The 72089-nt window shown below is 37.7% G+C and overlaps 2 protein-coding genes and 1 long non-coding RNA gene across 7 annotated transcripts in view; 1 reads left to right on the top strand and 2 right to left on the bottom strand.

The window, feature by feature from the left end:
- LOC311293909 overlaps positions 1-1544 on the top strand; it is a 3746-nt gene extending 2202 nt beyond the window's left edge. The window contains exons 2-3 of the long non-coding RNA XR_014627974.1: positions 1260-1333; positions 1444-1544. This is a non-coding gene — a long non-coding RNA (uncharacterized lncRNA). The remainder of the gene's footprint in view (positions 1-1259; positions 1334-1443) is intronic.
- slc30a5 (solute carrier family 30 member 5) overlaps positions 1-12256 on the bottom strand; it is a 12616-nt gene extending 360 nt beyond the window's left edge. The window contains exons 1-15 of the mRNA XM_084414469.1: positions 11851-12256; positions 11219-11341; positions 11049-11115; positions 10437-10522; positions 10253-10340; positions 10081-10168; positions 9716-9792; positions 9436-9606; positions 8600-8894; positions 8131-8339; positions 7674-7831; positions 3107-3236; positions 2708-2957; positions 2333-2559; positions 1824-1952 (exon numbers count right to left, since the gene is read on the bottom strand). Coding sequence (XP_084270595.1) covers positions 1824-1952; positions 2333-2559; positions 2708-2957; positions 3107-3236; positions 7674-7831; positions 8131-8339; positions 8600-8894; positions 9436-9606; positions 9716-9792; positions 10081-10168; positions 10253-10340; positions 10437-10522; positions 11049-11115; positions 11219-11341; positions 11851-11921 — 2169 coding nt within the window. The 5' untranslated portion in view covers positions 11922-12256. The remainder of the gene's footprint in view (positions 1-1823; positions 1953-2332; positions 2560-2707; positions 2958-3106; positions 3237-7673; positions 7832-8130; positions 8340-8599; positions 8895-9435; positions 9607-9715; positions 9793-10080; positions 10169-10252; positions 10341-10436; positions 10523-11048; positions 11116-11218; positions 11342-11850) is intronic.
- A 22203-nt stretch (positions 12257-34459) lies between these two features.
- pik3r1 (phosphoinositide-3-kinase, regulatory subunit 1 (alpha)) lies at positions 34460-62304 on the bottom strand. Of its 5 annotated transcripts, none has more exons than XM_084414925.1 (16): positions 61944-62304; positions 60220-60829; positions 44680-44775; positions 44507-44581; positions 43923-44054; positions 42255-42456; positions 42085-42167; positions 37446-37548; positions 37241-37339; positions 36942-37122; positions 36701-36826; positions 36471-36613; positions 36205-36381; positions 36019-36093; positions 35765-35935; positions 34460-35552 (listed from the first exon to the last, which is right to left on the bottom strand). In XM_084414925.1, the coding sequence occupies exons 2-16, from the start codon at positions 60548-60550 to the stop codon at positions 35363-35365; spliced, it is 2184 nt and encodes a 727-aa protein (XP_084271051.1). In that variant the 5' UTR covers positions 60551-60829; positions 61944-62304; the 3' UTR covers positions 34460-35362. The 5 variants fall into 5 exon arrangements, with proteins under 5 accessions (XP_084271051.1, XP_084271050.1, XP_084271053.1 ...); XM_084414924.1 differs by having other exon boundaries at positions 37241-37335; positions 37442-37548; positions 61944-62284; XM_084414927.1 differs by lacking the exons at positions 42085-42167; positions 42255-42456; positions 43923-44054; ... (2 more) ...; positions 60220-60829; positions 61944-62304 and adding an exon at positions 40216-40609.
- Positions 62305-72089: the final 9785 nt, after the last annotated feature.

The following is a 72089-nucleotide window of genomic DNA, read 5'->3' as shown; positions in this document are numbered from 1 at the left end:
ATATATATATATATTTATATATATATATTATATCTATACACAAGATCTGACACCAGAAATGAAGTTTAAGTAATAAATAAATAAATAAAAATTACATCTAACTAAAGCTGCGTCCCAATTCAGAGGCTACATCCTTCGAAGGACACATTCAAAGGCAGATTGCGCCACAACGGCGCAACACAGGCTGTCCCAATTCAAAAGTGCCTTCAAATGCGGCCTCAAAATGCTTCATTTTCCGGGCAATGAAGGATAAAATAGATTGATCCTTCGCGGCCTCAGAATTCATTAAAGGGTTACTTCAGGATTTAGCATTAAGCTTTGTATTAGTAGAAAACCTGTAGTATTTTCGAATTACCATGCTTTCCACCCTCATATGACCCTGAGACAAGAGATTTATGTATTTTTTGTCTGGAAAAAATCCTCCGATGACGCAAAAATCGTCATTTTGCGTCATCGGAGGATTTTCTGGACAGAGGCTAAAGACTACAGCCAGTAGATGGCGTTGTTCCGCATGTTTTCAGCCCGCCCATACAGGGTGGGATCTCACTCACAGAATGTACACACAGTCAGCCGTCTTTCTTTGGAAGCTAAGCTAGCAAGCTCTTGTTCTGTGGAGAAAGCTGAATAGTAGGAGAAAGCTGAGTAAGTAACCATCCTCCTTTTCCCGGACTTGTCCGGCGGACGAGATCGTTCTAAATGTCCGGGATTCAGCTTTTGCTTTCTGCGGTCGCCATTCATTGTTTACATACATGCACACCTTTCAATCTAACTGAATTCATTCTGATTGGTGAATTTGAATGTAGTGTTTACATGAACGCTAAACAAGTGATGGTTGATGTGCGTTTTACCATTGCTAAGAAAAATTCCCGCTCCTCCGTGAGAGATGGGAGACCCGGCGCGTCTCAGTAATCTCGCCACCGGCCTCGCGCTGTTCTCCCGCGGCCGTCAGCCTCGTCCTGCTCGCCACAGTAAACATGATGAATGAGCCGAATCACGGACATTTTGGACGATCTCTAAATCCCTCGCAAACTCATCACGTAGGCTAGCTTTGTTGTTTTCAACAACTGCGCACTCTTACCGGTAGGCGTGGCCTCCTAAGGCAGCGAAGCAAGTGCATTCTGGGAGTTGTTGTCTTTCATCCACATAAGCCAAAAATACATTTTCTGGCTTTTCTCAGTCTAGAAAGCTCCAAATTAAAAAATTTCTTCACATTTCTTCTACTTAAATGACCTATTTTAAATACACATTCATCTTCCCAGAGGTGAAGTATCCCTTTAAGCACCGGTGATGACAGGATTTTTTTTAGATAAATTGCTGGATTGCACTTTTAAATGTAAGTATTGAATTTTAACTTACTTGAATATCTAATGATACAAATGTATTTTTTTTTTTTTTTTTACGGTTAAAAATGCTGACATCTTACTAAGATGCACTTTTATATAGTTTATACTAGGTGATGAAGGTCATCCTGCTCCTGCAGAGTTTAGCTCCAACTTGCTTCAACACACCTGCCTGGATGTTTCTAGCAATACAAATGAGTGAGCAAATTCGGACAGCCGTTGAGCGTACATCGGTTGTACACTCGTTATTGCAGTGCAATGTGGGATTGAATAAGTGCACTCAATAACATCCACTGTGGTTTCCTTCGCGGACTTTGAAGGTGTGGCCTTTGAAGTCCACGTCCTCCGAAGGATGCAGCCTCAATTTGGAACACAGCTTAAATGTCTAATCCTTAGGCAAAATGGTAATACAAGCCTTGGAAAGCCCAAACAAATTGCAGTAAATTTGTAAACAAGCCATTGTTCAAGATGTAGCATTCATACCTGTTGAATAACTCGCTGTTCTACTACATCAGACATGAGTTGGAGATGGATGGTTCCAGCAATGACACTGGCAGAATGTCTCCAGAAGTGTGGATCACGGTAGGATAAAACACCTTCTATTTTCTGAATCTTAGACAAACAAGGAAGCATTAAATTATATGCAATGTAAAGCATTCAATTGGTAATCCAAAAATTAAGCTACACTAACCAGACAAAAGTTTGGAATTACGATTTTTGAAAGATACTTTGGAAATAAGTCTATTATGCTCACCAAGTTTGCCTTTATTTAATCAAAAATACAGTAAAAACAGTAATATTGTGAAATATTACAATTTAAAAGAACAGTTTCTATTTTAATATATTTGAAAACTTTGAAAATGAAAATGTGATGGTAAAGCTTAATTTTCAGCAGCCATTACTCCAGCCTTCTGTGTCGCATGATTCTTTAGAAATCATCTTAACTGTTCCAAACATATGACCGGCAATGCATATATTTTTTCTATTCATACCTTTTCAAGCGCAAAGTTAAGCTCCTTGTCATTTTCAGGTGGCGTTCTCAGGAGAAGAACCTCACAGGCGTCTTTTAACAAAGGAATAACACTGAGAAAAATCAGTGTGGCAATGAAGAGGGAACAAATGGGATCTGCGATCAGCCATCCAAACTGTTTAATGAGAAGGGTGGATATAATCACACCGACACTGCCCAGTGTGTCAGCAAGCACATGTAGAAACACTCCTGCAAACAGGATAAGGAAATGTCATCTTCAAAAGGTTGAAAAACATCAGGATTGATATATGATGATAAACTTTTCATTTCTGGATTAACTAACCTTGCCATGTCTATAATAAAAACAAATAATACTCATAACAGAGTACAGACCCACCTCGCATATTAGCATTCATTCCCCCTCCAGCAGACCCGTGGGAATGCCCGTGGCCGTGAGAGTGACCGTGTCCTCCATGACTGTGTCCATGTCCTCCATGGCTGTGTTCTGCATTGCCGTGCCCGTGCCCATGGTGCGAGTGGCCGTGCTCATGCCCAGAGCAGCTACCTTTGGAGGCCCCATGGGAGTGTGCATGACTGAAGGCACAGATGCCCACCAGATTAACAAGCAGTCCACCAACCGACACTGGCTTTAAGGAACAAATGGATCAAGGACAAGCATGAGCATGAGGTGACAGGATTCATGTGTGAAACTTTGCATAACTTTAATTCAAGATACCAACTTGGCAATAGCTTTGTCAATCCTGACAACAATGCCTTGAAGGTTAGCTGTACATACCGTTAGCATATCTGTGTTGATGTTTGGTGGATCGATGACTCTGGTGACTGACTCCACAAACACAAAAAAAGCTATGACCATGAGAAACAGGCCATTGATAAATCCAGAGAGGATCTCCACACGACCGTACCTGAAAAGAGAAAAGTCACACTGTTAACAGCACCAAAAATTACAAAACACAATTCCGTTATGTCCAGTAATCAGGGTTCCTAGACTTCACACACCAATGAGTTCCCATGTATTTTCCATCAATCATTTTTAAAAATAACTTTTGATTTAGAATGATTTGTTAATGAATCAATCAGACATGTTTTGTGAACCAGTTTGATCAATTCATTATAAAGAACAGAATCAATACAACAACACACATGGTTTACAGGTTAAACACAGCCATAACTCCATAAATGATACTAGAAACACAATTTATGATATAGGACCAAACTTTCAATTTAAAGGGATAGTTCGACTTTTAAGCAAAAATGAAAATTCTGTCATTAATTACCCCATTAATTACCTCATTGGGTCTCGCACGTCAAGTGAACATGCTTCAGCTTCCGTTTACCATGACTGATGTGTGAGTTGATGAATGTTTATATGTGAATAAAAGCCTAAATTGAATCTGTTCATCATATAAATGTCTCTTCAGAAATGTTTTAACTAAACTGCTCAATTCATACAATAGTTTAACAATCTCTTTATGAACTTTTTGAAGCGTCAAAGTGCTATTTGCGTAGCTGTCTATGGAGGGACAGAAAGCTCTCAGATTTCATCAAAAAGATCTTAATTTCTATTCCGAAATTCAGTATGGAGCTGATTTATTATTTAAACCCCTTTTTTACTTATAAATTCGTTTTATGCACCATTCTATAGTTGTTGTTGGAAAAAATATATGAGCTGTTAATAAATAAAATGACACAAAAAAATAAAAATAAAAATAAAAATCAATAGTATAAACTTTGACTGTCAACTAGTCTCTCCCCTGTGAAGGCCTCCATCCCTTCACCTCTGTACAGATAAAACATTGTCGGGATAATTCCGGTTCACGTGGCTACACGGAAGCGATAAATAATTCTTTATTATACATTTTTAAGGCCAGACAAGTAGTTTGTTGAGGGTTGGTTTGTAAAGAAGGACTACACGCCTGCGCACATATATATTGAAACGCGCATACCTATAGACTAAACACGTGATGCGCATGTGCACGGCGTCAGCGTTTTCGCGGGTTTGCGTAGAGATAACCTTTTTTTTCAAAAAAAATTCAAGGCTTGCACCTTGGAATCTATTTCCTGGGTTTGCGTTCTCAAGCCACCAGGCACTGTTTTGTGCGAATGAGTGTTTTCTGTTAGAATGGTGTCGTGTAAGCGGCCCCTAAGTTAATAACTAATGATCTTCTTTACAACAGAAGTGAATCAATCAATCTAAAACTAACTTTAGCTGGACAATAACTTTATTCTAGAGCTGCTATAAAGCCAAAACAATCTCTGTTACTGTAACTTCCTATTATCATTGTAAAACTGCTTTGAAACAATCTATATTGTTAAAAGCGCTATATAAATGGTGACTTGACTTGACTTGATTATGAGATTAAATCTCAACATAACTAATATATTGTACACTTAGGCGAATAATTCTCAAAATAATTCATATATCATACACTACAGTTAAGTGCAATCTACTGTGATGTCACAATCAAGTTGAATTGTGGGATATTGAGCTGCTTGAAGTGTACATCAGCATAGCTTCGGAGTGAAGCTGTGTCAAAATTTGAGGGGACAAGGGTCTGTCCATAAACTTACCTCGTCCACTTCACGAAGTGGAACACACTTCAAAATGGTGACGGGGATTACCTCGAGGGGAAGTGCTTAGGGAAGTTTGCGAGTGCGTGTCTAAAAGCCTTGGTGTGTCCCAGGCTTAAAAGCTGGAATACACTACATGATTCTACAGTAGTTTCCAAGAGTCATAGTGAGTCTGCAGATTTTGCGCAGTAAGAAAAATCGTGTAGTGTATTATGAGCACAGATTTATTTAGCTTCAGACTATGATTCCATCCAGTCGGAGAAAATCAGGCATGTTTGATATTTTTGCCACTTTTAAAACAAATGTGTCTCCTAGCAATGAAGCGCATGTTTTTGCGTGACATGGTTGTGTTTGGAACAACTTGAAAGTCTGGTACTGTCATCCTCAGTTGTTTAGTTTTTTCCTTGTTTCAGCTTGGGACAAATTTATAACTATAACCGTCTACTACAGTATCGCATCAGGCAGTGCATTGTAGTCTCCCTGAGGAAAAATTGGATTCATTTATTGCTATAGGAGAGGAAGAATTTTGCAAACTCGTTAATTCATCTAAATCGACAACATGTCTGTTAGACCCTATTCCGACTAAGCTACTGAAAGAGATGCTTCCAGAGGTCATCATAGATCCTCTTCTTAATATCATTAATTCGTCTTTGTCTCTAGGATACGTACCAAAAAACTTTAAGCTGGATATGATTAAACCGCTTGTTAAAAAAACGCAACTTGATCCTACAGAATTAGTCAATTACAGGCCGATCTCGAATCTACCTTTTCTGTCAAAGATATTAGAAAAAGCAGTATCCTCACAACTGTGTTCCTTTCTTGAAAGAAATTATATCTGCGAGGATTTTCAGTTCGGATTTAGACCGAACCATAGTACCGAGACAGCTCTCGTTCGAGTCACAAATGATTTGCTCTTATCATCCGATCGTGGTTGTATCTCTCTATTAGTGTTACTTGATCTTAGTGCTGCATTTGACACCATTGACCACAACATTCTTTTAAATAGACTAGAAAACTATGTTGACATTAGTGGAATTGCACTAGCATGGTTTAAATCATACTTATCTGACCGTTATCAGTTTGTAGCAGTAAATGAAGAGATGTCTCATCGATCACAAGTTCAGTATGGCGTACCACAAGGCTCAGTACTAGGACCGTTGCTGTTCACTCTGTACATGCTACCATTAGGAGATATCATTAGGAAACATGGAATTAGCTTTCACTGTTATGCCGACGATACGCAGCTGTATATTTCTTCAAAACTTAACGAAACTTACCAATTCACAAAATTAACGGAATGCATAGCTGATATAAAAAATTGGATGACTCGTAATTTCCTACTACTAAATTCTGAAAAAACTGAGATTCTAATTATTGGACAAAAAACTTCCTCACGTAATAACCTAGAATACTGTCTAACACTTGATGGCTGCTCTATTAAGTCTTCATTGTCGGTTAGGAACCTGGGTGTGCTCTTTGATACCAATCTTTCATTTGAAAGTCACGTGTCTAGTATCTGTAAAACTGCATTTTTCCATCTTAAAAATATATCTAAATTACGCCATACGCTCTCATTGACAAATGCGGAACAATTAGTTCATGCGTTTATGACCTCAAGGCTAGATTATTGTAATGCTCTACTGGGTGGTTGCCCTGCACGCTTAATAAACAAACTACAGCTAGTTCAAAATGCAGCAGCTCGAGTTCTTACCAGAACCAGGAAGTATGACCATATTAGCCCAGTTCTGTCAACACTGCATTGGCTGCCTATTAAACATCGTATACATTTTATAATATTGCTGATTACTTACAAAGCACTAAATGGTTTAGCTCCCCAGTGCTTGAGCGAGCTCTTAACGCATTATAGTCCTTCACGTCTATTGCGATCTCAAAATTCTGGTCAAGTCAAAATTATAGATTTCTATAATTCAATGTTAGGCTGCATAGATTAGGTCAGCCGGAACCGGGAACACTTCCCATAAATCCTGATGTACTTGTTACATCATAAGAAGAATGGCATCTACGCTAATTTTAGTGTCTTTGTTTATCCCGAGGTTTTCCCGCAGCCTGCCGGATCCAGGCCGTATCCAGATCTGACGAAGGACCTTCGCCTGGACCCGATGACAACGCAGTGCTGAAGTGCCAACTAGTCTCTCCCTATGGAGGATCCCTTTTCCACTGTAGTGTTTTAGCGCAGCGCGTCTGTGTTGCACGTCACCACGTAGGCTCACTATTGGCCGACGCTTGTCATGTGTGTGATGCGTGTGACGTACAACACAGACGCCCTGCGCTAAAACACTACGTAAAAAGACTCGAGGCCCAGAGAGAAGGAAATGAATAGTGGAATAAAGTCGTTATTTTTTGGGGGTTTTGCGCACAAAAAGTATTCTCGTCGCTTGATAAACTTTTGGATTGAGCCACTGTAGTCACTTGGTCTATATTAACTATCTATTTAATCACATTTTTGCGCCAGCAAGTTTCATTCCCTTAGAAGCCTATGGAGGAGTGAGACTGCTCTCAGATTTAATCAAAAATATCTTAATTTGTGTTCCGAAGATGAACTAAGGTCTTACGGGGTTGGAACAACATGAGGGTGAGTAATTACTGACAGAGTTTTCATTTTTGGGTGGACTAACCCTTTAAGAAAAAAAAAAAAATTTCAGAGTATTTTATCGTCCACAAGACAAATCAGTCTGCTCGCTTACAAATGTATAACGTGAATTCATTTCACAAATAAGTTATCCTAAAATTAGCAAGCAGCACTACCTTACCCATAGGAATATATCCTTGTTGCTTTCCATCTGGTCATGAGGGCGGCAAACAACCCCAGGACCAAAGCCGAGCAGTCAAACAGCATGTGGAAGCCATCAGAGATCAGCCCCAGACTGTTGGTCCACACACCATAGAAGAGCTCCACAAATGTGAAGGCCTGAACAAAGATCAACACAACACAACTCTCAATATACTGTTGAAGTAGATAGGTCATTGTTCAAAGTATAGGCACATTATATAAGATAGGGAGGGGAATCAATTATATTTCGTTGCCACAAAGCTCTAAAGCTTATGAACATTTGAATCATACAATCCTTTTCTGTAATTCTGACAAGAAACAACAAACATTTTAAGCAATTAACAATAAAGCACTTAAACTGAGCATCTTCTACACTTCATGACCAAAATATAGTAAACACACGAGTTGAAGTGGCCATCCAACAGAGGCTAATGTACCAGATTGAGACAGAGGAAGTAGAAGATCTGCCGTGAGTCATATTCCTCCAGGATCTGTTTGAGTGAGTCTTTGATGAAGCGAGGCAGAGACTGGGACGTGTGCTGAAGCGCATCACCCATGAAGTTATAAAGAGGAGTTCCTTCAGGGGAATAACCCACCAGTGTTCCCTTCTGACCTTTTGAAGAAGGGGCTGACAGTATGCTATCAGCTGAAAACATCAAATGGTACATTCAATAAGGACAAAGTAAAATGTGGTACTTTCAATGAGTTTTACATCTACACCTTTTTGTTGATGTATTTACAACACTATGATGATCATTTGTACTTCTTCCACTTTTTTTTTAATGAGATCTACACCCTATCGTACACTTGACATTTACATATCAGATTGGTTCTGTGGTAGGGGAATATATAAATCTTTCAAATACATTCTTTGCATTAAATCTTCTATGAGAGATATTAACTTACCCATGATGAAGAAGCAGGCGCTGACCAGCACTCCACCAGACAGCACATGCTCAGTGCTACTCTGCTGGTTGTTTCCTGGCTTACTTATCACTCTGAGCTGGTCGGTTAGCGGGTGGGTCCAGAAGTTTGCCAGCACCAGGCCACTGAGGAACAGGAAGATGGAGCCATATCGAGCACAGCGTGAGGTTTCCAGCTTTGCGGTGCAGATGGACTCGACGTAAAAGTCCAGAATCATCACAGAGAAGATGATCATGGCAAATGGCAAGATGAGGCCAGACCAGGATTCCACCTTACTCTGAGGATTTCCATTTAAAAAAAGGAGCTTTCATTAGTGTCTGTAAGAACTTTCTGTATTGTTTTAAGTGTTTATGACAAGGCTAATCTGAAGATGGTGCACTGTTTTTGTTTTAATCATTTTACACTGACTGTACTCTTAATCCTAACTGATTCCCAATGACAATGACAAAATAAACTTAACTGATAAAACACATTTAGAATCTGTAGTCTTTCTCGTCTGGGAAAAGGGACCAAAATAATGTCTCATGGACAAAAATGGCCATAACGTTTTAAGATTTTATTCATTTACATGACTTTTCAAAGTCTAGAAATCACACTTTTAAAGTTAGGCTACCTCATATATCCAGGTTTTCCAATGGAACCCGGGTTGTTTAAAGGAAACAAACAGTTCTTGAATGTATGAACTAAAATAAGAAATATTTTAGCTTATTTAAAATTATTTCAAGTCATTTTGAGGCCCCCTTTGAAAGTTTGCTGATCCCCTCTACTGGGCCTGGACCCCTGGTTAAGCAGAAAACAAAACTTCTGCTGGTTGTTACCTCAGTGGTTGCAGACAACACTATGACCCAGGGCAGCAGAACTACAGCCGACACAAGGTTAGATAAAGCATATAGGCGTTTTGCGCCCCCAATCTCCACTGATAATTTTCTAGATGCTGTGTTGAAAGCCACCTTCAGGCACAGAGCTAGAACCAGCAGAACCACTCCACCCTGCTCAGAAAATGAGAGTTAATCACCATGATATCACTGTTCCTTCATCGGAGTCAGTACTCAAAACACTCTTAAAAAACTTATTTTTTTTAAATGATCAAAAACACACCTTGTGGTCCGCCACACCTAAAAAGGCAATGCCTGTGTACAACGCATGGGTGAGAGCACTGTCATGGTGCCCCTCAGCTATAAGAGTGTTAAGGAGCATACAGTTGTAGATAAAACCAAAAAGTAAACATTTCCAAATACACATTCATGATGATATTGTGAATGATTAATCTGTAAATGTCATTCTAAAGAATAAAATGTTTATCCAGCTCTGAGTTTGAAATAACTTTCCGTTTAGTCGGACAACAGTTGTTGTTGTTTTTTGCCATTTTGCCTGCAAGCCGGTGTCATTAAAGAGGTAGAAATGACAGATTTCACCTGGATTTAATAACAGTGTACACATTTCTGCTACAGTTGTAAGGATACGGTGCTCTGCCATCTTTGCCATGAGGTCATCATTATCAAAGAGCAAAAGGCAGATCACAGCAATTATGAATAAAGCAGCACCCCTTGTCTATAAAAAAAAAAAGAGCACATGGAAATGTGTCAGCTGGTAAATATGGTTCATTCTGAGATACGGTTATGCTACATTTCTGACCTTAGAAGGTCCCCCTCCAGAGCTGGTAAAGAGAACACTGAGGAGAGAAATCACCACCACATCACTGTGCTCAAACAGCAAAAGGGTCCTGAAAGAAATCACTTAAGTTTAGGCCAAATGCTTGATAAATAACAGAACAAAAATAATGAAACACGTTTATTTTCGATCCAGCCCAAAGACATACCTGAGTGGCCCACAGAGTGTCAACCCAAAGAAACCCAACAGGGAAATGACACAGCTCATGACAGAATGCTTGAGTATTTTTATCCACTGAAATTAGAAGTTAGACAGATGAAATCAGGCTGCCATGTTCAAAATAGGTCCACATGAAATGGCATTTGCAATCCATCTTACATCCATAACATATAGCCTACAGAATGAGCATTTAATGCTATTATTGCTGTAACTTTTAATGCATCAACATTAACCAATATTAAATTTGGCAAGTGGCTAACAGTTGACTTTCTACTAAATATGTGCATTGATTAATGTTTAAGTGAATAAAAGCCTAAACTGAATCTGTTCATCACAACAATCGTGTCCAGATTTGGATTAAACCACTTATTTGGATCACTTTAACAATATTTGTATGAATGTTTTAATGTGTTGAATGTTCTGGTTCCATGGACTTTCAAAGGATGGATTAAAAGGATGAGAGAATATTAAAAATGCTTATGCATTTCAAAGATAAACAAAGGGCTTTGGCAAGTTTATATGATAAACTAATCCTTCAAGTGGTAAGAGTTTAAAAACTGATGAATTGAACAGGTAAACTAGAATTAAAATAACTTTGTACCTGTCTCTTGGGGATCATTTTTCCAGATGAGAATGGCTTTTGAAAGAAAACCAATATCATTGCACACCTATGCAGAAAAGAAAAGGTATTTATATGATCAGAAATAATGAAAATAAACAATCATGATACTTGTATTCTTTAATATGTACATGTGTGATGTCACTACTTACCCCATTTTTAAAATAAAGAGAAACTGTACAATATGCACAACTTTGAGGAGATCATATGACTCAAATATCCCAAAAGCCTTCAGCAGCTTGGTAAAGTAGAGTAATACTATGTACCGGGTCAGTCTGAAAAAAGAAAAGAAAAAAAAAAAGTAGAAAAGTAGATAAATAAAGCTGAGATATTCTTACAATGGTATTACCATAAAATACCATGGAAAACATTGCAATGCTATAGGTTTTGGACACTATCATGGTAATACCAAAGTATTCTCTGAATGTGGTGAACATAAAATACAGATACCTTTCAAAAGGTATTGTAGTGATACTATGGTAGAGTGTCAGGATGCATCACATAGTAATATTATGGTACTTATATGTATGGTACAAGTATGGTGCTACAACATACAATGGTATTTATTGGTATTTCATTTCCAACAAGAATAATAAGATACTTTTCTGTAAGTCATTCAAGACGGTCCACCACTATCATCAGCACTTACAAAAAAGTATGTTTATCTTTAAACATGCTACCGTGGTAAAACCAGCGTCACCACCTCATAATATCAGTGTAACGTGGTACTGCCATAGAACTGTTAGAGTATTATTTTAGTGTAATATTTAGACACTTGTTTTACCTGGCATCTGGAACCTCAACTCGCCCCAGCTTCCCACTGGAGATGACATTACTGCTGTATTTTTCATCCATACTTCTACTGCTGTGTGTTTATGATCTTAGATCTTTCACTGTTTATCTAAGAGCTCATCTTTGAGAAACAAAAGCTGTTATGTGTCTAACTGCGTTAGCCTGTTTAAGTTAGACAGTTGAAACCGAAAATAAGAGCACAATTCAGGGCCCTTTGGTGCTGAAATCGCTCATGAAGTGGTAATCCACAACAGTGAACTCAAAACAGTGAATAAAAACCGTTGATTTTCGAAATACATACTGAATGATAAATCTATTTTCACTAGCTAGCAGCTACATTATGAACTGATGTGGTGGTTGAAGTGACGTGAACATTTCCTCATATGGCTACAATCTATGAAGCCTTTCAAAATAAAAGTCATGTATCTCCGAGAAAAAAACATTTACATGAAATATATCCTGCTAATTATGTCATTTCTTAAAACAAAAGGTACAATTTTATTGCTAATTGTGATATATGTAAAAGGAAACTTTAAAGAGATAACTATAAGTCCTCTGATTTAAACATTTTACGTTGACTTTTCAATAGCTTTGAAATTCGGTTGTAACGTCATGATCCATGTGAAAAAATGGTAAAAAACAGGTCATTCCTGGGATTCGGTGCCTCTTGTGTCCCCACTCAGTAAAGCTCATGTCATGATGATCGTATTAAAATGCCTTAAAATGCTGGACAATATTTTAAACCGGTCTTAACACCATTTGAGTTCATTAAAAGTTCATTTAAAAAAAAAAAAAAAAAAAGAGAGAGAGAGAGAGAGAGAGAGAGAGAGAGAGAGAGAGAGAGAGAGAGAGAGAGAGAGAGTCTGAGAGAGACATTTTACAGCATTTTGAACCAACATGTAGGCATATCACCATTTTGCCTATGTCCCCATCCCAATTTCGCGATAAATACACTTACCATTGGGGATTTTTTCCGTGTTTTTTTTTTTTTAAGCATATCAGTAAATATTCTATCTAATGTATGTATTCTTTTCAATAATTACATTTATTTTAGTAATTATAATCAAGGTTTTTAGCTTGTCCCTCAATTTAATTTTGACCACTTTCCCTTTAAATGAAAGTTCATCACATCATAAAAAAGAAAAGAAAAACATCACATCATAAAACTGCCATCACTTCTTTGGAGGGAAACCAACTTTTGAAACTTATTTTAATTGTCTATTTTTCTATTTCATCTGTCAAATTTGATTAGGTCAACCTAGTACATCCACCCTATTAAGGGAATGTTTTTTTAAAAAGTTAGTAGAAAAATCATAGTTTTAAAATTACAATTTTAAAGACCATGTAATCACTGAGTGTGATAGTGATTGTAAAAGTAATTCATGTTTAAAGTTGAAAAAGTGGTGTATTTAAATTTCTTTGGGAATGTTTACATTATTGTTTCCCATCTAAATCCAGTTCAAACTAATATAACTGGTTGTATGTGAGACATAGGAAATCATCCATCCATCCATCCATCCATTCTTTAACACTTGTCCATTCTGTTATCACTTTGTCCATATAAGCATTGTTTTTTTTTTTTTTTTTTTTTACACTAATTTCATAAAATCAGCAACATTCTAATAATTCAGTGAAAATGAAATTATGAGTAGTTTAAAAAGTAAACTACTAAGTAAACAAAATGCCTTTTAGGCATTTGTACCTGAAAATGAAAAATGTAAAATGATGTGTTTGTGAGAAAGTATTCATTCACAATATTCATATTTTCTGAAAATGTATTAACTGATATGCTTTTAAAGGGACAAAGGTACATGAGTTTCACTAAGATAATTTACACAGTGCCCATATATTAGAATAACCCTAGAATGTCCCTAATAGCATATCTGATCTCCCATTTCATTTATTTTATGGTTACATTTATTTACTCAAGGTTGACCAAAAATTTTTTCAAATGTTTTACATTCCCCTATCATGACTACACAACATTTTATTTTAAAAACTGAGTTTAATTTTCTACATTTCATGATGGCCAAAAGGCCATCCGACACGCTTTGATCGACACGCGAAGAGGACCAGCGGACTAGTAAAACCTTGATTAGTCCAGGTGTGTATAATTGGGGTTGGAGCTAAACTCTGCAGGACAACGGCCCTCCATTAGCTGGATTGGTCACCCCTGCCATAACCCTATGCCTAAACCCGATTAGGTCAAACTCCTCCACTCATCCACAGAGGTGGAGCTCCAAGTAGAATGACATGTTGTCATCTCGAAATTATGGGATGTGTTCGACTTGAAGTGGTACTGCATAGACCGATCGGTGTATGACATTATAGAACCGCAAGAGCGATTAGAGAGCAGACGGCTCTGTATACTTTTGAATTGCTCTCGTGGTACTTTGATGTCAGACACCGATAGGCCTGCACAACGCGGTTAATAAACAGAATTGCATGCGTCTTGAGGAAAAACATTGTAGCTATTTCTCTCTGTTTATGTACATGACGAGTCACGCAGGTACTAGGGCTACTAGTAAAATAGTTTTAGTATTTTAAATAGTGAATAGGCTACTCTAAAATAGTCTGAATATCCCGAGTGATTCAGGATAAAACAAAAACACAGTTCAGAAGATTCATGATATCCTTATAAAATTTTGTACATTTTGAAAAAAAAAAAAAGTTACATAGTGTACCTTTAACATATTTATTTTTATTGCTACAAGGTGAATCGTGTGTTAGTGATTTAGAACAGGCTACAGATGGAGGCCATGACGTCAGAAAGATGTTGTGTAAAGTGCCATGACCTTTCTCATTGCTGCTGTCCTGCTCATATATCTTCATAATGTGCTCAGCAGAAATGCTCAATTGAATAGACTGTATACCTTTAATGTCTGCAATTGTCACCTGATTCTATTTGCCATGAGCAGTGGCCTTTTAGAGTATGGCTTGAGGTAACGGTACAGTTTAGAGACGTGCTATTTTCTTTATCTTAAATAACTTGCATGTAAATGCACTTTATACACTGAAAAAGACTTAAGGTTATTGTTCCACAGTTCACTTTTATTTGAGATACAGTGGAATAACATGATTCATTGTAATAGTTGGATCAGGGGTGATTAAACTGTCTGTTTTCTTTCCATTTCTTTCGATATCTTAATGCTAGTATTGCTGTTGGTGCATATAGGCCTTGATTTTTCTAATAGCAGACAGATTTGTGGTAGTCTGTGAGTTATCAAAGAACATTTTAAATTAGATTATTTATATTTTTTTAAATCTCCTCAAAATGGGCTTATGTAACCATTTTCAAAACACAACCTCTAGATGGCAGTATGGTGCAAACATGGTCTCAAGAGAACCACGTGTCAATCTATTAAGTACTTGAGGCCACCATGAGGTACAATCTTGAAGTTAAAATGTATTCTATAGATTATAATACAAGGAATGGAGTAGATACATTCACACATCATGTTACACTTTCATGTACGCAGAGACTCTAGTTTTTTTTTTTTTTACGTGCTGCAGATTTAATTCTTCAGACTGAAAGGTCAGACTAAATCTTTACTATTAAATGCAAGATGTATTCAGAGGCTGTCGAATGCTATGCCAACATTCGAGTTCATGTATCCGGTCAGCCCTTTTTGTGCTTTCTCGAATGTGATGTGACCACATAATTATATAAGATTGCAGTAAAACTGGTTTCTCCTGCCAGAAATGCAAGCAAAGGGACAGTGGGTGGAGTAGCAATGACATCACCGAGTCACCCAGCGTTCAGAATGCATTTAGAGGGAACAGAAAGGCAAAGCACACTAGAGTTTTTTCAGAGGAAATGAGTTGCTTTTAGGCAGAACTGCTATATTAAGTGCACTGCAAGACTCTGCACAGTGTGTGACCATTCATGCTTCACACACATTAGCTGTATTTGGCAAGAGCTGTGGCTTTCAGTGCCAAGACGGAAACTTAAAGGAGGAAAAGAAGCAGGCAAGGGTTGAATATGTAGTAATTACGTTTTTCTTCCTCCTTTACCCCCTTTTTCCCACTGCTCTGCTCTGCTTCTTGATTGACTTTTGGCTACTTGGAACAAACTGTTCAAGGAACAGGCAAGGCCTTTGAAGGCTGGAGGCCGTTAGACAGAGCAACTGTATCAACACATTTCTCCTGCTTAGAACAACACAGAACACATGACAGTCAACTATGTTTGCTTTCTCTGGCTAGGTAAACATTTTGCAGTGTACCAGTCTTGCAGTGATCAAACCAGTTAACTGTTAAAAAAAACATGCTGTTTTCAAAAGAAGGCACAAGCCATATTACTTATGCTCATACTCAATCTTTCAAAATACTCCTCTGAACTCCCCTTAACCTTGGCACCTATATTGGCGTTGCAAGCCACCGGTTACATGTGATGCCGTGACCCGGATGGGAGTGAGGTTTAGGGGGGTGAGTGTAACTTAGGGCAGTAAGAGTTGTGCGTGTAAACTTCACTCCTCTGGCCTCAAGAGGTGTGCTAGCGACTGACATTAAAGCTGCGTTCTTTTTAGCACGCCTGCTTCCCATGCCAAAGAGACCCTGCTCGGAGCGAGTCGAGTTGGACCGGTTACATTCAAACTGGTCTCTGGCATGGGAGGCGGCCTGGCCTCAAGACTAGAGGCTGCGGTCTTTAACGTCCTTGTTAGCGCGCCTCTTGAGGCCAGAGGAGTGAGGTTTACACGCACAGCTCTTACTGGCCTACATTACACTCACCCCCCTAAACTTCACTCCCATCCGGGTCACGGCACCAATCCTATCCGACCCACTCCAAGCGGGATTCGGACCGGGGTCACGCGTGGGAGGTGGGCGTGCTAACAAAGATGGTAAGACTGCAGCCTCTAGCGTCATTTGCTAGTGCGCCTCTTGAGGCCAGGGGGGGAGCAGGAGAGGAGACTTCAGTAAAAATCTCAATTTGTTCTTATATTAATAATACAAAAGATATCCAATTCATTAATTTGAATGGCTTTTTAGTACAGAATACTGGAAGACATTGTCAGAAGCTAAAAATATGACTGTGTCATATTCATCATAAAGTGTTAAAGGAAGAGTAAAAAAAATATATATTTCTGTGTGCCAAGTATCAGCACTCCAGTCATGCTGTTAAAGTAATGATTATAATAAAGTAATGATTATTTACTCATCAGCAGCTTTTTGTTATGTGCCACAAAGTGAAAATTATAACCAGTGTACCTTAGTCCACCAAGGCACACAATGATGTCAGGATTTAGAAAACAATAATAATCCTAAAAATATATTTTTTAAGTAGACGTGAGTGTCACTTACCTAGTTTAACCTAGCTAGACATGGCTTAACCTTGCATGTAGGTGTTCTGTGAGGTTGCTTACTGACAAAAGTCAAAAGAGCCCACCTTACTTGTCTTCAGATATGGCTCAGATCAGATCAGGCTCTTCCTTCAGCTATTTTTAATTTTATCATTCACCAGGGGAAAAGTGGAGTAGATGACAACAGCACACCTCTTCTCAACAAGCCGCATGATTTCGGGTATCATTCATGTCTGTACCGCAAACAGTGTAGGACAAGGTTTGTTCAAATGCCTAGCCCTAAGTATGAATAACAGCCATAGCAATGCTTGCCTTAGCAAGCACCACTAATTAAATGTTATTCGGGAATGGTGGTAAGGTTGGGCTATCCAATGTCATTTTGTAAACAATAATTTTAATTTAAAATAGGAATGCTTTAATAATATTTGGATTAAATGTTTGAATAACTCCATCCAAATTATATCTTGTTGACAATATCTACAGATTTGAGGATTAGTGTTAATACAGATATTCTATCTGTATAACTGTTTTTATAATGGCTGTTGAACCTTACCAAGATTTTATTTTGAAAACATGAACCAAAGCCTTGATTTCATCTGTGTGTGTTGTGAATAAGAGGTCTTAGCACTGTAAACCTTTTGTCACTATACCACACAATATTCTGCTTGAGAAATATGGTGATTTCAAACACATCTTGTGTAGCCACAAACACATCTGTTATTTGTTGTTTGTTTGGTTGCTTTGCATGCAAGGTGCATGCTAATTACATTTTCACTTGTTTTTAACAATCTTGATGACACCGTTCAGATATTCTGTATTTTAGGCCTCCAGGAGGGCAAGGCATGATTAAAGTGAACTTGCAAAGCATTAATCAATTTTTTAAATATATATATATATATATATACAGGTTGATAGATGGGGCAATAAAAAACTACTGAAGATTGTTTGTTTTTTTGGACGCTGTTCACTTTATTGAAACAATTAATTTAATTTAACACAATTGTATCAGGCTTCTTGTTCAGACATTATTGCTTCAGTCAATGTTTTCCTTTTGAAATTTTCAATCAGCTCGATCAAAAAGGACACTCAAAAAATGGATTATGCTGCTTGTTCAATTTATTAAAAAAAAAATTAATCCAACAAATCATTTGTTCATCCAGTTAACATAATCCATTCGAGTTGAGACTACATGAATGTTTTTATTTGTGTTAAGATAGCATTATAGATACCGGGAACAGTATTTTCATCATGCTTTGCATGGGACTGGATAGGGAATGTAAATGTTGAAATAATGTTATTTTATGCATTTATTTTAGCAAGATTTGTTAATGTTTAATGTTCTATTTTGTTGGTATTTGAAATAGTTAATGTTACATTGGTGTTTAAGGGTAGCCATCAAGTAAAAAGTAACATTTAGGCCAATTCCTTGCACTGTCAGCACACATGAAAATGAAGGAGTTAAAATTAAACAATCCAAAATACTCAGGAGATCACAGGAATACACATATGAGAAATGTAAACCACAGAATATATAAACAAGAACTGACAAAGAACAACTGAAACACAAGGCTATAGATATAGGCGTAGAACAAACATTTCCTCTGCATCTGCAGGCTTTCATGCATACATATTAAAAACAAATGACGTGTGGTGCAGTTCCCAAAAATCTTTAAAAAATAAATACAAATATTGACAGGTATTTTTTAAAACTTTAGAAAACAATGCGAAAATATGAATATAATGAAAACAAATATACAATGAAGCTTAAAATAATTATTAATATTATAAATATTATAAGAAAACTATTAAGTGAACACTCACATGTACTCATGGTGTATGTTATGATTCTGTTCTGTCATCTTTTATTTTCAAGTTCTGTTCCAGTTCCTTTAGTTCCGGTTTCCCCGTTAGTTTTGGTTTCCTTGGTTACTGATTATGCTATTTATATAATTTTTTGGTTCATGTTTTTTCTTTCTTTTTTTTCTTTTTTTCTGCATGTTTTTTTTCTTGTTGATTATGATACATGAATTTGTTGGTTGCACCAGATGACTTTGACTTGCTGGACACTTTGACTTGCTGTTTTTCAAGTATTAATAAATATTGAGGCAGGGTTTTCCTTTCAAGATTTGTTTAATATGAATGGCATTATTATTACACATTGTAATGCTTCTTTTCTTCATTATGATACCAGGACAGTTGTATCACAATTTTTGTTACTCAATCTTAATTTGCCAACTAAAAACACACTCATCATAGAAGAGGTGTATTCAAACCACATTCACAGTATGAATTGCATTTTTGCTAAATTGCATGTAAAAAAAAATATGTTTTAACTGATTCAGGGTTATATCATTGACCCAGATATTTTATTCGGTCAGCTGTTTCAGATACTTGCTGTCTTCTCAGTGGAAAGTTATGATCAATTTGTTCTCAGAAGTAATAGGGTTCAGAAGAAACCACTAACTTTTAAGTATAAGATCGATGATAACTGATATGCTTGTCTTAGCATGCACCACTAAATAAATTGGTAAACTCCCACAATCCACCTTTAGTCGAGATTAGCAGATGATTCATGGAACCAACAGCACACCACATTACAGCTGCCAGTGTTTGCTGTTAAATGTTATGTAATTATTTGCTCATTGAGTTTCATCCACTTTCGACAATTTGTCCTCCAGTAATGTTAACACCGCCGTGGTCACCATGAAGAGTTATGCTCTTAAGTGGCTGAAGACCAGAATCAGTCTTGCCTGTGGGACTGAGAACACTGAGAATTGTTTGCTTACCAGTCATGTTGACATTTGCATTGACAAATGAGAAATAAAGAGCAAAAGCAAATCAATTAGGAAAGTTTTTCATCTATGTCAAGGTTTTCTGATGATGTAACCTCATATTGCTACATTTCCAGTGTCTGGATCAAACTATTTCAACACACAAATGCACACACGTACAAAGGTTGTGATGTTACTTTTCACTGATAAATAATGCCATTCTGCCATTGGATTGGCATACTTTATAGAAAAAAATCCCCATCCAAAGGTCCGTTCACAGAACAAGATTGATAATTATTACAAATAATTTCTTATTTTATTATAAGCGTACACTTCATTTCTGTCGTCAGATGCTTTGAATGCTCTAGGTCAGTGGATTCTGATGGGCTGTCAATGTTTTTACATTCATATTAGTCCCCCTGTGGTGAAAATCAAGCTTTTAATGTTGTTTATATGTCTATGGGGTGTTTTTAATATGCTTTAAGGCAAACCATGTGCAAGTCAGCACCATTTCTGAGCATTTTCTCCTTAAAACTGCAGTGAACCAAAGACAGTCTCAAAATCACGGTTTGAAATCGCTGATGTTTCTGACCTAACTATATGCAACTAATCATCAACAAGTGGATCTGTGAGCTGGTGTGAGTGAGTGGGGGCGGGGCTAAATTGCATGTTCATAGAACCGCAAATACTAAATGAGGCAAAGGTGTAGAGTTACATTCAAGCTATTTTAAGGCATTTTCTTTTCAAGGAAAAACTTTTAAATAAGTAATTTTAGTGAGCAAATTTGAGTTTTAAGGGATAGGGATATTTTAAGTGTCTTTAACTACTAACATTTAAATGTTTTACACTGTACTTATATTTGAAAAATACCAGCATCTGTAATTAATTTATGTAATAACATCACACTGTTGACCCTACCCCTACACCTTAACCCACTCTTAAACCTAACTATTTCACAAAATCTGTCCCAAATAACCGAATCCCACCTCAGTAGCAGCAAGTGATTTGCAATTCAACATGAACACAATATATTGTACCTAATCATTTTGGTTGTAAGAACATAGTAGTTAAACACATCCAATATAAAGTGGGACCAAATATTTTGTCTATATAGTGCAGTTTTAAACGTGGCTAACCTCTTACAAAAGTTTGTAGACCTTGATCATGACCTGACAATCAAAGGAGAAACTTGTATCTTGACCAAGGTCTTGACTTTTTTCTCGTGCATTGCACTGTAGATCTCATACTGGTGGAGGATGACGCATTTGAGCATAACAGCATAAGGTATGCCAACATTGCAGCTAACATGGTGATAAGGTAAAAATGAAAGATGTGGCCAGTGTCTGTGGGACAAAAGTGAAGATTATACCAGACCATACTTTGGTTGGTCGATCATAGGTAGCTAAACTGGTTTTTGGAATGTGTTTTTTTGTTTGATCCTTGTCCAGCTTTGACTACCAGCTCTAACCAGCTTGACCAAAATCTACCAGAAGCCAGCTTGTATGGTCAAAAGTGGTCAGTCTGGTTTTTGGAGCACGTATACAAGCATTCTAAATTCTAATCTCACCCTTTGCAACAGCAGCAAGATCTGGATCCAAATGAAGATCGAAAACATAATTACAGCTCCAAAAGTGTTTATCAGCAGCAATTACCAGGCCACATTAATTTAAAGTGAAGTCCATATGTAACCTTCATGTGTTTGCTAACACATTACATAATTAAATTCTAAATGGAACATCTATGTGCTAGGATTTAAGGCTTCTAGCTCTAATTATAGTAAAAATGAGCAATAAAACACACAGCACTTGAAACACTTCCAATTACTAGTGTTGCTATTAGATTACATGAAATGTGTGAAGTTTATGTATAACATATCAATGATCTTGAAGATGTTTTTTCCATGTTATGGTGTCATTACTCATAGACATTTTGAATTATCCCCCTTAATGGCTTTCATGTAATCATAGCAGAGTTATGGTGCTGTTCATTTAGATAATTGCTCTCGTCAAATTTATGGATTCCATTGTTTCTCTCACACATTGTTTCACAAAAGCGAAGCAATTTGCAAAGCGCATGTTAACAGGATTGATTAAGGTCAGAAACCTCTACATGAAGGAAAATAACGTCATGACATTTAAAGTCATGCATGTTGTGTGAGGGCAGCAGAGTTTGAATCTTAGGCTTTTCTCATCTACACTTTCAAAGCAAATGATGATATAGGCCTAAGGCTTGTGGTTTCAGACATATGCCCTTTGTTTGGTGCACAAATGAGCTGCAGTTCATTACAATGTAAAGAACAAAGCATACATTATATTAGAAATTAATGTTTTATGTGTAGCCTACTTTATATATATAGTTTATGTGATATTTTGGGTTGGGTCAGTTATAGCAACATCCATCCACTAAGCAGTTCTACAACCAATTAAAACCAGCCAGAACAACTGGAAATCAAAGCTGTAATAACCACTCAGAAGAAATATGCTAAAAAAAAACTTTGAATGTCTTAGAAACGGCATACCATGGCAACCACCAACAACACCTTGGTGAGCATCAGTGACTTTTTCTTCAGAAAATATAAAAGATAACACACTGGATGCTTAAAACCATTATGTCACTGCTGAATGGTTACCCAATAAAATGGGAATTTCAACTTTACTCTGACAAGCGCCATGACATCATCCAGTGGGCCAGTCTGGGTAATAGGGCACTGGGATTAAAACGCTATTGCATTGAGTTTATTTTGGGACTACCAATGGATACATTTTTTTTTTTTTAAGGATTGGAGTGCAATTAATCCACCAGAACTCTTAGTGCTAAGGGCCTCAAAAGCCTGCTGCTGTGACAGCTCATATTCTCAAATCTCCATCTGGGAATGGTAGACTTCTGCTAAACATAGATTTGACATCCTATCTGATGAGAAGATTTGCTGTTTTAGGTGTGCTCGACAAATATACTGGCAAGCTGAATGGAAATCTTTAAAAGGGTCATGAACTGGATTTTGTCTCTGACCTCTAATGTCCACTTATAATAATATTATCAAGACTTTTACTTAAAAAAAATTATCATAAGAAATAAGCAATTTTCTATCCTGTTTTGAACCCTCTCTTTCGAACACTTTTTGATTTTGTGCCGCATTCAAGACTTGAAAATGAACGTCCACTGCTATGATTAGGTAACAGTTTTGCATATTAAAATAATTTTCAACGTTCCCGTCATTGTTTGGAAAACTTAAAAATATCTTGTTACATTGTTGAAACACAATGTGAAACATTTATGCACTTTTAACATGGTTTATAAGTCTTGGTTGTGGTGAATATAGTTTAAGTACTCGAAGTTACCACAGTTGTAATTGACAAAGGATGACTTACGGTGTTTTGAGTAAACGGGATTATGAATGAATGTACCATTGTTTGTCACACTGTTGTTCTTATAGGCTATTTATAGTTCATCCTTTTCAATAAAGTGAAAAACGTAGGCTATACATTGTCATTTGCAGTGTCGTGTTTTAAATAAAATGAAACGTGTTGTAATGTTTTACTGATGACAAAACAGAAGATGTTGCTCACTGAAGCTTTGATTCTGGATTGCAGCGAATGGCTTCGATCAAAACAATAACAAAAGCAGAGTTCCCTTTCAGTCGGTCATGTTTTACGTACGTCACTCAGAACTGAACCGACGTTCAGTTCTGACGTACGTATCCGTTCCCTCCTTCAGGTAACGAGGCGTTCTCAACGTGCTTTCTTCCGTATCCAATCATCCAACGCATTAACCCCATAAGCAAAGGAAAGAACGGCAAATCACATCAATTCAGTTTGACTACGGTGCTACAGTAAAAATACTCAGAACATATCAAACGATCTGTATCAGACAAAGCAATAGTGACAAATTATAAAAATGATCCAATCTGTAGTTGTCATTACATCATCTTTTATATTCATTCTCTCTGAAAAGCCTGTGTCGAACTGTATTCGTCTTGTTTAAAAACGAATCCGCAGGAAAATAAAGCAACAAACAAAGTGTTCTACTGATTCAATCTAACTGGAACATCATTAAAAATAAAGTTAATGTCGGCGACAAAGACATATAGCGCCGTTGTGCTTCAGGCGACCCAAGTTCGAGTCCCGGCTCTGGACTTTTCCCGATCCTGGCACTTTCCACAACTTGGCACTTCAAAACGTTTTGTTATCCTAATTCTGTGTTTGCCACTGCCTCATATTTATTACTACATGACATGAGTGAATCAATAGGCTGGGCTAAAGAGGCAATGGTGTAGAAGTAGGCATTGATCTTCATCTGCAGAGGCTGTCTTTTGTTGCACTATGACGTGATAATGTGACAATCCGAAACGAGTCGTTTCCTGAGCTTGGTTTCAATAAAAGGTAATTTTGGACTAATGAGGAACTTCTGAGTTCTGAAACTTACAGGATATTTTTATAGTACAATGTCCTCTTATGTCGGTTTCTCAATTCATGACCCCTCTAAGAACAGAGTGTTCTGCCTGCTGAAGTGCTTTAGATATTTGATGGGTAGAAGGAGGTATCTAAAAATAAGCTAATAGGCGATGACCGTAAAAGTTGATCTTCAAGTTACATCTCATTAACTAGAATACACACACTGAATTTGGACTACAGAGACAAAGTTCCAAGTAAAGTGAATTTAAATGTATTATTTATGCATCACTTACAGAAACAAAGGAGATCAGGTCACCTTGAAAATGAACATAGCGATTGACTGCACTATATTTTGATGATAAATATCTTAATTGATGTGAAGAGCCTTTCCTGTGTCAAAGATCCTTCTCTGGCATACTTAAAAGTTTTGGTGCAACAATAATGTAAACCGTTCATATTCAGATTACTCACTTTTAACAGAAATGTTTACATTTACATGTATTCTTGTGCACTAAATTACACTTAGAAAATGGTTTGGCGATGCAGTGGAAATGTTGCTATAAAAATCATTTTCCATTTGGTGATATGTGTTGTGTTTTTGGTGGTTAAAGTGTGCGCTAAAATGTTGAGCTGTGATGTTTATGCAGACGACACAAATTTGAATCTGGCCTGCAAAATCTTTGGATCACTTTCTCATAATTTCTGGTGCACTCTGTATTTTATTGTATTAAAAAGTGAAAGGAAGACAATATTCATTTAGAGCATTTAACACAATGCACATTTTCTGAATCTGTAATAAACATAGATTGAGCTCTAAAATGAAAAATAAATAAAAATGAAAATCACTAATCATTATTTGAATTGCAGCAACAATTCGAGACATTCTGCTAAACTCTTTGCAAATAGTCTGTAACAACACAAGTATTATTTTATATTCCATTTCAGTAATTCTACCACACGTGATAGGTGTTCTGTACTATAGGCATAATGAAAAACACTCATGTTCAAAAAATAATTATAATTAATTAATAGTAAAAATCAACATAAAAATAAATATTAGATAAACCGCTTACAGACACAGTTATACAGTTGTTACACAGTTGCCAATGAACACAGCAACTTATATGGGCCATTTACATAGAACTCAGGTCACACTCAAGTACATTAAAGTCACAAATCACTTAGTGTGCTGGATCAAAATTGTGTCATTGTAATTGCACATTACAAACAGTTAATTAATGCAATATGTATTCACAGCAGCATTGCTTTAAATTAAGTTTGTGTCAAGGCACATTGCTAAAGACAAAATGAATCATTAATCTGGGGGAATTACCATGAGAGATATCAGCAGTTACTGAAGGGCATGGCTGATAGAAAAGGAAAGGGAAAGAGAATCCTTTTTGAGCACTTTCTTTTTCTGTTCATAGTTCTTGGTAATAGCACTGAAGTATTTGCACCTGTATTAAATTTGGAAGTGCATTACCTCAGGTTAAGCAAGATTAGTGTCTTGCTCCAGCAGAAAACAGCACAAAGCTAAATCCTTTTCCTAGAAGCTAGCTTCAGCTTTTGACCTGGCGTACGCTAATGACACTCATTGAACAGGCTATGATAATCACTGCTTATTATATGAGCTGCTGGAAATACTTGACATGAACTCATAGCATGCGTAACCTGCACATAACTGTCGATCTGTTGGTAACAGAAAAAGAGGATATGGGGCCTCATTTATAGTACGCACAGATTTGAACTTAGAGTGTTCGGACGGTAAAATCCACGGCAACGTCATATTTATAAAAACGGTCTTTGACATGGAAAACATTATTTACTTAGCACCACATTAGAGTCTAAGCAGGCGTACGCATTTTTCCTTTTTAGAAAATGATAAAATGATCTTGAAATAAAATGATCTCGAAATTGCGCGCAGCTGAATGGTTTCAGATCTCGGCCTTGTAAACACCGCCTATGTCACTAACATAAAAAATCCAAATCCTTTACTTTTACGTTGACAGGTGCTCTTTTTTATGTTAATGACATTAATTAGGCTGTGTTTACAAGGCGGAGATCTGAAACCATTCAGCTGCGCACATTTTCAAGATCATTTTAAAAATGTCACATCTGGAAGAGAGGTGTATACACGTTTTGTGTGCGTACGTTCATTCTCTGAGTCACACACACATTTGAGAAATGATACGATCAAATGTAGGACGGATATTATGCAACATTTTATAAATGAGGCCCCGTATGTGTAGTTTTCATTTACTGATTAATTTACATATGGCTTTGGCATATATTTAGATAGTTTATTATTAATTCACATGTTTATTGTAGTGAAGACTTTGGGTTAATTCACGCAAATTGACTTTCTTTTGTTACACGCACACAATGTGAAATGTTGAAAAATGTACTGACTGTTCTGTTACATACAATGAAAATGGAGTCTTTGGCTACAAGTTCTAAAATTACAGAAAATCACTGTAAAAGTATCATAAATGTTGTGTGCTATTTTCTAAATCTTCTGAAGCCAAACACAAGTTTTTTCTCTCATAAAATTATAATTTACTGTCAGACCACTTATATTATAGTCATACAGACTACTTTTATGCCACCCTTTAATCACTTTCATTAAATGGAAAAGTGCAGCAAGGACTACATATTATTTCCATACTGTTTTGAAATTACATTGAGTGTGAGAATATGTTGGCTAAAATTCCTTTACTGTATTTTAGATCATTAACCCCTAAGTAGACTCACAAGTTCATTGCTTCATCCTTTCCATAAGGGTTTTTTAGTAGATACATTCAAATATCATAGATATGCCTGGCAAACCATTAACAGCTTATTGCATAAGAGTACACTAATGGTCTGAACTGTTTCAAGTGCACTTTGAACCTTTATCTTATCTTCATACCACACATCGGAACCTCAGGACCCTCAGTCGAGTCAAAAGCACCCAATCCATTCAATGCCAGTGAGAGTCAATATTAAAATGCTGGCAAAAAAAAGTCTAGATACTGATACATCTTGGCAAATTAAATTAAATTACTTTAAATTAGACTTTTTTTGCTGAATTGAACTGTGAATTGCTTTTTGAATCTGAAAGATTGTTAAAAATGCTGTTCTCAGCATTCAAATCAGACTTGTATAACAAAGTCAAAAATCTTTTTAGTTGAGATTATTTTTTGTGAACCCATTTTAGTATAGTTACTGCCAAGTAAATAATCTTTGTTCTTCATTAACAAAATTCGATTGGGACAACGGTCAGACATCATAACACCTACATAAAAGACACATGGACCTCTTCCTTTATCACACAAATCAGTGTCTGGCAACCAAAAAAAGAATCACTGTATGTGTTTGGTCATTACTTACTGACAGTATTTATTCGTTTATTAAATATCTATTTATCCATTCTCCAAACTGCTTGCGCAAGGGTTCCCGGGATGCTGGAGCCTATTTATTCAAATCATTCAATTCGGTAACACTTTCTATGAAGACCATGTTTGTAATACATTTTAGCTCCATTTATACTTATTTATAAGTAAGTATTACTATTTTATAAATATATTTATAAAGACTCATTTAGCCCTGTACTGTATTATAAGAACAGTTATAGTTACATTTATATTTTATAATTACTTGTAAGGCATGCGTTTGCTTTTTCAATGAGCATGCACGAATTGGTCGTGAGATAGCGTTGGAATATAAGGTCAGAGCCGGGGGATCCACATGCTTGGGTGAAGCCAGTGACCGTAAGACCCGATCCATACTGCAAATCATCAGGGTAGAAGACGAGGGGCTGCAGGGAACCAGCGAAGACGGGCTGAAGAACTGGCTGGAGACGGGAGAGAGAGGCTGAGTAGGATCGGTGATGATAACACAATCTCCTTACAGGGCGATGACACAGGTTTTGTGCTGGGCAGGACCAGGGGCAATGAAGGCACAGACGATTCTGTGGCTGGATAGGACCAGCAAAGATGAACAGACATTAATACTGGTATGGACTGGTGGTGAAAAGAGTTTGTGGGTGGGCAGTGTGGGGTGTACGACCTATATTTCCCAATTGATAAACCTCTTATCCGTGTCCATCTCCACCAACACTCCCTCTGGCACAGATGTTGCCGGCTCACACACCTGGTCAGACTCACTGTGGGGCTTCGGCTCCGGGACGATGGTCAGTGCTGTCCTCATCACAGGCACATCCATTGTCAGGCATTAGCTCCCTGTCTGTGGTGGGCTCTGGCTTCTTATCTGTGGTGCAGGGTGAAGGCTGACTGGGCTCTGGGCTTGGCGCAGCGACTGGTCCATGACTGGTCCAGGTGGGTTGACATTCCCCTGGCATACATAAATTTCACACACTGGAGAATTGCCTCTCTCCAGTTACCTTCTGTCATATTAGGTAAGTCCACTGGAAAATAATAGTTAGCTCCAATCCACTCAAAGAAGTTTGCTGGGTGATCTGGCAAAAATGGCAGGCATATTCCACTTTGTAGAGTCGGTTCTTCTTTCATGCTTCCAAGCGTGGAATAGGTAGAAGGCAGGACGAAGAAGATTAATTCAAATAGACTTTATTAACAGAACCCAAACCTTAACCAAACTCAGAGTAAACGTTAATGAGAACGAATGATACAAACAATACAAATTAGAGAACTGGTGAGTTACCATAGAGTAACTAGAACATAATGAGTAACAAAGGAGACAAATTAGTGGCTGGAAACTGAGAACAAGGAGACAGGAAACTGATGAGTGCAAGCTAAAAGTCCATGAAAATGAAACTAACTGAACATGATGGTGACAAATCAATGGCACAGTCATTGCACCTAAAATATACACTGCTCCTTGTTTAATGTAGAAATTACATTAATTTGAGTGATTTCTTTTCCAGTACATCTGTCATGTTTGTATTGGTATATAAGCTACTGTAGAAGTATCAGTATCAGTGTATCAGTATATATATATATATTTATGTTGACATTAAATATGTTAGCTGATACTGGATGTTGTGCTGCTGAATTAAAGTTGTTGTTAAAAGCTTTTATATGCTTTGGATTGATCACGTTTTTTCAAGCTATAAGTGGAGAGTCTGCCTTCTGAAAGTAGGTTGAAAGCTACCAGGAAGTGCAAAGTCTCTAATGAATATTTAACAGTGAGAGATTACAGCTCGGCACACTGACAGTCTCATGTAGATCTGAGCCTCTCAGCTTTACTGACAGATCAGCAGCTTAGTCGAAGATACATTACACCAACCCAACCCAGAGATGTAGAATGAGCTCCAAATGTTGAGACCTCCAGTTTAAATTTGTCTGTTTTTTATTTACTAATTTAGTACAAATTCTTTCAGCAATACAATTTAAGTGTAGAAATGAACATGAATGTCTCTTTTGCTTTAATGAAAGCAGCACTCAAACTGCATGAACTCCACAAGTTCATCCACAAGTTTGTGTACAAACCTGATCATCATGCTCTCAGGCATTATTTGAGAATGATCCAAAGAACATCATATGAACATTTTGTAATATGACCTTACAAAATACTCAATGGGCCTCATTTTTACTTTTTTTTATGTATTACAGATGTTGTGGAAAGACTAGTTACACTATAAGTTGATGTTTCTGTCATAAGCTCCCTATTCCATAAATCTCTGTTATAAATCACTTTATGTAGATTTGAACATTGATCTGAAATGTGCAAACTGTTATCATCTGTAATCCCATGTACAATCTACACACTATCTACACACCATGTGGCCAAAAGTATTTCATGAGTTCACACTTACATCAAATTAAACAGAGTAAAGATTATGCGTATTTGGCGTGCTGTCCGGGGGGAGGGCTCCGAGCTCAGATTTTTTTGCCCGAACCCGGAATACCCCCCAAGTTGTTGTAAGAGTAGTTAGAAAATCTCGCACGTCAATCTGCATTGCCTCGCTTAGTAACACTCAAAGGTGATTGGGCTCTCAGGCGAGATCACAATTCGTCAGTCATTCTGACGTTACATCGAACGTGACTGACTGAAAGGGAACTACATATCAAAGTGGTCTTCAATTGTGACCGTCTTTGTTGAATCTTGCTTAAGCAAGAAAAAAAAAGTGATCTCAGGCCTCATTAGAGGATAAATAAATTGTAACAGATAAAAAGATCAAGAATCATTTTCCATTCAGGTAAAATAACGGGAAATAGAAAGCATTCCAAGAGATCATGCTTGAGCCTCTCAAACTGACAAGAGGACCAAAAACAGCACCATCCTTCCAGGGTACAATAAGAAACAAGAACTCACTAGACAAGACATACACTGAATTAATAGGAGGTGGCATCAACAACTAAAAAAGTTCTTCCATTAGAATTCCCATAAAACAGTTCCATTTCCTATTTGAACCTCTTTGTCACTAGGCTGGTCCATTTCCACAACACACCAGGTACCAAATGATGACATCATGTCATCTTAATTAAAAATGTAACTTTAACAATGTTAGTTTTGTTTTTAACATTACATTTCAGCCAAAGAGGATTTTTAACTGGTTTTAGTGTTTTAACCTTTAGCCAAATAACTAAGCATGTGCACTGACTCAGTACAATGACAAATAAAGATAATAAAACAAACCAGTATAGTAATGTTTTTTTTTTTCTTCTCATTTATTGATCAATGCAAAGATCAATGTATAAGAATCATGTGTGGCATAAATCCTTGCCATCATGGTGGAACATGCATGGCATGCATCTATATCAGAAGATTTGTTTTAATGATGTGAAAGTAGTACAATGATGTGTACACTCTTCTCTTTTTTCTGAGAACACTGCATTTGACGATGCTCAGTCTGTGGTTTACTGTTTCCGCCTCACAAACTCATGCTACAGAGTGGCTTTGTAAAGAACTGCATGGTCAACCAGATCCTATAGTACAACAGAAAATAGGTCACAACTTTCAAAGCCACTTCTCAAGTCTTGCAATATCAAAGTCATTTTTTTTTTTTCTTGAGCAATTCAAAGGGTAAGAGCTGCAGTAATTGTTGCTGTTGAGAAGTCAATCATGTGAAAACATCTGACATCCGGTTTTAGAAGGTACACACTATTGAAAGAGGGGGCATGAATGCTGTGTGTGCTATTTAAATCTCTTCCTTAAAATGATCCTTTCAGCAGTTCATCAATATGACTTCGGAGTACTTCAGGGACACAAGAAGTTGCCAGGCCATTTCTGCCCTTATTCACGTGTGACAGATTAAATGTCTTTTGTATGCATGCTGTCTTTTTTTTTTTTTTTTACATCAGAACAGTAAAAAATAAACAGTAAGCATACAAAATACATTTAATCATTTGTATTTTTTATAGAAATGTATATTACATTTGTTTTTTAAAGAAATTGGATAATTTTTTGATCATTTGATCAGTTTATAGAAAATATTGTATTTATATGTTAAGTGTCTTTACTATGTAACAATATTTAAACTAATAATAGTATACAAAGTGCTTATTGTGTACATTTATTAAAAAAAAAAACTTCATGTAATTATAGTCGTAATTAATTTCTGTAATTACCTCTATAATTACATTGCTGACCCTTCCCTTTCACCTTAACCTACCCTTCAACCATAAAAGAAACCTGTCCCTAACTGCAGAATAGTTTAACATAACTAATATAAAGTGTTACTGAAAATACTTAAGTGAGTGAGTTTCAATTGGAGGGTCACAGGTCGCAAGGAAAAATTATGTTAAATATAAAATTATAAAATAAAACTTTACGTTTGCTCAATATATTGGTCATCTGCCAATAGCATTCATATTTTAATGTTTCCCCATTGGTCAGTATTGGATGCTCATTTCTCCTACTTTTATGTTTAGATTACCATTGCCATCCTCTAACACTCACCTAAAGTTCATAACAATTAAAAATAATTGAATAACATATACTATCAACTATTTAAAAATATTAAACTTTATAGTTTGAATGTCATTCTTTTTTAATTTATATTGGTGAAATATTATTTTAATATTGGCCATAACATTAAAACAATTATAAGCTTATCTGACCAGAATTTAAATATTGGTGCATCCCTAAGTCAATTTAGTTGTGGCACTTCTTTACATTTCAAAATTAAGCATTTGGTACAATGTACTAGTTCACCTGTCACTTGTTTGAAGCTAGTCACATAGTTCACTTTCCTATTCAGCTTGTCATGTCAATAATTTTGCATTATTTGGCCAATGTAGGTGATGGTAATATCAACACACTTCAGTGTTTTTTGAAAATCAAACAATGTTTGTTGTTGGATTGTCACCTTTGAAAATCTCAGAAGAACCAGTTAGGCACTTAAGTGAAATAACTTGACGAATTGTTGGCCAGGAAAGAACTGAAAAAAAGTAAAAAGCAACTGTGAGAACAAAATGTTCTATAACCTTCAGCCCGTTTAGTGACTGGTGACATCAATGTCGTGCATCATGTCACACCACAACATTTGCATAACCCCAAGTCTCTGAAACAGTAAATGAAGTTCAACAGTCAACTGTCAAAGGCTAGACATCTATAGAATGGACTAGAAATTATAATAAAACACCGAAGACCTTTTTTCTAAAACAAATTTATTTATCTTAAAAAAGCCAATACAGATCTGAAGATTTTTTTTTTAGAACTGTAACACACTGGTTAATCTCAATTTCAACATTGTGTTAACAATGACTGTAAATCAATACTATACAATTTCAAAAAGAAAAGAAAAAACTGGATTCACAAAATGAAAAAAAAAAAAAAAAAAAAAAAAAAATTCTTAGAACAGGGGCAGCAGACAGAGGACTATCGAGGAAATGTGAAACATGGAAGATTGTTGGCTTTAGCAAGAGGTGAAAAAAAAGCATAAAACATTGAACTACAGAAAAATGGGAGACAGAAAAGAAAAAAGCCCCAGATAAGATACCATGAAAGTATCATGATTTTTCATGGAAACTGAGTGTAGGTTTAGAGGGACATTTGCAGAGATTCAACTGAAATAAATTCGTAGAATTCGATTCTCGATTCTTAGATTTTAAAAATCACAAGCTGTAAAAGTTTGAAAAGAATTGGCATGTGAAGTTCAAATTTTTACCTCGAACCACAATCTAGTTTACTTGGTCTAATAATCGTATAATTTGAGAACTCATTGGGCAAATCATAATAGTGTATGACAATTGTGCGTATAGACATGCCATCAAAAAGCATTACAATTCAATCCATTATTTCAATTCAAGAAACTCAAAATGGTGGAGTCAACAGTACTGTCTGCTTAAACATATAACTGACTAATTTTAAGGCAATCGGGACTAGTTAAAACAAGGAGTCAAATGATTTCAAAATATGTTAATGAAATGAATTACTGATGTCACATTGATGTTTAGTTATGCAAAACATCAAATGCATTTGCCAAGTGAGACGAGAGCAGAGGACAAAAGCAATACTGACATCACTGATAATAAAGTGGAAATACTGTAGCTAGCTGTAAATGTCAAGCTGGTAGGCTCCCCTGACTTTGTAGCAAAATTTTGCGTTTTAGAGAATGTGGCACAAACTATAACGTTGGGTACGAGTCGAACTGAGCTGATCCATCTATGTAAACACTATTAAGGATTTTCTGATACAGAAAAAAATACTGTTGACAAGGAATGAGAGGGAGTCATGTTTATCACCGAAATGATAGTTTTTTCCCCCCTCATCACTCCAGAGGATCAAATCAATACGCTGTTGATTATGGGAAGAATATCACAAAATAAACGTCTATATTTGATAGGGAACCTGCAGTATTGTGTTGTTGTGACATTGATCATTCAGTTGCAGTTATTTCAAACGTCATGGTTTATTCATTAATGTTTGCTCTAGTTCATTCATATATATATATATATATATATATATATATATATATATATATATATATATATATATATATCTCACATATCACTATTAATGAAGACAGAAGCAGCACTAATGTCCTCCAGGCTCTGCCCAAGAGAAAATCAGCTCCAAGTGAAAAAGACTAATAAAATACTCTCTCTTTAATTTTACCAGCGGCTTATAAAGAAATATGTAATAAAGTACTTTTTTCCTCACTTCTTCTGTAAAACTGAAGTCACCTTTCTTGGCATTTTGAGAGTTAAAATATCAATCTTAGATACATACAAAAAGACTTTAAGCAATAAAAACAAGTTTATATTATGGGTAGCAACATGTAAAATAAAATCACAACTCTGCAGAGAAGACGGAAAATACAGAATTTGCATAGCAGATTAGAATACAACTGAGAAAGAACTGCGTTTTTTGGTACAATATTTTGTCGTCACGTAGCTTTTGATGTATGTACAGCGTAAAATCCGTTTCAGTTCCTTTCGTGCCAATCCATAAAAGCAGAAATGGATTTAGCCACTATAATGCTTGCAAAGGAAATGCCAAGCATCTCATTTGCTTCTCGTCGCGCTGTTACAGGCGAGACGTGTCATATCAAAGTTTGAGTAGGAGTCTCTTACAGGAAAACTAGTAGATACTGTTTCGAAAGTGCCATCTTGCTACATTTGATCAGCTGATTCCATGGTCTGTTCGTGAAAGTTTAACACCAACATGTTGAACATCCCGATAGCTTTCAGATACTGTGAGTTTTGGTCACATCACATTCTCTCGTACACACGCAAACACACACATACACACAAAAGGGGACCTGAACTGAGCAGGTATGGGTGAAGAAGAGGTTAAAAAAAAAAAAAAAAAAAAAAAAAATTTATTCACTCTAGAGGTTTAATCAATGTTCCACATTCCAGCAGCGGGTAAAGCTTTGAAATGAACAAGCACCATTTGGAAAAGGCCTCCGAAATCCTCCATTTTGGTAGAGTGAGTTTAAAACTACATTCAGACTGGCAAAAAGTCTCAGTGGCTGAAATGTTCGTTTTGGGTTTTGCTTTTTTGTCTTTCTGACAAGCCGTTTCAAGGCAAAAAGCAGCCCTCGGTAGCAGCCTTACTGGAGGCATCTCCATTTGAAGGGGAGGCCATTCCTCAACTCCCGTGTTTGTAACGAGTCCCAAGGGTGTGTTCACAAGTCCTCACCGCCTCTGGTGTGCGTAGACTGGGTATGCTAACGTGACATTCAAAGAGTCATTGTGCTGAACCAGGGATGTGTGCTGGTAGTGCAAGACCAGTTCTTTTAGAGAGCTGTAAAGGTTGTAGGGCTCAGCGAAGCCATATCCTGTTGGTGTCTTGTTGATGACGCAGTGCTTGACCTCACCATCCACACTGTGAGAAGACAAAGAGATGGTTTTAGTCATCATTGCCTTTTGCAATTTCCCATTTCAACATGCACTCTCAGAGTCTCAGCTTAGTAGTCAATGAATTGCAAAGAATGTCAACAGATGTCGGTAATAACAACCAATATATGAACTCTCCAATAATTAGGTAAAAAAAAAAGCCTCAGCATCAAACAAGCACACAAAAAAAGTGATACATACACAACACTGCAGGCGTAACATCCAGGTTTGCTGCTGTCCCTGACCAGGAATGTTCCATCTCTCTTGCCCCGCAGAAGGGCCTCAGCCTGGTTGCGGTTAATGTTACCCAGCTTCCAGGCGCGTTCATCATGGTGTGGCAAATCCTCATCGTCATCCACCATTGAGTACTGACTGTAGTAAAGAGGTGAAGAGTTCAATTTTGAAAGCAGGAAGACTTTAATATCGAACAGCTATAATGTGATAAGAATACTCACTCGTCCTGGTTTTCGTTTTTGATTCCCAACCATTCGTTGAGTTTCTTCTGTCTGACCCCTTTCTGTGTCAACCACCTGTGTAGCAACAGAAATCATTATGTTGCTCTCCATGTAGTCGTTTCTGAATGCAAGATTGTGTCCTGTGTGTTATATTTGAAGTGCAGAAACTACAGATGAGCTACTTACATGAGGTACTGATCCCTGGTCTTTCTGAGCTGGATGAGATCAGGCTTAATGCTGTTCATCCGCTTGTCAATCTCTCTGTAGTCCGCCGCCTGCTTCTTCAGATCTTCCTCGAGACGTCGTTTGCTGTCCACAATTTCACTGATGCGCGATTTTAACTTCTCATAGTTGACCATGATCCTGCAATAAAACATTGCAGAGATGTTGCATTAAACTTCTGAAATGTTCTCCAAAAGACTATTTTAGAGGTTTTCAGCTTCAGGACTCACCTTTGGATTTCCTTCTCGTTGCCTTCTCTTCTAAACTTCTCAATATATTCTTTGCTGTATCGTTCTTGCGTCTGACACTGCTCTTCAAATATTTTTATGGTCTCATTAAAAGCTTCAATAGCAGTCCTTTTCATTTGTATTTCCTAGTGAACAGACAAAAACCTTGTCAGAATGTAAGCACTTTTTCGAGCTCTGAGTCAAGTCATCAAATATATTTAGGGAGAGCAAACCTGTGATGTTCTAGTGTATTCCTCATAGAGTCGGTCATACTCTTTGTTCTTTTCTTGGAACTGCTGGTGGTATTCGTGCAACTTTTTCCCAACAGCTTCAATGTTATCCTCCTTTACCACTTGATCCTATAAACAAATAAATAAATAAATAAATAAATAATGCAATCCAATAAAATGTTTCTGTTATTAACAAAATGATCCAGAGTAAAGTTCTGCAGGAGGACACTCCATATTCCATTACCTGTTGGTGCTTAGATACAGGATATAGTAGTTTCACATCTAGTTTGGGGTTGTACTGGGCGAGAGACTCGTGCCGATAGTGGTTGATCAACTCAACCACAGAGTTGAAAGTCAGGGGGTCTGAGAAGCCGTACTTCCCATCCCGGTGGAAGATTTTGATTAGCTTGTTGTTGCCTCCCTTCCTGTATGGTCAATGAAAATAAGAATTTAGAGCAATCCTTAAAGTTGGCAACATCAAGGCAAGCACCCTAAATAAAAAGGAATTCAGACACACACTTGGGTTTACAAAGGAGAACGTACCTCAGTGTGAGTGTGTAATCCCCATGCATTTTAGTGGAGGCATCTCGAACCAAAAAAGTACCATCAGCAGTGTCCCTAAGCTTTTCGTTGACCTCCTCCCTGCAACAGAAAGAGGTTCAAACTTTTAAAAGAAGCAAAATGAATAATAATAATAATAAAAACAAAGCATGCTTCTGACCAAACACTAGGTTTGATGAGTACTTGCCTGGAGATGTCCCCCCAGTACCATTCAGCGTCTTGCAGAGCCATGTTGTTGTTCATACCGTTGTTAGTGACAGACGTTGGTTTGGGTGGCTTGGGAGGTAGTGCTGTAAAGAGAAAAGAGAGAAACTGATTAAGAACTTAACTGCTGATGAACTAGCATCACTCAAGGTCATTTACATTTAAACATGTGCAGACATGCCCAAATCTATGCGTCCTGTGTTTTCAATATGAAATAACAGTCCAACCTAAGAATGCTAATCTTATGAAGAAATATGAAAACCCTCAAAACATCCTTTGGCTGTCAAGTAATCGATGCAGGTTTCCTTCCAATGCGACAGTCGTGTTTTAAAAGCATGCAACGGTTACTGCAGTTTCCCAGATTTCTTGCCTCCTCCCCTCCCAGTGTCTTCCATTTCATTAAATGCAGCAGAGTACATGCCTCTTGAGCGCTCAGCAGGGAGTCACATTCTTGACTCAGGGAGAATGCATTTCATTGCCCCTTCCAAAAAACCTAATTTCATCACCATTTCCTGATCTGGTCAGCATTATACCACATAATCTATTTGTGAGATGCACCGATCACACAGATGAGTCATGGAGATACAAAACAGGGAATCATTTGGGTTTTAAATCAGTTATTTAAAGCATCCTTTCACTTTTACAACAACTGTTTCTGAACAGAATTAACACTGTTTCTAGAAGCAATGACATTGGACAGCCGGCATATACCCACTAATGGGTTTTTCAAAGCAATGCATTGTGCACAATCATGCAAGAAATCTCAACCATTGAGAACATGTTGCTTTGCTGGATAGAGGCAGAGAATGCATCTGATTGGCTACTGGGCCGTGTGACGGGAAGCAGCGGGGGCAGTGCAGTCTCCGTGGAGCATGAGGCAGAGCTGAAGCGGTGGGCTATTTTTATCTTCCAACCAACCAACCCCCCCCCCCCCCCCCCCCACCAACCCCACACCACACACCATCTCATGCACACTCACGGTCTCTTCTTTTGTTCACTTCAGTCACTATCATCGCTAAGCATTTTCTGCCAAGTGTAATCACAGGGTATGAAACTCGCAGACAAAGATATTAAATCAGATACAAGAATCTAACCAACAGATCATCCCATGCTTTGTGGTACCTCCATTAAAACATACACAATATTCCACACAACTACTAATGTATCTGTTACCATAAGAACACATCAATGGCAAAACGTTAAAGCCATTTTGAGACCAACAAATGCATCCAAAACCACAGACAGAGCTGTCACCCATCAAATTTAGACTTGACCCATGAATGACATGTTTGTAATGCACCAACTTCAACAGTTACCTGGCGCGTCTATTTCTATGTAAAACAGGAGGTCTGATCCAGATCCTGATCCAGTGTCAAGTCGTGGACTCTCTAAATCCGCCATGCCTAATGATGTGTTGCATATCTGGAAGGATACGCATGCAGTTTCTTTGCAAACCTCCTTTGAATGTATACTATAAATCCAGGTTCTTCTCACTCATCCGTTTGAGACCAATTTTTGAAAAGCCTTGGAGAGTGGGGTCAGTGAAAGCCATTACATCACTTACCCCAGCCAATGGTGCTGCAGGACTGTTGCTGGCCACTCCTGCCTCATCACCTGCCTCTATTTCTTCCAAGTCCTAAGAGCAATGATGTCATTGCAACAGTGCTTTGTCCGTTCAAAAGTCGACAATGAAAAGTGCATCAAAAGAAAGATGTATCTGCTCTAATTTGTGTGATCCAGCGATATCCTTTATCCGTGTGGAAAGCGTTCTCAAAGCCGTTTTGATGCTGCCAAACAGAGGGAGTTATATCACAGACAAGGTGCACTGCAGCACAGCGTCTTTCGAATGAGAAAAAGAACTGAAGCTTTACGGTCTGTCTCTGTCACCCCCTCCCTTCCTGTATCTGTGATGCAGCTTTGCTAAGCCCCGCCTCACTGAGCATAAGCGATCAGCACGGCCTCTCTGCTGGTAGGCAGACAAAATCGCTGCTGCAACGGCACGTAGGCAGTCTCTACGTCAAAGACAAGGCCAGGTCAGGAGGCAGGCACGGCTTGCAAATACTTCTTATAATCCCCACATGCGACTCACAGAGGACTGTCGGAGGGTAGAGATCAGCTATACATGCTTGAGAGGGTACCTGATATAGCCACATTTCTCAGTAGGGTTAAAATGGTCACAGGAACGTGGGCTATTGTCATGCTTGGCACTCTAATGACAGGTCAGAAAGGCACTTCAGCTGGGGTGCTTAACAGTCATGCAGTAGGTCAAGTGTAACTGACTGCCACTGGGACATCAAAAAATAAATGAAATCCTCAATTTAGAATTTTAGTGGACTCCTTGCATTTTAAAGAAATCCTATACCCTAACTTTTATTGGAGCCGATGAATAATGCAACACATTCACCTCGCATGCTCAGACATGCCGGTGTCAGTCAAACAGGTTAACCCACTTTTCGTAACAGGTCGCACTTGGAGTGCTAGTCTTGATGCACACAAGTATCAGGTACACATTCGTAGAGAAGAGTAGCACTGATATTCAAGCCTGTCAGAGCTTTAGTGGAAGAGCTAGAACAGGACACAAAATAGGACCTTCTAAAAGAACCACTATCATGCGCTATGAAAAACCGGGTAACTCACCGAAGTGATGACATGCTGCTTTACTTTGATACCTTTTCAGTCTACCTAACTGCTTTTGATAAAAGTAACCCAATCATTACACCAAACTTCCTGAGACACCAAAACCACACACTTACATTGCAAGTTGTGCATGTTCAGCAGAAGTCAAGCAGCCTTTCGTCAAGTCTGTCCGGTAAGCATTACTCGTGATTCTTGGTAAATCCAAAAAGATGGTACTCTTGTGGTCTTGAAAAAGGTTCCCACTTGACTGGTGCAGGAGTCTCAAAATCACTGTAGCAGTCTGAAGAAATCCAGCAAAATCCGAGTTGGGAAAGAAAATAGTTGGCGCGACAGGTTGCGTCCGGAGAACTAAAGAAGGTCTGAGAGGGGTGGAGAATGGCGCCTGCTCCGGGACGGCTGGGTAAATGATTGCTGGGGTCGCAGTGCTGCTTGCCGACTCTCTCTCTCTCTCTGCTCACTCACTCTCCCTGGCTCCAAGGGTTCAGTCTCATGATTAACTCGCTCAGGTTCAAATATTTGCTGAGCTGTGCACCCTTATGTTTTGGGAGGGGAATGTGGCACAGGCAGGAGGGGGCCAGGGGGTGGAGTAAAGTCCTCGGAAGTGATCGTTGAAAGTGTGTGTTAGAATGCATGCAAGACAGAACAGCCGCCGCTGCAAGCTAACAAGAGAGCTCTGTGGAGCAGACCGCATTTCAAGCCAGCCCAATTCCAAGTGGGCCTTTTGCCACCTGCTTAAATTAGCCACCTAGTAACTAGGAACATGTGCACACACGCATCCACACGCTCATATTAACACACACATCAACAGCTACACACCGCCACATGTGCAGAAATCAAGTATGGGCAGGTCGGTAAGGCAACAAGAAACAGTAAAAGGTGGCACTTGTGTGACCCATGTTTGTGTAAAAGCTTGTACAGGAAGAAACTGAGCTGCCTGAGCAGTATGTAGGCAAGTGTGCTTTTGAGTCTGGACTCGTCTCGCCCAACCCAGCCTCCTGCAGGTGCAAATTACTGACAGCTGAGTTTGCTCCATGCCAGGGTAAGGTATAAATAGGCCCTAACAGGTAATAAAACATTTAAACGGTCACACAGCCAGACTTGGGAGAAAGATAGACGGATAAAGACAGGGAGAGAAGCAGGGAGAGAGACTTTACTAGTGTTATAAAACCCCAACTAGACAACTGGTCTGTGTTCAGGGCAGTGTGCGTATACACACACACGCACACACACACAAATACAAACACACAGTCAGACACAGCAGAAGTGTCTATGTGGTCTGTTCCATCTCTAAATGAACCTGACCCACAAAAGCAAGGGAGTGGAACACAGATTTTTCGACTAGAACACTCCCAGCCATTAAACATTGATATCATAGTATCAGCTGAAGTGAAAAGGCTACTTCATTAAGAGTTTAAAAATATCAATGGTGTCTTCCCCTTTGTTGCATAAAACACATCTACCTTTTTTTGTACACCTCTTTTCAATACATTTTAGCCATTCTTTGGAGTAGTGTATGCATTTTGATCTGTTGTAAAAGTGTGAACATCAGTTGGAGCTGTGGCTAGCACTTACCAGTAAGCCAAGGTGTCTCATGTGGCAAACCCAGGTGTAAGCCCATTACACAAATTTTAATTCCAGGTACCTTTCCCTATCTTCTCCCCATTGTTGCTATTTACTCCAATACATAATTAAATGTGCATGTGTGACAATGGTGCTTATTTGGACAAAACTGGTTTGAATCCAGTTACTCATCACTATCCCATTGCCTACACTGTATGCAAAGCTTTAGAGAAATGTTTCTCATCCCTTTTGACTCTATGACCTGGCATTATTCAAATAAGACATCAGTTAAATGTTGTACTTTTGGGGTTTTTTCCCTCCAACATTAATTAGTAATCTTAAGAAAACTTAATTTTAATAATATAAAAAGTTGGTTGAGAACCATGTCTTAAAGTGGTTTGTTATCATCGTTATAGTATATTTACCTGGAGCTGCCTGACTGTCACTCCATTCGCTGGTCACCAAGACTTCAACTATCCTGATGTGTGCCTCTGGGCTGGGCTCACAACTGGGAAGGGAAAAAGAAACATCAGTTTTTTTGCTAGCAGGCTAGCTGGCAACAACATGATTCATTAGCATATGTGTTGGGATGTACCTGGTGGGCTGATGTCTGAAGAGTGCCGGACTGAAGATCTCAGCGAGGGCACGAGCACTGAGCAGGTTAGCTGCTGAGGCTTGGCATACACGAGAGAAGTGGCGCAGCAAACTCTGCAGGGTCAGCCAGTACTGCGGGGGAAGTGCAGAAGAGCTGGCCACCAGCCGCAGGTGATGTGCGCATTCGTCTGCACTCTGCACTTCTGAAGAGACAGACACACAGACAGAAGAGTGTAAAACAAGGGCTTTCTAACACCCACCAACAAACACTGAAAGTGGTGTCATGTGATATATTTTTAAAGTGAGCTAAACATACCAATAATCAGTGAGGCCATATGCAAAACAGTGTGGAAAATTGCACTCTGTGTGCAACTAACCGCACAAGATCTTAAGCGAGACATTGACAGAGTGAGTAAGGTACTCTGAGAGATGATTGGTTGACAGCGCTGATGTAGCAGATAAGTTTTCAGGTTTGCTTTAGGTCTATTAACCACAGATATCCTGTTTCCAGCCACGTGACTTTACACTACCCAAAAGAGAAGTACAAAGCAAGAAAAAAAAAACAGCACTGTTCTCTCTCAAATTGGATACATGCTAGTTTACACAGCCAAAAGTTTGTTCTGCATATGTACAGAATGTTCAGTCACACAGTGAGGACAGATAAATTCAACGGCCAATTCAACACCTGGAATACTTTTCGCAGTTGAATTGGCTGGGGTTAGTAGACACAAAATCAGATAAGTGTTGGAACATGTGCACTCATAAAAGTATGCGCTGTGATGATTCAACCACACAATCTTAACAGATGAGCCTGGTCTGCTGCTTTTAGAAGGTCACGAGACTGTGAAACCTTGCGTTACTTAACTACCATTGTAAGAGGCTCACCATCTGGCTAACAAAAATCTTGAGAACAATAGCACCACCCTGTGGCTCTTATGATGAAATGAGATCAATGAAAAATGATCTGAATTTTCCAGGCATCATTTGGTTTTAATGCCCTTAAGTTTGGTATAAAGGACCATAGGATAACTAAAGCAGACAACTAAACAAAAAAAAGTTATTCAGTTGAATTGAATTTGTCTGTTGGGTAGGCTGTGCCGGTCAGCGTGAGCATCGCTCTGCCACGGTGTTATTCCAAACACATTTTTGGTGTATGTGAATGCTGTTTTAAGTGGATATTGGGACACAAGATAAGTACAAAGACTTCTTTACATAATAAGCAATACTTTAGTAGTTAGTGGTTATAGTAATAACAGTTTAATAACGATTCATTCATGGAAACAATTCATGTCGAATGAGATGTGCGTGAGCATACATCTGAGTAGGGTTCAACATACAACCCTATGTCCCTGGTCACTGTTATAATTATGAGGGGGTCCTTGGAATTTTTCTCCCCTGTAAGGGATCCCAGGCTCCAAAAAGTTTGAAAACCCCTTACTAAGATGACCACTGAGTGAACAGATAAAAAAAGAAAAAAAAAAAGGAAAAAAAAGAACCAGCATTTCATTTCAGTTTAGGAGCAAACTGAGATTGGGACACTCATCCTGGTGTAAATCCAATGATTCACATGGCAGTACTAACATGGATTAATACTATGTCATAGAAATCCCATGAGAGTTTTAAGGCTGTTGACCTAATGTTGATGTGCCGTAATCCTATGGAAACTCACCTTGAGCGATGCGCATCATCTCAGTGTAAATCATAGGGGGGATGACAGGCTGAGGTAGATCTTGAAGATACCTCCTCAGACCATCACACAACATCTGAAGGTCCATCTGCTCAAGATCCACCAAGGCAGGGTCTGATTCATAGAACACACATATCAGCGAGACAGGAAGGAATGAAGCTAGCACCGTATACTAATCAGCCACAAAGAGACAATCAATAAATCTTTTCGAACAAATAATTTTTTTCCTAACCAGATTCACATGTGATAACCGATTTCGACAGACGTTCGGTTTCTATTTGTAGCATCACATTGAAAGGGGTGCTCAATGTTACAATGCTAGGTTGTTCTGGGTGGTTGCCAGGGTGTTGATATGTGGTTTCTAAAATAATTCTGAATGGCTGAGAAATTGTGTGAGACGAGATGTCATTTTTAATACTTTGGGTTGGAGTGTTTGGAAAATTAGTACAATAGGAATATCCAGGCATGCTGGATAAGGCTGTGATTTTGTTGCATTTCACACTTTGTTGCATTAGCATGGACAGAACAGTTAACAGTGGCTACAGCTAATGGAATGTGTCACTTACCATTATCAAAGCATTGTCTGACATCCAGCCCTCCTCCAGCAGTGAAATTTCTGTAGAGAGTAGGGTTGTCTAGACCTGTACAGAATTTATATGCGAGTTAATACATGAGCACAAAAAATAACTAAGTAGCCTAATAATTATGACAAAAAAAAAATTATGCGTAATGGATTCACCTTTCCTTTCGATGGCCTCAAGGAGCTTGAGCAGTATGAGCGGTGCCATCTCTGGAGGAGTAAACTGCTCCGTCAGGTCTAACAGAGTGCTTGAGCCTAAAGGAGAGAAAGTTAAACAATCATACCAAAAAGCCGCCAGGTACCTTTGAACAACTCTACTAGCTTTTCATTAAGCACCAACCACCATAATTTCAAAGCCTCCAAGGAAAACAAGAACTTTAAAGCATGACCCACAGTCACAGGACGCTTAGATCAATAGTCATCTTCATGTATTTATGTGGTGCAGCAAGGAGCACGTTTGGACGGCACATCTAAGTGTGTTTAAGGCTGGTGCTGACCGGTAGGATATGATTAAGTGTGCAGTGGAGGTGGACGAGAAGGATAAAGTAAACAGACTGTAATATGCAGCCTCTGGTGTTGGGTAGAGGGTTACTGAGATCTACAAGTCCAGGTGTGAGCATGAAAGGGCTGCGGGACTGGCGTGAGCTTTATTTGGATTCGGTGCACAGCATTTTAAAAGGCTTGGATTTCTAAAAGGCTGGACTGTTAGCAGCGTCCGAGGCCACAGATCCAAACACAGCATATTATGAATGGATTCCCTTTACAGAGTTTTTTTTAATAGAGGTATCAAGAGGATCTTTACAGTTTGCAGAGTTTCTTAGAATGAATGACTCAAATTAAAAGCTTGGAGGCTGCCTAAATGGAAAAAAAAACAACCACACATGAGGAAATGGGTGTTTAAGCCATTAGAAATAATAGTCTTGTTTAGTCCAAAGGATCTGGGACTTTTTCTTTTTTCTTTTGCTAGCCTGGGAGATAAGTAAAAAAAAGTTATATTGCTCATATCACACCCCTTCTCTTGAACTCAACTTTGAAAGGCAACAGCCATCTGGAGTCCATTACTGGCAAAGCGACATCGAGCATAAGGAGTTATTCATTTTCTGAGAACTGCTGAACTCGAGGCAGGGGGAGTGAACAACAGATTCCTCATATAGAAATTTAGAGAGTAGTGCCACTTTGGTACACCGCACTGAGCACCTAACCTTGTGCCCAGACGGACACCTTATCCAGCCTGCTACTTCTTAGAATCCAGATTCAAAGCGCTGGGCTAATTTTACATTAGCTCAAAATGTTCTGGTCAAAAGTGACAAATATGGTTCTGGAATATAACAGATTCTTCACATTCACCATATAAGTTCGGTGAATTAGCTTAAGTCACTATGCTGTCTTGCAGTTGAGACTGGCTTAGTTTAAGTCACACTATGGTGGTCTGTAATTACAAAATAATTAAACAATTACATCATAAGTCATAATGCACACCCCATTTCATCATAGAACTGAATATTCCAAGAGTCTTGTGTTTATTTACATGCATTGGATGGGCATTTCCACAGAGGCTGGAAGGGGAGGGGGGATTAAGTTGCTTCTAAGTAACTCAGGGTGACTTGATAGCACTGGCCTTCCAATGGGGCTAGATTGAATGACATTCAGGATTGATGGTAGTGGAATTGTTCAAATGTTTTGGTTCAAGGTTCCACTATGTCCCTGAGACACCGTCTCTAGGATCTTGAGTAAATAAAGAAGAACTAGACTAACTTCCTAGGTGTACGACCATGCAAAATATACCGCAATGGAAAGTTGCATAAAGATAGATAAATGCATAAAGTTGCAGTCTAGATCTTAAAGTCTTAAAATTAAAAGAGCCCATCCTAAAGTTTTACCCAGAGTCTGTTCTTCATTTTAAGTCAGGCTATGTAAACACTCTCCTTAAAAAGTTGTGTGACTGTCCATGCTAAGTATTAGCAAGCAACACTAACAACTGGGCAGTTCAGCAAGAGTGTCGTGATCTCACACAATATTATACTCGCGCCACGCTCATCAACCCACCGTGAGTAGCAATAGTGGTAACTTAGTGAGTGTTATTGTGAACAATGCTCTAGAAAGATCCACAAGAAAACACCTTCTGTTTCCAACTACAACACTTAATTTATCCAAGCTGTGCAGTTCAGATCACACAAACCAGGCAATGGAAACGATTAAAGATGCATTCATGGTCAAGCTCAAGTGCAGTAAGACTTTACGGGTAAAGGGTAAACATTAACTATTTGAGCATGGAAAAAAAAACCTTAAAAAGCCTCTAGTTCTCTGCAAGAAAATTAAACAAACAGAAAACAGGCCAAAAAAATAAAAAGCTCAGATTCAGACAACCAATCGGTGACTGCAGATTTTGGTTGCCACAGCAACTCTTGGAAGAGGAAGAGAGGGTCCATGTGCAAGTCTGAACATGCGTAAGGTCTGAAATGTGTTGGTCCTGTTTTTTTGTATGCCATAGGATGCAAGGAAAGGGACCACAGGTTAAGGAGGGAAAAGCAGCAGTCTGGGTTTTGTGGAACAATCTCAGCATGTCTGAACCACAGAGCAAGATCAGAGGAGTTGCATATGGTGCTAAAGATAGTTTCCTCAGCAGTTCATTTTAGGGGTCTACTTGTGTAGCATATCCATCACTGACTAGTTCTACTTTGAAATGTCATTCTAGAATTCTAGAAATCAATAAAGGACTTTTTTTTTTTAAAGTGGTTAAACCTGCTTTTGAGAAACAAGTTTAACTGCTATCAATTGTCAAGGTGTAGCAGAAATCAGTGTTTCCATTTGAGTCATCAGCTGCTCAGGTTACTGTGAATATTTGTACCATGTATGTTACATGTACTACATGTAATTTTTCCTCTTGGTAGCTTGACAGATGGTCCCTTCACTTAAAAAAAAAGAGAAAGAGCTGCGTAAAGATTCTTTAAAAGGTTGGTGTTCCAAAATAATAATAATAATAATAATAATAATAATTTTCAACAGTTTCATTTTGGTGAACTATCCCTTAAAAACTGTAAAAAGTAAATTGCAATTAAAGAGGTGGTTGATTATGATTTCACTTTTTTAACTTTAGTTAGTGTGTAATGTTGCTGTTTGAGCATAAACAACATCTGCAAAGTTACAAAGCTCAAAGTTCAAAGCAAAGGGGGATATTTTCTTTTAAAGAAATTGCTTTTTAAGGACTACATCACACGGCTGGTAGGGACTACACGACATTCCTCCAGGGTTAGTGACATCACCAACCCAAGAATTTACATAAACCCCGCCCCCTGAACACGATTTAAAGATTATCATGACAGAATATGCTAATCAATGCCTAAAATATAACTACACATAACCTACATAAATTCGTCAACTAACCATTCAGAAATGTCCTGTTGCTTCTACATGTTGTCACTTCATCTTGAGTCTCTCCATCATTGTCTGACTCTGGTTTCAACATAAAAGGCTGAAAGTTTTATTTTCAGTGCATGTCTGTGTGAGGTAAAAGGACACAAACTGTTGTAGCTCCGCCCCCTGTGCCAGGAGCAGCAGCTCATTTGCATTTAAAGGGACAGACACAAAAACTGTGTGTTTTTGCGTGACAATGACAATTTTAACATGCTATAAAAAATATCTGTGGTGTATTTTGAGCTAAAACTTCACATACACTGGGGACATCAAATACTTATTTTACATCTCGTGAAAAGGGCATTATAACACCCCTTCAAAACAAAAACTTTATTGATTCCTAAATGTAAATTCGGAGACTTGGAGCATTAACTTTTTCCCTGTCCGTGTTTTAAAAGTTTCAATCCACTGCCAGCATTTTTGACCATTTTCACAATTTTCATACCCTGGTAATCCAGAGTTCTCGCGAGAGCACAAGTTGAATTTGCTCAGCGAGTTACTCTGGTGTCGAGTAATGATGCTCATTAAATATGCCCCTCTATCTGAGCTGCACCAATCACATCAGGTTATCTGATATAGGTGGGCCAGAGGCGAGATGACAACAGCGCTGCAATGTCGAAGTCATTAGTAAACATTGCAAGATGGCTATGGATGAACACCATTTGTTTGAAACGGCTTTGGCCGCTACAATGAAAGATTTAGACTTTTTCTCTAAAAGAGGAACAGAAGACGGCGCTCGAATCGTTCCTTTGCAAGAAGGGCATTTTTGCGGTTTTGCAGAGTACGGTAAGAGTCTAATCTACCAGTTAGCTCCGCTGGAAGCTAAGCGATAACTTGTTGTGATTGATCGTAGTGTTATCCAATTGCGTGCAGTGAGATTTTCAAATGCATGCTTGGTGCCACCCCTCGAGCTGGCCGATTTTCATTAATCGACGCCAGACCATTAATCTTTTAGATTTAGGTCTGGATTTCCAGGCTACAATTTTCATGGCCCCCAGAATATTTTGCTGTATGAATATTTGAACATGCAATGACATTCTGAAGTGCACGAATGCGTGTATTCTGTCTGTGTGAATTGAATGCAGACAGAAACGTTTAGCTTCAATGGAGATGCATGATCGACATACTTCAAACCCCTGATTTCAAACTATGCTGCACTATATTCAGTTGCCCACTATGTCATATTCATGTAATTTTCACTGTATTGTAAGTCAAAATTAGTGTTACCTTGTCTTTATTGCAAAAAAATATGATTCCCAGTGCACACAAACTTACCAGATTATGAGTCCCTTGTTGTTTAGCGTTTACCTCCTTTTTATTCATTTTTGTTTCAACAATTTCTTTATTTGTGAAAAATACTGTAATCGTTTTTACAGAATCAAGAAGTTGCTATCTAAAATAAGTCTGTTTAATATAGAGATGTTTTTTGTTTTTTTATTAATTTTCAAATAATTGATTTCCAATTTATATAATATAACATAACGGCCTGGTTTCACAGACAGGGCTTAGATTAATCAGGGATTAGGCCTTAGTTAAATTAGGACATTTAAGTAGCTTTTATAAACATGCCTGAGAAAAAAACATTACTGGTGTGCATCTTGAGACAAAACAATGACACAGACATATTTTAAGGTATATTAGTGCAAGTTGATTTCAGTTCAAACAGTTCAAACATGCATTTTAGTCTGGGACTAGACTTAAGCCTTGTCTGTGAAACCGGGCAAACATCATATAACATATAGGCTTTACATATGCCACCCTGCTCTCTAAGATATCGGCAATAAAAAAAAAATTAAAACAATATCGGTCGACCACTGCTTGCATATGCTATCACTTGTTTCTGCTTCTTCACATCAGGAGATTCAGTACTCTTTCATAAGATGCCTAATAGCGTCCCAGTACAGTATAACAGTGAAAACAAGCCTTGTTTCAAATGACAGAAATTTCCATCAATCACGGGGAAAGGGTTAAATAAGATCATGTCTCCTATAAATCATGTTTATGTAATCAGTTGTATACATTAAATCTTCAATAACATGCAAAGAAATAGGCTACCAAAACTTATTAAAATAGCCTAAAAGAGGAAAATTCTGAGTTGCCCCCTATTGGTTACAAAAATATAACACCTCAAATCAAAAGAAAGAGGTTTTCAAACAACTCACATTTCAACAGAGACTGTGACACAAAAGACAAAAGGCACTGCTTTAGTGCTGATGGTTTGAAACATCTACTGTATTGGCAATTTGACATTTTACAGTAATGAAACTGAAACATTCAATGTAAAAGAAGAGGGACAGAGTCTTCCCCAGGGCAGTGTGTGAAAATGCTTGATCTCAGACAGCACACACCAAACAATTACAGCACACATGACATAGCTGAGGCTACTAATCCAGGGTTACATAGAGAAATAACGCAGTGACACAGATGGGTTAGGTTTTCAATCTTCATGCCCTGAAAAACAGCATGAAGATCTTACATAAAGAAAACAGGCTCTATGTTTTTCCAGTTGCTTTAAGAGCTGTGTTTATGGTTTAGTTTGCATGCATGGATTACTTGCTCAGTGTTTGTTCAATGATGGCAAATCAATATTATATCAGTCAACTAGTGGTGCACGATATATCGGCCGCCGATATAATATCGGCCGATATGGTCATTTTTTTACACATCGGTATCGTTCCGATGTCAAAATATGGCCGATGTGAACAGGCCGATATTTAATGTGTGAAGCTGAAGAGGTTGATGTGAGAGAAATACACATTTCATACAGATGACATAAGCAGAGAACAGTCTGTTTTCTTTCATTTTGAATTGTTCTGTTTAAAAATAGAAGTTTCAAGCTTTCTATATATGTCTCAGGTCTGTGAGGCAGGTAGGTTTCGGTTCATTTATGAGACGCGCTCCAGGTTCACGCGCCGTCGCCTCTGTCCTGATTAAATATTTTCTAGTATATTTACTTTTTATTTATTAAATCCAATTCAATTCGTTGATGAAACATTGATCAAAATTAAGATACAATTAGGTTTTGGTTCATTTATGAGACGCGCTCCAGGTTCACGCGCCGTCGCCTCTGTCCTGATTAAATATTTTCTAGTATATATACTTTTTATTTATTAAATCCAATGCAATTCGTTGATGAAACATTGATCAAAATTAAGATACAATTAATACAAAACGAAATTAAATTTAAAGACAGGCTTTGTGCTTTCTGCTTGAGGTCTCTGTGAAAGTTTTAAAGCAGTTTTTAAGTGCCGAGAGCGCTCACGTCCGTAACATTGTTAATGCAGTCCAGTGCGACTTATGTTTTTTTCCTCCTCATGACACATTTTTGACTGATCGTTTTTTGACTCGTAGATATTTGAATATATTGCTTGATATATGATACCCATTCGAATTTGATTTTTCTCAAAAGTGACAGCGCGTGTGATTTGTGGATTCTGATAAGCGCGAGTGGAGAAACAGGCGTTTATTTATTCATTCTCAGTGTTGAGAAACGTAGCCTTCATGTGTTATTGTGTTAATAATAACTAAAGTAGCCTACCTAATTATGTTACATATTTAGTTTGTATGAAAACTATCGCGTTCGTTACTTATGGATTAAAAAAGTAGGCTACCGGTGCTGCGCGAGCTCTCTCTCACAAACACGGACGCGCGCACATAGAGAGAGAAGATAATTGTAAAATGAAAACGGGCTAAGCAGAAAGCACTATTTTTCATGTGTTATTGTGTTAATAATAACTAAAGTAGCCTACCTAATTATGTTTCATATTTAGTTTGTATGAAAACTATCGCGTTCGTTACTTATGGATTAAAAAAGTAGGCTACCGGTGCTGCGCGAGCTCTCTCTCACAAACACGGACGCGCGCACATAGAGAGAGAAGATAATTGTAAAATGAAAACGGGCTAAGTTTAAATTTTGTTCTTGCTTGTTTGTTTTTTTCTGTCAAAATGTCAGAAAGCATTTTGTATTATCCATCCGTGTTTTTAAAATTCGTTAAATGACGGACGTTTTACTGTTAACACAGCCCATATGTCGGATTCGTCTTATAGCCTACTTGTTATTATTTTTAGAATAAGTGATTCGTTATGCTATTATTGGACTCCTGTCTATTCATTGTCAACTGTTTTCTATAAATGTGTTTGTATTGGCTAACATTTATTCAGCTGCGTGTCCTGTTTAAAATGTGCAATGTTCAAACGCAAAGACAGTCACAAGAAGCCCTTTTCCCTGTGGTATTTTTTAGAATAATATTTGGATATTGGAATAATAAATGAAGTAGCCTATCTTAATTGTACACATGTTCCTGTTTTTTTTTTGGTTTTTTTTACTGTTTTCTAAGGGTTTCTTAATTTTAGACAAGTTGACCAGCACACATTATATGCAATGCTATGTGTGACATATTTTGCACACAGGTAAAGGTGCCCAATATCAGTCATTTCTAAAGTAAAAAAAATGTGTTTTGGAAAATAGCTCTTTATTTGATAATCATTAAAATTTGTTTTCTATACAGAGATATCGACATCGGTAAATATCGGTATCGGCCATAACAGCAATATTAATATCGGTTATCGGTATCGGCCACAATTTTCACATCGGTGCATCCCTACAGTCAACACATCACACACCTGCTGCTGCCAAAAGGGATGGGCGTCTTCGGTCCCAGGGCCACTGTCCTGCAGAGTTTAGCTACCTGTAGCTTTCTTTTTATCCTGAGGACATTGATTACAAACAGACTTGAACAAGCTAATCAATGCCTTCAGGAATACTAGAACGCTTCAGGCAGGACCACAATTGCCAATCCCTGATCTAGAAGCTGTCCACACTGGATGCGACAAAGTGACCGTTGAAAATAATTTGTCTGTGTCAGAAGTAGCGCAGGCATTTGGAGTATGTCAGAAATAGAACGGGGCATCATTTTATTGTCGGAAACTTGTGTTGTGCTGCATCCAGTGAAGCATCACTGATTACAATGGGTTCTATCTGCTTTTGTCGAGTCCGTTGCGTCTGGTGTAGACATGGTATGCTACATAATAGTTGTATAATTTGGATCAGTTCTGTAAAACATTGTGATGTCCAATTTGTAAACAAATCAAACTTTAAATTTGTAATGCTTTAAAATCATCCATAACCAATCTACTTGCAAAGTGTTTAATCATTGTGCTGTAAGGGAGGACTTTGCTTTTGAGAAAGTATACAGTGTGTAATACGTCAGAGAGAGTTATAACCAACACAAATTTTTCTTAAAAAAATCTAAAAAGAAAAACTGGTGGTGACCAGTCACACGACGCAAGATAAAACTTTCCTTAAACATACTGTACATTTGAACCTAATAACTCTTGAAATTTTGATATACGAGTATACAGATATGTCAACTACCCACTAAAAACCACATATTTAAATTAAAATAAAATAATAATAATAAAAAGACAAAATACCATGTCTGACTTCTAGGAAAATCCAAGCAATGACAAATAATTTCCCCCCATTTCAACAAACAATCCAAAGAAACAGAATTAAAGAAGTTGGACTGAACTATATGGTCTCAAAAAAGGTACGTCTGATATGTTCTCTCCCACTGCTGGTATTTAGTTTGTAACTTAGGCTATACAAACACTTCCATGTCTCCTCACATAACCAATATGCACACCAACACTAAATGGGGGATAGGGCAGTACCAAAACTCTGTGCATATTTCAGTTCTGCTTTATTTTTTTTCTGCTGCTCTTGCTCCACCTCTTGCAATGTGTTGCTAATCCGCCCAGCAGACATGCTTGTCCTTCAGTAAGAAGATTTGCCAATTCAGCCCTGTCTCTCTGGAGGCGAACATTAATGAAGACCACATGTACACACTCTCACGCACATCTCAATAAACACCAGCTTTCACCACGGTACCACCTCCAGATCACGTCAACTCTACTGAAGTCCAGTCCTTGCAGTTTGACAAAGGTTTTTTTTCAGGTTTGGCTCCACCTCAATTTCAATGCACTTTTGACCCAGAGGCTTCAACAGATATGATCTCTTGTGACTTATGCAATGCAGCACTTCTTTTCTACAGAAAGAGTTATCTGGGCTCAAAGAACTTCAATTTAAAACAGTGGATGTTTAATGGCTGCTCCATACTCTGGAAAACAGTCAACTGGATCAGCATTCTTTTCGCTAGAGCACTTTTCCGCTCCCTACTGCACTAGTACTTAAAGGCGATTGTACCGTTTCGTCATGATGCTAAATACAGCGACCGGGAACAGGCTGTTCAAGCTAAGCCACAGGAACGTGCACCATTACGCTCACGGCCACAAACCAGTTCTGCCCCGGTTATAACCACCACGATCTAATGAGCACCTTTACCCTGCATGGGGATGAAGTCTTTAACAGGGCAATAAACCTGGCTGGGCTTTGTCTATCATTTGTTGTCCACCGATGGAGTGTATAATGGAGTGTGAGTGTATATATTCAACGGCTAACCAAAATTGGAAAATAAAAGACTGGAAAAAATGATGCCTGGTCTGATGAGTGGTGACTTTGAAGACTTATTACATTCAATGTAAACGGCGACTGACAATGTATAAAGTATAAGGTAACAAGTTCTTGCCAATTGAAGCTCGTGCAGCCTGTCTGTAAGACTCTTCTGGAAATGAGTGAAACAGCACAAAGATACTGTGAATAAATTCAAAATGTTAAGTTTTTATATTTATTCATCACTTCTGTGCTTCATTATAGTCTGTGTAAATACATCATAACATCAGAAGATGCAGCTTGGATTTTGCTGATACTGATTTCATTTGATAGTGTCTTATTATTCTAACTGAACTAGTCAAAATAAAGAATTTGACAAGAAAGAAGACATTTAATAAGGTTAGGAAAAAAAACTATGAAGGTAAAAAAGTGCCCCCGAAAATTAATTTAATGTGGCAAATATATATATATATATATATTTTTTTTTTTTTAGGTACTTTGGCAGATATATTGGCTTACTGCTTGGTTGGGGAAAACTGCACATTCTTTACAAAACCCAGCAACAACTCTCTCTCAGAGAGCTACTCCATGCAGCAGATGTTCCACCGAGTGCTGAAGAGGCCCCTCAAAAAGGAGAAAAGCACATTATCTCAAACACCAGCAATGCCTTCCCCCAACCAGGTCACACTTTCAGTTAACTGCCACAGCTCTCCTTGGCAGTTTTCAAGCGCACTCTCTCGGATAACTTTTGTTGTTTGAAACATTTTTATGTTTGATTTATTTGTTATGTCCTGCATTTAATGCTGGTTTCAATTTCGTGTGTAAACACCTCCATGCCGATGCATAGCTAAAAAAAATTCCTGCATCTATTTAACGGCCATGAAGAGCGATATGTAGTGTGTAGGAAGGCACCAATCAGATATCCAGTATCGGTATCAGCTCCGATTCTGCATTTTTTTCTGAATCCGGTATCAGTCAGACGGGAACGATCCAAATCCAATACTGTGCGTATTCATGGTACTGTTAAGCTCCACAAAAGGCAAAAAGGCATTATAAAGCACCAAACATGTTTTTGAAATCTGCATGTTCTGCGTATCTGTGGATGAGAACCTCAGAGTTTCGTCTACTACACACATGCTGAAGCACGTGTGACGCTCATGTTTTTTTTTTTAGCATCTGTGGTCTCATTATGAGGACACTCCACATGAACTTCATCTCCAGAGTTGCTCTGAGAGTTGACTTTATAAACATTTTCCCATTGCATTCTAGAAAATCTAATCACATAATACATTACTAAAAGGTTCATAAAATTATAACAGATATTACCATTGCACAGTAGAATGTACTGTGTAATACTAATACAATTGATTAAGAATACATTTTAAGGAATATCAAGTTCTCATACATGTTTTAATATAAACAGTAAACTTGCCAAATATAAAAGGAATTATAAAATTTGCATTTGATAAAAATGTTAAAAGGTTAACCAAATTGGGTTACACTTTATTTTAAGGTGTCATTGTTACAGTTATTTAAGTACAGAGTAATATTAGGCCTAAGTAACTACATGTACTTACTATAGGGTTAGGGTAGGATTAGGATTTGGTTGAGGGTTAGTTGCATGTAATTATGAATTATTTATTTTTATTACTATGGTAAGTACATGTAACAAATCTAGCAAGGACACTGTAATTGTCCCAACATTTGTCCCAACATCCCAACATTGTTTGTTTTATAAATTGTTTTGATTACCTCCATTTTTTAAAGTAAATTTGTATTTAACATTACAGTGTTTTCCTACTTTATGTACTCCTGACAGTAAAATAAGCTACTATAAACTTATATAAAGATCCAGTCATGAAAAAAAACACTGATATACCGTGAAACCGCCAGAATTTTAAAAAGTAGCACGATACAGATTTTTGGTCATACTGCCCAGCACTACCAATTTGATCGAAATAAATGATCACTGCATTACATGGACCTAGCAACAACCACAAGAGACCTGCATCTCAGACTGAGATAAAGATAAAATAGCAGATAAGCATATAGCTTCTCTAAATTGAATGCACAGACTGCATCACCCCTTGCAAACTGCATACTAAAAGACTGCCATATCTCACAAAGTACAGGAATGTGGGTCTTGCATGGACTTGTGGTTGGATGAAAACTGGTTAGTCCATACAAGGTTTGATCACATCATCTACTTTAATTGGCCATGGAAATTGGAAACAGAATCCTGAACTCCAGAATACCGAAACAAAGAACATTTAGTGGCTTTACTGAATGTTTTATATCTAAAGCAGGCAAATACTGAATGATCAGCCCCACATTTTGAACATATTCCTTGGTTATTCTGTCTAAAAGATACCTAAATCTAAGTGATGTACAGTACTGTGCAAAAGTCTTAGGCATGTTAATCTAAAGCATGCATGTTAACATGCCTAAGACTTTTGCACAGTACTGTATACTTAGAACTAGAAGAAAGGTTTAAATTTGAAGGATTTTAAAATGTAAACCGCTTAATTGCTAAAGAAAAGCACGCCAACTAAAGCACCACTACTAAAAATAATCAAATCTAAATGAAAAATATTAGAATAACTTATCACTGGTTGGTTGTTGGATGACCTGACGACTTTCATGACCATTGTGGCCATAATTTATTTAGCTATTTTGTGTCTGTCCATATTTTTTGTTCTTGTATTATACTATATTGATAAAAAAAAAAAAAAAAAAATCAACCGTTATTAAGTAGGCTATGTTGGCAAGAATTCATAAACAGTGTATGTTCACCAGCTCAACTCATTCTCCATGCAATAAAACAGAACAGTGTCAGATAAAGAGGAACTCTAATTTCCATAGTACAGAAGAAGTTAAAGCCATAAAAGATCTCATTCCCTGTTTGGAGTCACGTAGAGAAAAAGACAACTTGGAACCGAAGTGAAGGAAAAACTGAGCAATACAATTTGTGGACCCAGAATGCAGTTGAAAGCTTTACCAAGAATGAGTAAACAATAAAACAAGAATTGTGCACAAAGCTGGGCTGGGCACATATGGATCCTCTCACTCTAGACTAGAGGCCCACAGAAAGGAGTATGTTGGAGTAAAAAAAAAAAAAGAAGAAGAAAAAAAAAAAGCCTGGGAGCCAAAACGGACAGAAATTCCACATCTGCTGTTCCCTTAAGTGAGTCTCAGCTGCTGAGAGAGAGAGAGAGAGAGACAGAGAGAGGTCCCATGCTAAACACTCCCCCTCAATCTCCTCAATCAGGTCTGACCCCAGAAGAATAATCCAAAAATTCAAAGAGGAAGATGGAGAAATGAGAGAGAACGAGAAAAATCTGGAAGACCCTTTAGTGGCGGCTAATAAATCTGAAACACAGTGAGGCAATGAGAAGTGCCTTAAATATACAATGCATTCACGCTGATCTCAGTAATGCCATTTAACAGTATTGTTGGTACACTGTAAAGAAACTGTAAAAAGTAAAAATAAAACTATTTCATAAACTGAAATAATGTATTTATACTAAATTACTAAAATCTCTTACCTTTATAGTATACAGACTAACATTATGAATCAAAGTTAAGGTAAGTAAACTAAGGCAAGTACTCATAGTAGGTGACACTGTTTTTTTTTTTTTCACTTTTAATAGTATAAAGCTGCTTGCTTTAAAGAAATCTATTGCATGAAGTGCTATACAAATAAAATGTGTATGTGACTTGACTGTGTGACGAATTACAGAGCTTGTGCAAACATATCCATAATCCATGTAGCTATGATAAAATGCTTTCTTAACTGCCCTTTTTTCATCAAAAGGTTCTAAGAACGGTAAGGAACGGTTAAAGTTATATTTCCAGTTGAGCTCGGTTCGGCACAGCACAATTACAAATCGTTCTCTGCCTGGAATTCTCCTGTGCTAGTAGAATAATAAAATGAACACTAAAGAGGAAGAGCCAATTGCTGAATTGGTGAAAATCTGTGAGATTCGTCTTTAAGACATTCCAGATGTTTCTTATGCCGTGAGTCTCTGCTTCAGCCACCACACAGAAATGGTACTTACAGTGTACAGGAAAATGTCACACTGGAAAGCACTTTATTTTTGGCTATTAAATTCTTCTTTCTTTTTAATGTTTAAAATAATTTTCTAAATGAGCTCAGCTAGCTCTGGAGATTCCTCAGGAATAACATTTATGTCATATAATGACACATAATACCACACACACACACACACAATTCCACATAATACCTCAAGCATCACTATCGAGAATGAGGGGCATTTTCTGGCATTTCACTTCTCTCTGCACTGATTCTTTACGCAACAGTTACGCAAATAGGCTAAGAGGATTCAAGAGAAAAAAAAACCAACATACGGTAGTCATTTCAAATGAGGAAGAGAAACCAGAGATTTTCTAGCAAGGCTGTAATAATCTTCCTACAGTGTAAAATAGCATCAGATGTCAATTATCTATTTCCTATGTAGATTAGAAATGCTATGTGGCCTGGGTTTGAGTCCTGGTTCTAGCGTGTGAGCAGCATAATGCCATGAGCTCTGGCAGTTTTCCAGATCTGCTTCTGGTTCACATTCCTCAAAACTGCAATCTCCAGTTAGTCTCAACCCCTGTCCAGTGTAAGCGCTTCCTCTCCCTTCCCTTAACATGAACACAAATCAGAATAGTCATTCAAAAAAGAGAGGCCATAGAGTCAATTTAGCCACAGTTACGCAGCTCAAGCTATCTTGATTCTTGACCACCAGGAAAAAGTTAGCTGGGTTAAAAAAAAAAAAAAAACCCTCAAAGATAAAAGGTTATGTACTAGTGTTTTTATGCATCACACCACAAAGGACGAGGAAGTAGCACACAAGTTGATTTTGAGTGCCTTATCTCACTTATGATCTATGTTTCATAACCTGACAACATGAAGAACACATCTCTAGTTTAGTTGTCACCATGACAACTGAGTTTGTCTTTCTGGTTTTTCTTAAGAACCTAAGGCAAACAAGCCTCAAAAGCGATAGTGTAAAAGTGCCCTAAGAATCTGTATTGTATCATTCACAATAAATACATCAAGCTTTTAGACACTAGAAAAGAAATGGCAACAAATGGCACAAAAAGACAGCATAGAGCAAAACTACAAATTAAGAGAGCTGGGTGATTTTAAAGGAGCCATAGGGGGCTCGAAGCACTCATACTGTGGCTGTGTGAAAGATGCAGCAATCCCAGACAATTACAAACTACTGTGTGCAGGCCTCCATCCAAATCTGGGCTTCCTGCCATGTTTGCAATTATGAAACATAGCCCAGTGCAAACCTTAAACAGCCTTAAATATTCAGGCGACATTTGTGTGCTGCAGCTATACATCCAATCTCTTGATGAAATGGTGGTGTAAAATCTGGTCGCTAGTTACGAAAATGGAACAAGTGGTGAGTGGGTATTTTGAGAGAGGCACGTGGGTTTGGCATCGGCATGAATGGATCTAGTTAAGTGGAAAAAGGGTTCATTAAAATTATGCACCAACCAAGCTAAAATGGTTGACAATTTTTTATACTGCAAATACATGAAGATCTGCTTTGTGACCACTGGTTAAAGTCAACTCTGGTGACCAGATATTAATCAAAAGGTTAACTATATGCAACTTCTGTGGAATTGAGAAACTATCTAAGCAGCAGCTCAAAACAGTAGAAAGATCTGAGGATTTCAGACACAAATACTTTGAATTCTAAAGCTAATTTGCATCATATGCAAGGCATGTTTGAGTCCAGTTAGCAATACTTCCAGATCCCTGGATGTGGCAAAAAGGCTGAAAATATAATTCAGGGGAATTTTTTTAGCTTACTCACTTTGCTCAGAGTCCGAGTCTGGCCTTGCAGTCCCCGGAGCCACAGGTAGAGGCCTTGGGGGCCTTGGTTTGGGAGTTGGTGGAGAAATCTTTTTCTTGCCGATGAACTCCACGTACGTACCAGGAAAGTCCCCCTTTTCTTGAGTGGTTTCATTTAAGCCAGGCAGCCATCCGATTTCTTCTGGTCTCTCCTCTATGCCCTCAACGTAGCCAACTGCAAGCAGTGCACCCTTGTTGACTGTAAGAATGTCCCCTACATGCAGGTTAATATCCTCCTCCCTTTCTTTCTTGTAGTCATACAGCGCTCTGTACTGATATCCTTCTGCACTCATTTTGATGGTAAAGTTTTGGTGTCACAAAAATGATAATGACTGCTCACAAAGGTTCTTTAAACCAATATTTTTATGAGGCAAGAGTCGAAGAAAACAAGGTTTTATCCAAAGACTTTAAGCCTTTATTATCAATATCATCCACACTGGATAGTCTGTCTGGACAAGTGGATTATGTGAAACTAATAGTCCAATGATTGGGTGCACCTTCAAGGTGCTTCTTACAGACTCTTCCCATCTGTGTGAGGCCTGTACCTCTGGATCTTACAGAGTAACTCAAACCTGCAACACAGAAGAGAAGCCATTTTACACAAGCCACACAAAAAGCATTTCAAACAGCAACTCAACTTCCATGGTGAAACAACAACTAGTAGATCTACTCTTGTTACACATTATTTGACAGAATATAAACATACGTTATTATAACAGTAATACCAAAAGGCACAAAAAAGTGTTCCGTTTTATTTTTTGGTAACTTAGTAGCTTAATAGCCTAAACAGCAATAGGTTATGAATGTTCTGCAAGTGAATACCTTTTATCCAAGTAGACCTAAACTAGCAAAATATTGAGATTATTTATGGCGTGATTCTTTGTTCTTCTCTGTCTTCTAATGAGAAATTTATTTTAAAATGTTAAGCACAGTATAACGTTACCTAAATTAACTAAGAAAGCGTCAAATGGAAATAAACACTTTTTGAAAAAGTGCAAATAAGATAACAAATGACGCAAAAGAAACTCAAAGAGTCAAAATGCTGACAGAGGAAAACTCTCCTTTGAGTTTCACGTGACAGATTACAATTATTAATCGGCGCAACATTAAGAACGAACGAACGAACATGAATAATTTAGCCAAAAATAAACTGAATTAATTCAAACAGCAATTAAAATGTAAGTTTGTACAATTAAAATGTATTAGTAATACTAAAACCACAATCAAATCAGTTAAAAAAAATCACACACAGCAGATCCATCAAAATCGAACTGACTGTTATTCCGAATGACGACTCAATGCATTAGGCGTTGATAGAAGACGCATAAATGTAAATAGATTTATATTAATTTAGCATGTTCTTGGTTAGCTTATTGGCTAATGTTAGCCTTAAACAATGTAATGGATTATTATTAGTGAACCTTATAAATGTATACGCACAACAACATTAGAAATATTACAATTTAATTTACGATGCTAAAAGCACAGTGGCTGTAGAAAATAAACCGCCAGTGTCAAGTAGTGAAGTAACGTAAGTGGAGAGTCAGTAATAGAATTCATTTTGGACACGCTGTACTGGAACAATCGACACAGTAAAGCGATCCTGCCAAACCTCCCATAATTTCAACAATACAATACACACCCATCCTAAACACATTGCATACTTCATAAAACAAGCATACCTACCGAGCAATGGTTAAAAAAGAGAGAAACTGAAGTATATCTGCGAACTTTAGTAAGTTGTAAGGGGCCCGTTCATGAAAACCAGGGCCGAGAAAATCTCCTTCGCTTCCCGTAACTCCAGTTTAAGCAGCTCTCCAACAAATCCACCCACCACAACCGCTAAAAACACTCCACATACGACGTTTCTTCGGGGAAGTAACATACAGTGCTGGGGTAAAATTCAACCCGCTAATTGAGGTTTTTTTTATATATTTTTTTTATTCTTTAACTCAATGATTGAGCTCGTTTCCCGACATTAAAGCCGACTCCGCCCGAGTCACCACACACTGAATCCCCTCAATGGCAGAAACACCGAACGCAAACCACGCCCTCCGCGCTGCGTCAGCGCCAGTCCCCCCTTCACGCCCCGCCCCTCTAGTTAGTTGTGCTTGCGAAGCAAAGCATTACTAGCTTCTTCTTCTGGACAAAACGTAACTCTGCGTAACTCGTCCCGCATCGTTTGTTATAGACCCACGAATGAGGCGTCAAATCGTTCGAAGTTCGCCTGGCGGGCGAAAAAGTCCCATAGACATTGGCACGAACTTTACCGGGTCATAGCTCTGAGCGAGGATTTCGTAGAAACATATGGGTTACCACATTTGAAGGGTCGATAAGAACATACCTCGCAATGGGGTATAAGTTGTACCCCTGGGTGGGCAAGTGGTGCCCGAAATTGCCATAGACATATTATGCTGAAGCCATGAAAAAGGGAAGTGTGCGCAAAAGTGTTTTTCCTACTATGGTAACTTGCATAGGAATTTTGTAGTTCTATCACAATGTCATAGAGACAAGGGGGTGGGCTCATTTCATGTAGGCAATCAATCAGTCCCTCAGGATCATCTTGAAACTATCAAGCCACGCCCTAGCAACCATTTAGAGGACCCTAGCAACAAGAAAGAGATCGAAGTGATATCCTTGGATAAAAATGTCATAGAAACATGAGAGTTGGCTCGTTTGGCTTGGGGCAGCAAACAGCCAATCACGAATCACCTTCAACTCTTCTTAGTCATGCCCTAGAAACCATTGCCAAGCACCCTAGCAACCCAAACCCAAAGAGTGATATCTTAAAATCTTAATGTCATAGAGGCATTGGTGTTGGTTTATCATGTGCAGCTGCCAAGCCATTCCCTAGCAACCGTTTAGCAAGACCTATATCTTAGCATCAGAACATCGTATGTAGACATGGGGGTTGGCTCTCTTGCTAGCAAACAGGATTTCCATCATGTTACACATGCTAGCAGTGAATAGCTACATGCTAACCGTGATAAGCTAAGTGCTAAAACATGATAAGAACATACTAAAAACTCTATAAAAACTCAATAGTAACCATCAATGACAACTGGCAACTGCCTACCAACACCCTAACAACCACCCACAACACCCTAGCAACGCCCTTACAACCAATCATAACTCCATATCAACACCATAGCAACCACCCTGAACACCATATGAACCACCTAGCAACGCCCTAGCAACCTCCCAGAATACCATAGCAACAGCCTAAAAACACCTTAGCAACCACCCACAACACCTTTGCAACACCTTAGCAACCACCCAGGATACCCTAACAACAGCCTAGCAACTCCATAGCAACCACCCACAACACACTGGCAACCATCTAGGAACACCATAGCAACAACTCAGAATACCTTAGCTGCCACCCATAACACCTTAGCAACCACCTAGCACCACCCTAGCAACCACCTATAAACACCCGAGCAACCAAGTGCAGAGTTTTGCCATGGCAAGCACCACTCACATTTTCTTCAGAAAATGTTTGTCTATAATGTATATTATTCACCTTTGTTCTGAACGCGGAAGTCTCGGCCGCCTCATAACGTTTTAACAATGGGTTCAAATGGAGACCGAAACAGGACAGCATGGAAGTTAGAATCCATCATTCTAGTGGTTGAAATGCCATCATTTTTTATCCTACTGTTTTGGATTGCAATTAATGTCCGATGAATAATCTGGGTTGTGAGCCAAAACCAGACGAGAATCACTAGGCTACAAGTGCAAAATAATATGGTATGGTATTTTATGTTCTATAAATAATGCAGTTCATGAATATGGTAATCATTAATTACGGATGGTCTATATCAAAGTGCCATAACTTTGGCACATTTTTATGTGTATTATAAAAAAATAAAAAAAAATAATTAACAAATAATTCAGTTTTAAATTGTTTATTTTCCGAATGTTTTGTTAATGTGTTTGCTGCATTATGTGCAATATTGAAAGCATAAGAGTCTCAAGCAATGTTCTCTCTGTAAGTGCCTGTTCGTTAGCCTAATTAAATCAAGCTTAATTTCTTCCAGTCACCCTGTTTCTCTGTACTGGAACACTTAGCCTTCTCAGAATAGAGCAGAAGGTGTACTAAGGAGGACACTGTGAAGCAGTGATATTGCACAAATAATAATAATAATAATAAAAATAAAAAAATTAAAAAACTTAAACTGGGTCACATTCATCTTAATTCATTCACATTTTCCTCATAAAATACACAGTAACAAATTTCAAAGAAAATACAAGACACTGAATTAAATGAAATTTAATATACCATGTTATGTCTGAGAAAAGGATAAATGCAGTGTGATCTTATTACTTGATTTCTTTGAATACTTTCAGCTAAATAAATCACAATTAGTGATTAACTAACTATTTACCAAGAACTATTTTTAATTTATTATTTTATATTATTATTATTATCATTATTTACAATAAGGTCACATTTGTTAAGTTAATGCATTAACATGAACTAACAATAAGAATTATATTTTATAGGATTAATTAACCTTTGTTAATGTTAGTGAATATAAATGTTCATCCTAATGTTATTTCACAACCGTTAACTAATCTTAACAGAAGCAACGTTTGATTTAAGAAATGTATTAGTAAATGTTGAGATTGACATTAACTAAGACTAAATGCTCTAGAAGTATTGTTCATTGTTAATTCATGTTAACTAATGTTGTCAACAAATAAAACCTTATTATAAGTGTCACCATTATTTAATTTAAATAAATTTCTTCATAAAAATCATTTCATAAAGAAAAATACCATCTCACACATCTATGACCACTTGCCCTTTGATGTAAATTTTTCTTTCTCTGAAAATAAATGAGATTTCCTTCAGTCTTTTCAAGCTGATGTAGGCAGGGTTTTGTTCAACATCCACAAAATACGTTTTAGTGGTCATTCCAAGCAGGGGCCATTTCCTGTGTTCCATTTTTCCTTGTCAGTCAGGATTCAATATGGAGTACACTGGACTCATTTAGAAGGGCCAATCCCAGGCACATGACTATAAATGTGGGTGGCCTGATCATGGGGGAGGTTAACTTGCAGAAATTCCGTGGTGTGAGTAGCCTACCTTCCAAAGAATAGAGAGTGAGAGCTCACAACATTCTGTGCTATAGAATGAGTTAAAAGGATAGTAGCCAACGTTACTGTGATATTAAAATGTAAAGCAACAGAGTGATCACATAATATGATGTGAAAGTTCTAAACTTTTATTATCCTTTTTAGTCCGACATAAATCCAATAAAAGATGCAGTAAGTAATGTTTTGTGTGTAACCACTTTGATGTAGCCTAATTGTTCCCAGATTTTAAACCTGACAACATGAACAAAGCAAACTGCTAGTGGATGTATCTTTCAGATGTTTGTTTTTTTTAAATCAAATGTGTATCCCACCATCATACCATCATATTTGGGGGGATGCAGTGTTTATTTTTATTATTATTGTTCTCCAAACATTTCTCATATTGAGAAAAATATCCTATTCTGTCTCACTATGTATCAAATTCTTCCAGTAGCCATCTGGATCATCTAGGTCGAGTTTGGCAGACCTCAGACATGAAGTAGTGTTCTGTTTGGATAGCTGCGGTTTCATGGTATCCTCCCATGCACACCACCTTTCAGTATTTTCTGAATGGTGAATTCATGGAGACTAACCTTAGCCAGCATGAGAAATGCCAGCAAAATCTATTGGATTATTATACTGCTTATTCTTTTTGAGTTGTTGTAATCAGATGAACATATAAGAAGGTTTGCAATGGTTTTGAATGTTCAATTTGTACATATTTCACCTGGCCAGGGTTTTATGGAAAACACTTATTTTGGATAAGTAAATGATACACACAATATGAGCATACTGTATGTTGCAAAGCATAAGCATATGCATTCCCCTGCATTATGCAATTCACTTCAGATCAAATTTGTGCTTGTTTTAAAGGACATATTATGCCCCTTTTCACAAGATGTAAAATAAGTCTCTGATGTCCTCAGAGTGTGTATGTGAAGGTTTAGCTTAAAACACCCAACAGATATTTTTTTACAGCATGTTTAAATTGTCACTTTTTGGGCCTCAGAAAAACATGCCATTTTAGTGTGCATGCCTTTAAATGCAAATGAGCTCCTGCTGCCAGCACAGAGGGCGGAGCCTCACGAGCTCTCACTCAGAGCCAGGACAATCTCATCTCACAGAATGATAATATCAAAACAGAAACTCTCAGTAGCAGTGTTCATTTCGACCCGGAGTCGGAAAATAATGCCTACAGCGCCAGAGAATATTTATGCTATATGGAAATAGAACAGATAGTTTAGTTTAATTACGGTTATAACGTATTGTCATCTGCTTTTATCCACTATTAATACAAGCCTGCTTGTATGCTTGTTCAATTAAGTTTACTGTACATCACACTAAAGATGAACCATTAATTTTAGGCCTACTCCAGAAAATCACTATAAGAGCCGAATAAACACTGTATAAGACTTCCAAAAAACAAAACCCCATTCACTCCCATTATAAAGCTTGGAAGAGCCAGGACATTTTTTTTATATAACTCCAATTGTATTCGTCTGAAAGAAGAAGGTCATATACACTTAGGATGGCTTCAGGGTGAGTAAATCATGGGCTAATTTTCATTTTGGGGTGAACTATCCCTTTAAGACTTCACTCCAGTGCAAAACTATAGAATGCCACAATAACAAGGATGGACACCACAGGCAATCTACCTCTACTCTATCTACCTCTAATTTGTTTGAACATGAATCCTATAAGCACCCATCCAAAGTGGAGCATATATCCCTACTTCAAGACCCAACAGTATGGGGAGGGAGGTAAATAAAACAGAGGGACTCTTGCTAACTGCCCACTATAATTCGGTTCAACCTGTCTCCATCCTAAGGGGGTACCTGAGATTCCATCATTCAGGAAAGGGAAGCAAACAAGGGCAGCACATATTGCAGCACCCATTCAAAGGGGAGCATATATGACCCAACAGTATTGGGGAGGTAGGTAAACGAAGAGGAAACTACACTGCCAACCTAATTTCATTTAACTTGCATCAACCATAGCCTGTCTAAGGAGCAAGATGTAAACATGCAATCACTCTCCAACACCTCTCCGAATGAACATGGCAGCATTTTGCTGCCAAAGATTCTAACTATACATAAGAATGTTAAAGTAGAAATGTAAAAAATAACAATGGCCAAAAATCTGTAATGTTATACTATATTAACAGACGTGAGAATAATTCTTAAGAAAAATTTACATTTTTAGTTTGTAACAGTTTTTTTAAATGAGCAAAAAGCCGATGTTGTAAATGGTATAGTGATGTAAATAGTTATTTTAAAAGACCTGCCCATTTTTATCAAATCTAAAGTTACTTAATTGATAGGCCTATAGATCCTGTATACAGGATCTGTTATTAAGGGGTAAAAATAAATAAATAATAATATTACAAATGCAAAAAGAGAGAATGTAAAAATACAACTTGGAACTTTGGGGTGGTACTCGGTGTGTTTCGCAGGAACCAGGGTCTAAAAGTTCTGGGTAACATTTTCACCTTCGGGGGTCGGACTTGGGCGCTGATCATGCTGATTGGTTGAGTTCATGCCGCATTTTGATTGGTTGAGTTCATGCCGCATTTTGATTGGTTGACTCCACACAGCATTTTATTTCAACCACCATTTATTTTTTCAGTCTGTTGGTTGCGTGCAGTAACAGTTGTTTGCTATTCGAATCAACAATGGAGTTTTAAAAATATGATAGATGGACTGACGACGAGGTTCAGGCTTTATTAAGCTTAAATTCAGAGGATGAAATCCAGGGGAACGGTAAAGTAGCTCGCAGTCCTATGTCATCAGACTATTTGCCTAATCTTAAGTACTTTACATGCACTTTATTATGTTAGTCACTTTTTTAAAGCATGACAAAAGATTAAAACATACTGATTTAAAATGTATTTACATTTAAGTAAAATTTTTTATTTGATTACAAAATTTACTTTTTAAAAGAGTTTTAGGAAACAGTCATGAATGTGTACTCAAACTACAATTAAGTGGTGTTTATTTACAGTTTTTCAAAAATATGCATTGCAAGTGCACATTCAATATTAAGCACACTTTTTTCCCACAAGAGTATCTTTAAGTTGGATTTGCACACAGTGCTTCTCAAATCGTGCACAGTTAGAGAAGACACTCCACTCATATTGCATGATCATAAATGAGCCAAACTCATTATGACATATGAGTATTCTGCATGAGGAAGCAGACAAAAAGAGTATGGCTAATTGAAGTGTGCTGAAAATGGCAACATTCCAGCCCATCAGCTGCAGGCTCTCAAATTGGAAATCCAGACCAGGGGTCTGAAACCAAAAACATTGTTCAACAGATAGAGGCTGTTTATGACTTGTAGAACAATTTGTCCCCGAAATGCTGCTGCTTTGTCAAGTCAAGTCAGGTCAGGTCAAGTCACCTTCATTTATATAGCGCTTTTAACAATTTGAGTTGTTTCAAAGCAGCTTTACAGTGATAATAGGGAATTACAGTAACAGAGATTGTTTTGGCTTTACAGCAGCTCTAGGATAATGTTATTGTCCAGTTAAAGTTAGTTTTGATTGATTCACTTCCGTTGCAAAGATCATTAGTTATTAACTTAGGGGCCGGGCCGCTAACACGTCACCGTTCTAACAGAAAACCCTCAATGCGCTCTGGCCGCCCATCCGCACAAAACAGTGCCTGGTGGCTCGAGAGCGCACTCCCGGAAATAGGTTGCAAGGTGCAAACAATTATCAGTTATCTCTGTGCAAACCTACACAACCTCTGCGCAAACACCGACATCGCGCACATGCGCATCACGTGTTCAGTCCATAGGTATGCGCGTTTGAATATATATGTGCGTAGGCGTGTAGTCCTTCTTTATAAATCAACCCTCAACAAACTACTTGTCTGGCCTTAAAAATGTATAATACAGAATTATTTATCGCGTCCGCGTAGCCACCTGGTGACTGTAGAGATAAAACGACAACATTTTATCTGTACAGAGGTAAAGGGAAGGGAAGGAGGCCTTCACAGGGGAGAGCCTAGTTGACACTTAAGGGCTGCGTTGTCGTCGTGTCCAGGCGCAGGTCCTTCATCAGATCTGGATACGGCCTGGATCCGGCGGACTGCGTTAAACCTCGAGATAAACAGAGAGACTATATTAGCGTAGACGCCATTCTTCTTATGATGTAACAAGTACATCAGGATTTATGGGAAGTGTTCCCGGTTCCGGCTGACCTAAACTATGCAGCCTAACATTGAATTAAAGAAGTCAATAATGTGTTATGTGTATACTAGGCCAAAGATGTGTGTTTTTAGTCTAGATTTGAACTGACAGACTGTGTCTGCTTCCCGGACAATGCTAGGAAGACTGTTCCAAAGTTTTGGTGCTAAATAGGAAAAGGATCTAATGCCAGCAGTTGATTTTGATATTCTAGGTATTATCAACTGGCCGGAATTTTGAGATCGCAATAGACATGAAGGACTATAATGCGTTAAGAGCTTGCTCAAGCACTGGGGAGCTAAACCATTTAGTGCTTTGTGCTTGTGTTGCATTTTCACCTATAGCACTCTATATGAATTACGCAATGTTAGATAGCAAGGAGTTTACTGTAGTTCACAGAAAATGAGCAACAACAACATTCACTCACAGTGCCTGCACTTTTGAGCTGAGGAGACAGACCTACAGGCAACATGCAAGTTAAGGTAATGACACCGCTATGATCCCGTCCACTGCTCTAACTTTCAGAGGTGGAGCATAATGATTTAAATTCTTTCTGTTCATTAGGAGTTGTACTGTCAAATCACTTTTAATATGGTTTATGTCTTATTATAATTTATTATTTATTAAAAGTACTGTGGTGGTATTATGGTATGATTTAGTTGATATTTACCAAATCCCTGAATGATAATCATATGGTTTTTCATGGTCCTTCAAGGCACTTTTAAAGAACACACACAATTTTGTTGCAAAATTACCCTTTACATGCACAACAATAAATAGCGGTATCATCTGCATAAAGATGATACCTAGCATTAGGAATGTTAGATGTTATTTTCCTTGTATAAATAACATCTGTTGTGTATAAATAACATTCCTAATGCTAAGTATCATCTTTATGCAGATGATACCGCTATTTATTGTTATGCAGCAACAGCTTCACAGGCTCTTCAATGCTTGCAATCAGTGTTTGATCTTGTACAGTCTCGTCTCTGTCGACTTAAACTGGTTTTAACCCTAACCCTAACCCTAACCCTACACAGATACAACTACATTTATGATATTTTCAAATTCCAAAGCTCTACCATTGAATCTTCCTGATATTGTATATTCCAGGGAATAAAAATATGCGTTTCTAGCTATAAGTACAAGGTTATGTAACTATTTGATATTAAATAATCTTTTAAGCTTCATAATGATAAATTTAGGCCTAATTGATTTCTAAACTTAAGCTAAAAGCGGGGTTTTATTTCAGAAATATAACTTCATTTTCTGTCAGTGCAAGGAAATATTTGGTGTCTGATTTTTTTTTTTTTTTTTTTTTTTACCATTATTGGACTTATGGAGATCTGCATTATATTCTCTAGTACACTATCTAAAAAAAAAACATGTCATTGTTTTTCACAGTGCTTTACATTTTATCACTGGTTGTAGCTATCAAACACATCACTGCAATATTTGTATATGTGGTGACATTTTTAATTGGTACTGTAAGTGGTACTGTAAAAGTAAAACCTCACCTCACAGTATCCACCTCACCTGTATGTTATTTTTCACTTTTTGGGAGTTGAGAGAAACTAGGAGACATGGATAAAATTCTGCTATCTTTATTAACACAAATAAAACACAGAAGGTAATCTAAATAGTGAAAAAGAGCACAACATATTTACAAAATGTTAAGACAACACTGAACCATGAAACAAACCAAGGGCTTAAATACACAAGATAATAAGTATCTCAACAAGAAACTGGTGCGCAACACAATCATGGTAACAAACTAATGAACACAAGAAAATGGAAAGGAAGCACATGAAAATCATAGAATACAAAGTAATAGTCTGTGACAATGAAACCCAAACAAAGGCTAATCATGACACTATTTTAAGTCCTCTGAAGCCAAATAATAGTTTTGAGTGAGAAATAGCCAGAAACTTCGTTTACTGATATTCTTCCCTTCTGCTGCAGATTTTTCAGACTTGCAGCATGGTGAATGGTCACATGACAGATGTTTTCATATGGCATCAGATTTAAATCACCAGGGCTTGAATAATTAAAACCTTTTCTTTTTTTTTTAAGATCATGAATTCAGTTTTTTGTATTAATTTAAAATTCAAAACCTAATGTATAATATTATTTTATTTTATGTTTCACAGAAGAAGGAAAAGTAGGGTACATTTTCAATTTGTAGTGAACTATTTGTAATTGAAAAATCTACTTTTAGGAGTGGCCTTGAAACACTTTTGTATCCTGAACATGTGCATTATAAATAAGAACACATGTCTCCACTGAAATGTGCCACGGTGTTTTAAAGCAAGTACAGACATGTCTGATTAAGAAAAGCCTCATCATGTTTCTAGCTGCAGTGCCTCTTTCTCTCTATCTTTACCTTTATGTTTACCATATGCAGACATTTACACCCAATGCATTTTTACGATCCATCATTACTGTTTTGAAAGAAACTGAAAAGCCTACTTTATTACTTAAAGCAGTTTCTTCTGCAGTATAGAAGAAACTGCAGATTAAAAAACACCTCCCCCTGTTCACTCATCTTTTTCTCACAGGCTG

The sequence above is a fragment of the Rutilus rutilus genome (genome assembly GCF_951802725.1).
Source record: "Rutilus rutilus genome assembly, chromosome: 7".
NCBI lineage: Eukaryota > Metazoa > Chordata > Actinopteri > Cypriniformes > Leuciscidae > Rutilus > Rutilus rutilus.
Note: the sequence above shows the minus strand (reverse complement) of the source record. Positions and strands in the feature narration are given on the sequence as shown.

Bases quoted from the DNA above. Each gene is read 5' to 3' on its own strand.
- pik3r1 (XM_084414925.1), bottom strand. From the start codon at position 60,550: ATGAGTGCAGAAGGATATCAGTACAGAGCGCTGTATGACTACAAGAAA. The intron at 44,055-44,506 runs GTAAGTGACACA...TCTATGAATCAG, and splicing joins CAGACAATGCTTTGATAATG to ACCCTGCCTTGGTGGATCTT. The intron at 36,094-36,204 runs GTAAGTAGCTCA...GTTGCTACACAG, and splicing joins ACCAGGGATCAGTACCTCAT to GTGGTTGACACAGAAAGGGG.